This window comes from Aythya marila (assembly GCF_965140915.1).
Source record: "Aythya marila genome assembly, chromosome: 1".
Taxonomy (NCBI): Eukaryota; Metazoa; Chordata; class Aves; order Anseriformes; family Anatidae; genus Aythya; species Aythya marila.
In genome coordinates, this window is record NC_139042.1 from 5,975,058 (window position 1) to 6,046,902 (window position 71,845).

General features: G+C 43.3%; 2 protein-coding genes across 5 annotated transcripts; one reads left to right on the forward strand and one right to left on the reverse strand.

Moving 5' to 3' along the window:
• The first annotated feature begins 17,449 nt into the window (after window positions 1-17,449).
• HIKESHI (heat shock protein nuclear import factor hikeshi) lies at window positions 17,450-25,682 on the forward strand. Of its 4 annotated transcripts, XM_082753811.1 has the most exons (6): window positions 17,480-17,601; window positions 18,113-18,221; window positions 18,524-18,706; window positions 22,662-22,813; window positions 23,615-23,733; window positions 25,451-25,682. In XM_082753811.1, the coding sequence occupies exons 1-6, from the start codon at window positions 17,572-17,574 to the stop codon at window positions 25,503-25,505; spliced, it is 648 nt and encodes a 215-aa protein (XP_082609937.1). In that variant the 5' UTR covers window positions 17,480-17,571; the 3' UTR covers window positions 25,506-25,682. The 4 variants fall into 4 exon arrangements, with proteins under 4 accessions (XP_082609934.1, XP_082609937.1, XP_082609935.1 ...); XM_082753808.1 differs by lacking the exon at window positions 18,113-18,221 and having other exon boundaries at window positions 17,450-17,601; window positions 18,469-18,706; XM_082753809.1 differs by lacking the exon at window positions 17,480-17,601 and having other exon boundaries at window positions 18,469-18,706.
• A 9,099-nt stretch (window positions 25,683-34,781) lies between these two features.
• Window positions 34,782-51,332, reverse strand: EED (embryonic ectoderm development; the record flags this gene model as incomplete). Its single annotated transcript, XM_082763665.1, has 12 exons — window positions 34,782-35,097; window positions 35,999-36,072; window positions 36,458-36,616; window positions 37,402-37,507; window positions 38,610-38,743; window positions 39,663-39,754; window positions 41,224-41,305; window positions 41,424-41,549; window positions 42,273-42,338; window positions 43,210-43,302; window positions 47,723-47,875; window positions 51,210-51,332. 12 exons carry the CDS (start codon window positions 51,330-51,332, stop codon window positions 34,971-34,973), a joined length of 1,335 nt encoding a protein of 444 aa, XP_082619791.1. The 3' UTR covers window positions 34,782-34,970.
• Window positions 51,333-71,845: the final 20,513 nt, after the last annotated feature.

Consider the following 71,845-nt stretch of genomic DNA (forward strand, 5'->3'; position numbering starts at 1 on the left):
CAGGAGTTTTTTAGGTTGTATCTTAGGAAGAACTTGTTTACCGAGAGGGTTGTGAGACATTGGAATGGGCTGCCCAGGGAAGTGGTGGAGTCACCATCCCTGGAGGTCTTTAAAAGACGTTTAGATGTTGAGCTTAGCGATATGGTTTAGTGGAGGACTTGTTAGTGTTAGGTCAGAGGTTGGACTCGATGATCATGAGGTCTCTTCCAACCTAGACAATTCTGTGATTCTGTGAAACACACAAAGTCAACACAAAACATTTTGCTTAGAAGCTTCACATCCTTTCCAGACTCTTCCTGTGGACAATGCCTTCTACCACTGACCCACTGTCTAGCGATGTTATTTGCACACAACTTCATTATCACAATAACTGAAAAACCTACCATGCATTAAAGGACTTTACCTTGTATTGCTGAACTTCCACACACAGCTCTGTATTTACTTCCTTTATTTATTCTCACGCTTCATATGGTTAGATTTGGACCAGCTTCTCAGGATCTTCAAGGAACTTAATGTGAGCAGTAATTCTGCTATGCTCAGTAAAAATATTGTAGTTGGCTCTTCTGTAGGATCAGACCTCCATTTAGATAGATTTGTATGTCTCTGCAGGTCTCTGAAGCCTCGAATACTAAAAATTTAAGATGCCATTTTTCCTAGTTATTTTCGTTGGAAAATAGACAATTTAAAAATCCAGAACATTATGTCAATTTGCTAGTTCACCCAAAATTTGCATTTGTTGGCCACATCTATAGAAAAAGCAAACACTAGAAGCATCAGGCAACAGAAAACAATCTCATGTGATGGAAACCACATAACTCTATTGACTCCAGCTGACCTATGCCCCTTGGCATCATGAGGGACCTGACTCCAAATCTCTCAGCATGTTGTTGGTTAAGCCACTCTCTAAAGTTCTTACAAATGGTTGGTGAAACTTCAGAGTGAGAAATAAAAGAAAATTCATAAGCTGAAGTCAAATGTCAAGCATCTGTTTTTGTTTTTTGTTTTTTTTTGACTAATGGCAAATCACATTAAACAAAGACCTGGGGAGGACCAGAGGACCACTGGGAGTTTGAAGAGTCACAGTAACCCAACAGAGCACTGAATCGCCTACCCCTGTGCCTTCCAGAGAAGAGTTAGACCTGGTGTGAAACCCTGCAAGAGGAGGTAGCCAAAGAAAACTCTCTCCCTGGAAAGCTGAGCAAACTGAAAGGCATTGTTTCCTAGAGAGGGCAAGACTTATTATGGGAGGCTTGGGGCTGGACCAGAGAAAGGTTCTCTCTAGGCAGGAGGTGCTCCAGGCACGCAGCACAAGTTCCCCTATGGCCCGTGGAGAGGCCCGTGGTGGAGCAGGCTGTCCCCCTGCAGCCCATGGGTCCCACATGGAGCAGATCTCCACGCTGCAGCCCCCCCATGGGTGGAGGAGCCCCCGGTGGAGCAGGTGGATGTGGCCTGGAGGAGGCTGTGGCCCATGGAGAGATGGAGAGCCCTGCAGGAGCAGGCCCCGGGCTGGAGCTGCAGCCCGTGGAGAGGAGCCCACGCAGGAGCAGGGGGCCAGGGGGGAGCTGCCACCCACCCATGGGAGACCCATGCTGGAGCAGTTTGCTCCTGGGGGATGGACCCTGTGGTACAGAGCCATGTGGGAGCAGTTCCTGAAGAGCTGCAGCCTGTGGGCAGCCTCCAGAGGCTCAGTTTGGGAAGGACGGCATCCCATGGGAGGGACCCCATGGGGAGCAGGAGCAGAGAGTGACCGTGAAGGAGCGGCAGAGACAAAGCGTCAGGGACTGACTGCAGCCCCCATTCCCCATTCCACAGCACCTCTCAGGGGGAGGAGGTGGAAGACAGTGGATGGGTGGAAGGTGTTTCTAGTTTGCCTTTAGTTCTCACTGCTCTAGTCTGCTAGTGATAGGCAATAAATTATATTAGTCTCCCTATACTGAGTCTTTTTTGCCCGTGACAATAACTGCTGAATGATCTCCCTGTCCTCATCTCAACCTTTGAGCCCTGTTCCATCATATTTTCTTTCCTTCCTTTGAAGAGGGAAAGTGGAAGAGATTGTAGTGGAGTTTAGCTACCCAGATGGGTGAAACCAGCACAGTGTCTCATTTCTGCATTCATAAAATGAAGGTGATAGCTCAGATATATCATAGAATCATTCAAGTTGGAAAAGACCTGTAAGATCATCAGGTCCAAACTTTAACCTTTAAGCACTGCCAAGTCCTTCATTAAACCATATCACTAAGCTCTACATCTACACATTTGTTGAAGACCTCCAGGGATGGTGAGTCAAACACTTACCTGGGCAGAGTCCAATGCCTCACAAACCTCTCAGTGAAGAAATTTTTCCTAATATCCAACCTAAACTTCCCCTGATGCAATTTAAGGACTTTTTCTCTTGTCGTATCACTTAGTGTTTGGTAAAAGAGACTGATCCCTGCCTCACTATAGCCTTCTTTAAGCTATTTGTAGAGCATGATAAGGTCTCCCCTGAGCCTCCTTTTCTCCAGGCTGAACAACCTCAGCTCCCTCAGCCACTCCTCATAAGACTTGCTCTCCAGACCCTTCACCAGCTTCATTGCCCTTCTTTGGGCATGCTCCAGCACCTCAACATCCTTCTTGTAGCGAAGGGCACAGAACTGCATTGAGCATCACTGATAGTCTTATCAGTGGAAACTTGTCAAAGATGATGGAGCTACAAATGCAAAAAAAAACTAGTTATAACTATATGCTTATTCACACTATTCTCTAGATCCGGTGAATCAAAAGCTGGATAGAAGACAAACAATTTTCCCAAGTAAAGAAAAAGAAACATTTCTGCTCAGTGAACAAATCAGTAACTTTTCACACACACACACACAAAAAAAAAAAAATAAAAAAAAAAAATCATGGGACACCATTCTACCATCACCCTTATCAAAATAATGGGAAACTACTTATCCAAGTTTTCCACTGCAAAGAAAACACCCAATATATCAGATCCACAAGGACACTGGAGTGAAGGAGTGAAGTTAAAATGACTAGCTTAATTACCTGCCATAATTTATTGGACATAGACAACTGAGTCCATGGTTCTCCAAAATTAATTCATGATGACCTTGAAACAAAGATGCTGTGAAGTAGTCAGACTTTCTTTTTTTTTTTTTTTTTCCCCACAGGTAAGTTTTTAAAAGTTCTTAAGACTTGTTAAATATTTTCTTGTGATAGAAGAGGAGATAATCCTTCACAGAGCCTTCAGATCTCATCATCTGAAATCCAATTGTTTAGGAGAAAATGTGATCCATGTTCATACCCTTTTATTCCCCTCAAAATGTATTGGTTCCATTTATAAAAGGTATTAAATGATACCAGGGTTTCAGTCAAATTCACTTACCCATAGAAGTCTACTGTTTAGATGTTTATACTGCAGCTAGTCATCCCACATCCCCTTTGTGAGAGGCAGAAGCAAACAGGCACTTTATCTTTGTGGTGTATAGCAAATATCTAAAATAGCTCAGATTAAAGCAACTATTTTCATCCATTTACTTTCAAATGACTCAGTAGATGTCTACATTTGATAGTGCTGATGGATCCCACCCCATGCAGTTGCCCCAGGATTCACAAACATCTCTCATGGACCTGGCAATGAACTCAGCCCTCCCAGGACTCACGCGATGTTACCCCATTACTAACTTCAGAAGAGAAAATGCTACAGATTCCTGGGCTTTCCTATTGAAGCAAAGTCTCTTCTCATTTGAAATTGCTGGGGAATCCAACAGGCAGAAAATTCTGAAGAAGAAACAGCATGACAGAAAGAAACCTCTTCTGGGGACACACTACAGAGATATCTATCTACAGAGTGAGTGTTGAAGGAGATCCAGTCCTTCCAAATACTTTTTTTTTTCCCTCTCTCTGCAGTCTGTTGTCTTAGAGAGATTTTAACACTTTAGAGCTTTGCTTTATGAAAAAAAAATGTCCAGGAAAGCTACTCTGGAGGACAGGAACCAGACAGGTACATGACTAAGGAGGTGGGAAGAAGCAGTGCCACTACTGCATTTTGTTGCAGCATTTTCTGACCCTCTGTAAATACAGGCCATTCAAAATACCCAGGTGGATGATTGCTCTTCTACACGATCTTCCCTTGCAGACTTCCTATTCCAAAATAAGAGTCTCTGTTCCTGAAAACAGTCTGTTCTGCAAGCGATCTAAGTCTCTGAACCAAAGTAATTTCACTCTGAAACAGGAGTATCCCCACACTGACCTACTCCAGGATTAATTCTTTAGGAGAAATGTTCTGCTGAGGTTCCCCACTCGGTCATTTGCCATCAGATTTGTGCACTGAAAAAACTTCCCCACTTCAAATGAAAGCTGAATGGGATTTTCTGATGGCTGTATTACAGCTCTTTACACAGTGATTCCACTGGTATGGGAAACAAATGGTCTGTGATTGCACCGGTCATGTTTTTCATATTTTTGTGCCTGTCCTCATTATTTGTGGAGAAAAACAATTCATATACAGTCTTCTCAGAGACACAGCATTATTCTAATTTCTTAAAGTTTTTCCTTTGATGCCACTAGAGCTTTAACAACTTGCAGCACTTAAGAATTTGCCTGTTTGCATTTTGCGTGGGTCAAAATAGTGAGAGAATAAGTGTGAAATGAGTCAGTATTTTTCCTGTGATTAAGTGACGTACTTAGAAAACTCCCCTGGCCATAAACCAGCGAGATCTGAGCAGTTCTCCCTGCAATGGACTCTTTCAAAAGAATCATGTTTCCGAGGGGATCTTTCCTTAATTCAGTTCTGTCCATTCTTAATAGCTCAGCCCCATCACAGCATTAGCACAAACCTTCTCTGATTTGAATGTGTCACGTCCACGCAGGGATCAGCGTGATTATCCGGCCTGGGGTCCTGCATAATGATCATCTCCTGTAGAAGTTTCCTCTGTTAAGTCCAGTATTCATGGCTGAACTGTAACTGCCTGCAGAGAGAAATAAAATCGTGCTTTAAAGACATACTAATGACCTAATACAGCCCCTAGCAAGGTATTCCAGTAGCTAAGCATTAAAAACATGTGCCTTATTTCTCCAAAACGCTGCTTATGTAATGTTTGACCGCATTAGGTAGAGACCATGATCAAGGCACAAATGAGCTTTACACCACTACATGGTGTTCTGACTTGCCCTACAGAAGTTTCTTCATAAGAATATCAATTTTTCACTGAATCTCCTGTATCAGCATTCCTAGAATTGGCTTAGCTTTACATTTCTCTCCCAACCCCTTGCTATAAATAGCTGAGTCTCATATATCATTTAAGGAGAATAAAACATTACTCCTTGCATTCATTTATTTGATTTTACTGCCTTGCTTGTATGTTAATCAAACCCATAAAGTGCTGAGGTGCATAGGTGCCAAGTAAAAGTCAATATTTTACCGTGAACCTCATTTATCTACATTAGCCTGAAACAAGGTAGATCTGTAAATTTGGACATTATTGAATTTAATGACGAAGATCAATTACAACATCTCTGACATGACAGGGATTTGTCAGATGGGGAGGAAAATCATCACTTCTTATTCAGGAAGCTTATAAATGCTGGCTGGTTGGGCCTGTCCATCTCTTCCAGTGGACTGATGTACATGAATGCTTAAATAATAACAGTTGTATTTGAAATACAGACCCGGCATTTAAAAGGAGTTTAAAACATGGCTAAGCTACAGCGAGCCCTCTGAGGGATTGCTTGGCAGGATTGGCTGAAGTACAATAAATTAAGAAGAAAAAAAAAAAAAAAAAAAGTCACTTCAAGGGAGAGATCCACAATTTGGCTGCAAACTGAAAGCAATTCTGAACTTGGACTGTGACTTTTCTGGTACACAAATACGAACCACAACCATTTTAGAGGCACTCTGATAGTACAGATTGTAAATTATAAAGCTCCCCAGAACCACAAGTGCTGCTTTTCTGAAGGACACTTGGGAACACATGGACAATAACCTCCTCTGATGGAAAGTGCTGTACGTCACTGAAGTAAATGTCTAGAGACTTGTAACACCTCCTACCCATCCTTCAGCCTTGTGTCCTTTCTCCAGCACTGGGTAGGAAGCATTACTTTTCAGGTTGCTAATGCATCATCCCCTTGGTGAGCTGGATTGGAGGTTGTGTACCTCAAAGGAAGAAGGATTTGTATTTTTCAGTGTTTTCTTAGACTTCCATCCAACAGCGGATGGGTACCATCAGAGCCTTTGATCTTACCAGAAAATGAGCTCAGCACATCTCAGGATTGGCCCTGTATCTCAATGTGTTTTCACCCTGATGGTCAGCTAAATTCTAACACAGTCATTCTCCCACTCCCCCTCCTCGAAGGAAGAAGGGAGAAAACATGATGGAAAAGGGCTCAAGGGTTGAGATGAGGACAGGAAGATCACTCACCAATTATTGAGACTTCGTCTCAGTCTTCACTAGTGATCAGGCTTCCCATATCTCTTGAGTCCCCAAACCTCTAAGTAGGGTCTGGGAGATCAGAGTCCCTCCCACTGTAAGCGAAGAGCAACTTCAAGACCTCCTGATGCAACTTAACAACTACAGATCTATGGGCCCTGGTGCCATGTATCCCAGGGCCCTGAGGGAATTGGCTGATGGAGTTGCCAAGCCTCTCTCCATCATATTTGAAAAATCATGGCAGTCAGATGAAGTCCCTGGTGATTGGAAGAAGGGAAACATCACTCCCATTTCAAAAAGGGTAGAAAGGAGGACCCAGGAAACTACAGACCAGTGAGCCTCACCTCTGTGCCTGAGAAGATCATGGAAAAAATCCTCCTGGAGGCAATGTTAAGACACATGCAGGACAAGGAGGTGATCTGAGACAGCCAGCATGGCTTCACCAAGGACAAATCATGCCTGACCAATCTGGTGGCCTTCTGTGATGGAGCGATTGCAACAGTCAACAAGGGAAGACCTTGTCATCTACTTGGACTTCTGTCAGGCCTTAGACATGGTCCCACATGACATCCTAATCTCTAAATTGGAAAGAAATGGATTTAAAGGGTGGACCATCTGGTGGATAAGGAATTGGCTCCTTTTGATCCCTTTACTCATTTCAGTACCTAAAGGGGTCTTATAAAATGATGGAGAAGAACTCTTCACTCAGGTAGATGATAGGATGAGGGGGAATTGTCTTAAACTAAAAGAGGATAGATTTAGATTGACATTAGGAGGAAATTCTTCACAGTGAGGGTGGTGAGGCACTGGCACAGGTTGCCCAGAGAAGCTGTGGATGCCCCATCCCTGGAGGTGTTCAAGGCCAGGCCGGATGGGGCCTTGGCCAACATGATCTAGTGGGTGGCATCTCTGTCTATGGCATGGGAACTGGAGTCAGATGATCTTTAAGGTCCCTTCCAACCCAAGTCATTCTATGATTCTATGATTCTATACAGTATTTTATCTGTTTAAAACTAATCCAATTTATTTTGCCCAAAACAGCTTTGGGAACACTTAGCAAGTAAACTGAAGAAGCAGAAACCTTTAACAGGTGGAGTGATGAACATCTTAGTCTGCGAAGAAGACACAAACCTGTGGAGTCAGCACAGCTGGACCTTGAAAAGTATGTTTGGACAATACCTTTGGTTGTTACCCGTCCAATAAATCCAGAGAATGTGACTTGCTTAACTGTGACTGAATTCAAATTTCTTCCTCAAACAGCTGCATGCTACTTTATTTTTATTCATGTATACAGGAAGGAGGCCATGCAATTTTAGATGAAATAGAAATAAACTGAGGCTAATAACTTCAGTAAAGTCAGACGTAGCCACCTGAAGTGTTTAAGAAACACCCATGCTTGGAGAGCCCAGACGGTAAAGGTCTGAAATGAGGTTGTATAACTTAGAGGATTTTTTATAAACAAATAGAGATGCCTTAAAAAATAATAATCATTATACAGTGATTACAAAAAAGGATATTGTTGTGAAGCTGATTTTAAATTCTAATTGCAGATGGGGAGTTAAGAACTGGGATAACCCTCCAGAAAAGGGTGGCTTGCTTGTAACCCAAGGAGGGTGGCACAGGAATGACACAAATATCTCTGTGCCTGTGTGTATAGCAAAGAGGGGGGCTCAAAGCTTCTTGGGATTAGTTGCAGAAAAGTGGCTGCAGCTTTGGTAACATTCTGCAAGGGTCTAGCACTGCAGTTTATCTGCTGCATTACCAGTTTTGATCTTGAGGGTATAGTTCACTGGTTGCCAGTTAATTACATCTCATTAATACATTTATGAACTTCTTCATCCCAGTTGTGGCTCAAACTGTTTAAACTGAGCAGTTTTACCCTGAGACAACAAGAGCCAGTCTCAACTTTTATCAGGAACAGCTGGTACTCAGTAGGCCAAATCGTGGTATTTTATCACCATCTGCTGGAGACAAAATGTCATTCACTTAAAAATGGCAATTTAATCTCAGCCTTATAACTTTTGACTTCGTGGACAAAATGTTCCATACCTGTCCATAAAGATTCAAAGATCTTAAAGGTAGCACAGACTAGTGTGGCCTCCACGGTACACAGGTCCCAAAAAGTCTTGTAAGGAACAGCCAGAAATTACAAGAGCTCCTATATTTTCCTGCAATTAATCCCTTTATCGTTGCTAAATCTTCCACCGATGTGTAGTTGAGTGCTGTCACATATCACTGTCATGGCAAAGGCTTCAAGGGCGTTGACAGGTGAAATAAAATTTGCAGTACAGACACTGGTTTCCTAGCACTGGAAAAAAGAAAATAAAAATAAATAAAAACATCATGCAAGGGCAGGAAGCCAGACAGTTTTTCACCACTATCAGAGAAGTGATCCTTTCTCTCACTTGCTCAGAGGGTCTTAAAATTGTTTCTTAAACCTGACAAAATACAGAACCCTTTCCAATGAATGACTAGAAAATAAATGTTATTCTCCTTCTCCTTTCTGCCCCTTGCTGCAACCTAATGTCCTTACAGCTTCCCTCCAGTCTCATCATAACTTCTTTCTCTCTCTTGTACCTCCTATCACACCTAAACAGCAGCACTGAGAGCTCAAGAAATGCCTGGACTTATCCTGCTTAACTTTCACCATACGTGTGGCTTCTCAATTGGAAGGCAGTACTATCAAGGCGTCTTCTGTAGTTACTGGCAGCAAATATGGCCTTGTACAGGACAATTTCTGTCTTAAAGGCGCCACTAGATCCAGAAAGATGGGAAAGAAACTATTCTTTTAATTCAGACACTTCAGGTTGTTGATTTAGGTGGGAAGGCCTCATACTCCCTTGGTTTGATGCTCAACATAGAGGCAACCCCTGGGGAAATTCTGCAGCCCCCCATGAGATCTGTTCAGTGGGGATGCAGCCTGCAGGGGACAGAGCCAGGACACTCTCTAAATTTCTCCTGAGTAAGTACAAACTGGGATTTGTCAAACACTTCACAAACAGATAGAAGGGAGCTTATTTTCACATCATTATTTCTGGCCCAAGGCTACCAAATTGCAAGTCTGTCTTTTTCAACACGTGGGAATTAGGGAGTTTTTAGAGTGCCACCAGTCATACCTCTAACTGCATTTGCTGCCTCTGGATTTTGATTGCATTGCACTGCTATTTTAATGGGCCCAAAAGAGCACAGCTAGTTTGCAGTTAAATTGGGCACTTTGTCTCTCTTTTTCCAGTCTCCAACTAAATATCCAACCTCTGTAGATATATCTGGTAATTCTTTCCTGATCACTACCTCTGTCAAAAAAATGCTCACTGGCTCCAAAAGGGCTAAGATTAGTATCACTTCACCAAGGGCACCAAGAAAGTAGCAACACAACTACTGCGGGCCATTCCCCAGCAGAAGGACAATTAAAATCTCTTTCTGGAATGACCTTAGAGTCACTGACCCCAAACCACTCAACATGGTGTTTCTGCGTGCTCCATTTAGTTTTGTTCCTCCTCCATGTTATGAGGCAGCCGCTTCTTCTCCATTACATAACCACATCCCACCCATCACATATTTTCATGACCCCAAATGCCCTCAGCCCTATTACCTGCTGGCACCTGGGTGTCTCCACGCAATCTCATTCAATCTCTCAAGAAGCAGAGCTCTGAGATATCTCAGCTATGTAGAAGAATCAATTCTGGAAATGTCCCAAACCTGGCAAGTCAGGGGAAGAGGTCAAGAGCCCACTTTTCAGTATCATCTAATCGCACAGCGTGCTTGCTCCATATGATCTCATTTTGCCTCAACATCACAGGCTAAAGAGGAAATCAAATTGTTGCACAGAAGGTGCAACAAGTTTTAGGCAAGTACTGCAGAATTAAGTTTAAATTTAAAAAGAAAGTAAACTCCTGCCTCAGCAAGAGCACACAAGAGCCCTGCTGAGCTCAGGCCTGCAAGATGGGGCTGCCCTGTGCATTTTAGACATGGTGTAATCTCAGAGGTCTGCAGTAAATTGGCAATGTGAGATGAGCTCTTGCCTAATTAGCAGATTTCTTCTTGTGCCTCAGTGACTGCACACCAGAGCTTGGCCACCCTCCACTAATTTGCAGCATCTCAAGCTTTAAAACACTTTCTTACATTCCAGATCAGCAGGGCCAGCTGGAGGAGCACCTGCCAAATGGAAGAATTCACTTGCAAAGGTTCACATCCAAAATGAGGCCTGGGACTGAGGCAGTTCTGCACCAGTGCCTCAACACCTCTCACACCTGGGCTTCTTGCTGAATCCAAGAGGTGAATCAGGCAGAAATATTTATTCCATTTTGCCCATAGAAATAACAGGGGGCTAGCACCAGGACTTTTAATAGATCTTGTGTTTGTAATTCCCATGCATAAACACGTCGCAAGGCACCCGTTGGTCACTCCATCTGGCAGCAGGCACCAAGGCTTTTTGATATTTCACATTTTTTATGTTTCTTGCATTTGAATGGCAACACAACCCTTTGCTAACAACCCTGCTGCTGCACAGAAGCTGTCTACCAGCGCTAAGCCTGGCTGCAGGAAGGACCCCAACATTTCCTTGAGGGTTGGGTCTAATCACAGATTTCCGAGACCAGAACAGCACATTGGCACAACAAAAAGGAGGAAGTTTTGTAGATACTTGCAACATAAATACTAAACCAGGTGTGATTAAGAATGACTTACAACAGAAATGCTAAAACAATTATGAGATTGACTTACAGCAGGAATACTAGAACAGGTATGATTCAGATTGAGGCATGAATGAGAATATCTGCATTAACACCAGAAGAAACCATAGAACAAGATTTAAAAGAACGGCTTCTACACAAAATGCAGAACATTTTTCCCAGTCAAACTAAAGAATGATTTGTTTCCATCCAGCCCAGACAAGCCTGTGGTCTGATGCCTGGGAGAGGGCAAGCAACAAAGCTTAAGAGCTTCTCTGGATGAAGAACGTGTTGCAGTTTAATAATTACTGCATTAATTTGGGAGAGAAGTGCCCCCATAATTGAAGTGCCCTGTGTCCTGATGTGTCCCTTCTCACCCCTCCAAAGCTTACACTCTGTTCATTCAATATTTAATTTCCTGTCAAGAGAATGTGGATATCAATCCAAAACTTGAAATATATTTTATTTAAACACAATTATCATGATAATCCTAAAGAAAATATGCCTAGACAAAAAATTAATTGTCAGTCAACAGTGATAAATAGTAATAAGGCATATTAGTGATCATATTAGTACAGCTTTACAAATTCAAAGAATGAGCTAATTTCCTTGCTAGGAAAAATATAAGAGGTGACAAGCAAGATCTAGGAGTGTATCTAGTGTCTGATGATATTCTTCACTTCAGTCTTGTTCATATCACATTTATGTAGCTTGCAATACCTATACCATCTTGCTCTTGTCCTGTGGGCAAATCTTCTCCAGAGCACTGAAGAATGAAGACAGGTGTTGAGTGTTAGGTATTGGGAGAAAGGCAGAGAATTACCACATGCTAATTTCAACCCATACATTCTTGGTTCTGCTTAGGATGACGTGTCAGTGGTCTCTGTCACACAGTACAGGCCCCTCGTGTCCAAGCTAATGGTAAGGTAGAATTCATAGAATCACAGCATGGTTTGGGTTGGAAGGGACCTTAAAGCCCATCCAGTTCCAACGCTTGATGAGCGTTTCTCAAGCATTTCTCAACACTTATCGAAACAGAGATTCACGTTAAGGCTGTAACCTATACAGGATAAAAGATGTGTATGCCTTAATCAGTGAAACGCTTTAAGCTGCTTAGCTGATACCCAACTTCCATGGTGCATGCCATGGGGTGAGCCACCATTTATACAGCACATATGGCAACAAAATAAATAAATAAATGAAATCACTTAGTCACATTACTCAAATGACTTCCCCTTGTCTGACACCACCCCACGACTCCAACCACTCTATCCAGGCCCTCGCTTTCCCCCTCCAAATGCAAAGAAACCCCTCTCCACCCAGATATGCCGCAGTCGCCCCACACACTCGTGGGGAACAGACTACAACTCCCAGCGTGCACCGCGCCACGAGGGCGGTGAGGCCGACGAGGCCTGAACGGGCGCCCTGCAGCGGGCGGAGCGAGGGCTGACAGGAGATGTAGTTCTCGGCGCCCAGGCTTCACCCAGTGTGGGCGGGGAAGGGGCAGGTCTCAGCGGCACTTGTTCGCTTTAAGCTGCAGTATTTGTTTCCTTCTGCCACTCCTCAAGGATTCTTAGTCATTCAATATTAAAATTAATTTTATAGAGCTTGAGTAGGCTGAGGAAAAAGTGCTCAGCTTTTAATTTCCCTGAAGGAACATGTCAGATGCAACCCTGAGGAAAATAGGCAATGATGATGCATGAAGCACTTGTTGCCACAGCTATTCAGTTGTTGTTTTACATAAATATGCCCTTTCAGTCACTTAGATGCTCATATCCATGACCGGTTGGCTTAAACTAGCCCGTCCTATTAAATATTCAGCATTATACCTGGTAACAACACAGGCAAAAATAAGCTGCTGCACCTGCTGTCCCTGGAGCAGGCACACATAATTCTGGGAGACACCTTTCTCCTCTTCTCCAGGGCATCATCCACGCACTCACTTGCTGAGCTTTGTTTGTGGAAATGCTCAGTTCTTGCTGTAAAGGTGAGACTTGAGGAGAGATTAACCCCTTTTTGCTTCCAGGCACCAGATTTCTGCTGGTACATTGGCTTACAGGAGGAAGAACAGCTCTCTTGGATTCAGAACAGGGGCTTGCCTGTATTTATTGAGAGAGGCCTGAGAGGTGGGCCTGTGCAAACCTCATGAGGTTCAACAAGGCCAAGTGCAAGGTCCTGCACCTTGAGCAATCCCAAGCACAAATCCAGGCTGGGTAGAGAATGGATTGAGAGCAGCCCTGAGGAGAAGCACCTGGGGGTGCTGGTGGATGAGAAGCTCAACATGAGCCAGAAATGTGTGCTTGCAACCCAGAAAGCCAGCCATATCCTGGGCTGCACCAAAAGCAGTGTGGCCAGTAGGGTGAGGGAGGGGATTGTCCCCCTCTGCTGTGCTCTTGTGAGACCCCACCTGGAGCCCTGCATTCAGCTCTGGGCCCTCCAACACAAGGAGGATGTGGAAGTATTAGAACAAGTCCAGAGGAGGACCACGAGGATGATCAAGGGGCTGGAGCACCTCTCCTGAGAAGACAGGCTGAGGGAGTTGAGGTTGTTCAGCCTGAAGAAGAGAAGGCTCCAGGGGGACCTTACAGCGACCTTTCAGTACCTACAGGGGCCTACAGGAAAGCTGGGGAGGGACTCTGTCAAGGGGTGTAGTGATAGGACAAGGGGGAATGGCTTTAAGCTAAAAGAGGATAGGTTTAGATTAGATGTAAGGAAAAAATTCTTTACTCAGAGGGTGATTAGGCACTGGAAGACGTTGCCCAGAGAAGCTGTGGATGCCCCATCCCTGGAGGTGTTCAAGGCCAGGCTGGATGGGGCTTTGGGCAACCTGGTCTGGTGGGAGGTGTCCCTGCCCATGGCAGGGGGTTGGAATTAGATGATCTTTAAGGTCCCTTCCAACCCAAACCATTCTGTGATTCTATCATCCACGATCTTGTCCATGGTGTGATCCATGCTCAAGTGAAGGTTCTGCTTAACCACAAGTTTAAAAATACAAATATTAAAGAGCTCCCAAATTCTGGGGAGTACCTCTCTGCTTGAGTCTCAGCTGCCAACCTGGAGTTGCCAAAGTCATCTAAATCTTTCTGGAGTAAAATGTCCAGTGGTATTAGAGCTCATGAGTGCCCTTCTCCCAGGGCATCTAGTGAGGACAGTGCTGCAAGCAGTGGACATTCCTCAAAAGCTGAATAGCTGATGGGTTGCTTTCAGTGTTAACAAGACTTGAAGGTACAAAGCAAGTAGCGGGCATCTTTTACATAGAGAAAAAAAATGCATTAGAGCAGTAATATCTCTTTGAAAAGCTTGTCATTAACAATTATTTGCAGTGATGCTGCTAATTTGGGCTTTTAAGCTTTGATGAATGGCTTACTTAAATGAAGGAGAAGGCTGTATGGCACTTCCTTTTTGTGGAGATTAGTCTCTGTGGATAGTGCTTTTTTTTAGTGCACAATTGATTAGTTTGATGATTAGTGGACAAAGTTTTAAAGAATTATACTGAATGTTATGGACTGTTACTTCACATTAATTTCTTTTCTGGTATTCTGAAGTGACCAAGTCATTGCCAGCCATATTCTTGTGGGAGCTCTGGACTTCTCTGCTTCAATAAATCCTGTTCTGAAAAGAATGATAAAGTGCACAAACCAGAACTACAGGCTGTATTTTTTAGAAGTCCTCACCAGCATCTCCCCATTGTATATTGTGACCCAGCTACTGCAGGAGGGATGTTGAGAACCATACAGAATCACCTTGTGGTAGGGCCCTGTTCCGGGGGAATGGGAGGAATGGCTTCAAACCACATCAGACTGAGAAGAGACAGGAAACTATACCTCCTACTTCTGCTGGACATTCTTTCTTCCCTTGCTCACTCCCTCCCTTCCTCAGTAAGGACCTTTAGCCTGAGAAGTGCCCTCAGCAAGTTGAATCCCATGCAGATAAAGGAATTAAAATTGCGTAGGGGCAATCAGACTCATCCTTGCAGATAGCATTTTTTGTTCATAAGGCTCAAGTCAGGGCATCAAATCCTCCTAGGAGGATTGTGTAAATACCAGCAGAGTCATTCACCTCTCTGTGCTGCCTAAAGAGCCTGGAGATCAGCTTCAGGCTCTGAATCACTGGTGGGCCAGATGCCTCCTACCTAAGCACTGTAAAACCAGGCCAGCTACCTACAGCAGGTGACTGCACCTTGCACCCAGCATTAACTTGTCTCTGCTCATTCTGTTTAGGCATTAGTATTTTTCTGCTAGGTTCCTTATGGATTACATGAATATTTCTCATATGCTTCAACCAGGAGGAGACACTATTTTAACTTCTATTTTCTTGGAGACTTTTCCCACTGGTGTGAAAATGAGGCCAGAGGACAGTGCTTAGATATAATAACCACCATTTCACCAGTTCCAGCTGATGCCCTACTTTAATGATATGCTGCTTAGTTTCAGTGTTTAGCCAAGGCGTTTATTAATTGGAAAATGTGCCAGGGGTGCCTTATTGCTGTGGATTACCTGCGTCTGTTCTGAGGGTAAGGGTAATGAATGACTACATGATATTGAAGAAATTTCAACACCTATTCTTCCAAGTACAAAGTTTTCAAAATATTTTCTGATTAAGAATAAATGTGTTTGCTATTTCTGGGATTTGCTCATTAACTCTGATAATACTGCATATTTTAAAGTGCAAAATCAAACCAAACCTAATGAAGAAATGAGACCTATGAAGACTTGCCTTCATTTTTCAGAACTGGGTGAAAGACCTGGGATAGAGGTGGTATACTTTTACCTTCTAAATTGAAGTTCACGTGAAAGTTGAGGAAAGATTGCTTTCAGATTATTTAAAGATGCATTAGCCTCCTTCAGTTAATTTTGTTAGATCTAGCTTTAATTTTTTTTTTTTTTTGTAACTGCTCTGTTTTCTGTTCTGTTCTGTTCTGTTCTGTTCTGTTCTGTTTCTCTGTTCTAAGTGAACAGAGAAACTGGAAATGGTTTTGGACAAACTGTAAGTGGTCTGAGACTTCTCAGGACTGCAGGCAGCTCCAAAAGGGGAACTTGGGACAGAATCAGAGGAGGGGACAGAGCCCAAGGGGAGTGAGCAGATGCTTCCACCCACAAGGAGGTCCTTTTATTTTGGCACAGAACTCGAGCTCTGTTGTTATCCTAGATATATAAATGTCTGTGAAAGGCAGACATAGCTTCCCTGTCCCTTCCTGCTGACACATGGCATTGAAGTTTATCCTATTGCTGTCGTGACCTTTCCCTTTTTTTTTCATACAGTTGAAAGACATTGAGAGGCATCAGCAAGAAGCAGGGGATGATGGAATAGCAAAGAGTCTTTGAATCTGCCCAGGGAGAACAAGAATTATTCATAACCATTCTACTGAGCTGATGCTTGATGTTAACCTTTTTTTTAACTCTCTTGCAGGTGTCTGTGGAAGGTTTCATACAGGCTTAGAAATTGCACTGGTGGAAGCTGAAACTGATGTCAAGGAGGGCTGTGCTCTGACCAAGTGCAGAATAACAGCAGGTTATTATGAAATGGCACCAAAGATCAGTATATACAGTAAATATATGCAGTGTTAAAACTTCCTCGGTGCAAACTTCCAGCATCTGACCTGTATCTGTGAGGAAAAATTCAGTTTCTTGGCAATGCAGCACCATATGCTGCTCTGTGAGTAGCCTTGTGGTGCTTCTTGGAGTTTGTTGGCATGGTTAACCAGGTGTGTGTGTGTGTTTTGTTTTGTTTTGTTTTGTTTTGTTTTCTGAATAACTTTTCATTTTGTTCTCTTTATTTTTAACACTTTTTATTTGCTCCTAACTACTTTGGCCAGTTTTATCCAGATTAAACACCTTGGATATTGCCTTTTACTTCAACAGCAATGTTGACTTCAATCTCCAGATACAGAAACAACCTGCAAAGGTCCCTCAGCTCTTCACATTTTCACCCAGAAGCAAAAACAGGGTTCTTCACTAACCCAAGCCCCTCATTGCTGGCCTGCAGAAGTTATGTGAAGGAGCAGAGGCACAGGGTGAGTGCTGTGTGATTTGGGGTGGCACCCTCAGAAGTTCCAGAGAACATGGTAGTGTTTGTGGGCAAGAAGTTGTGATTTTGGGTGTCTTCAAGATGCATTTTTCTTTGAATTTGTGTGACTTTCTTGAGCGTAGGTAATCGTGTAACTGGTTTTTGAGCACTGGGGCAGGTAACATCAAGGCGATGTGTAAAAATAATCCCCTTTTCCAACCCCAAAAATCCCCTTGGTGCAGCAGTGCGAACTACACCTCCCATCATGCCCCGCGCCGCCCTGCCTCGCGCCTTAGCGCCCTGCGCGCGCGGGGCACCCTGGGACTTGTAGTCCTCGCTCCGCCCCCCACACACCACCTCCGCCACCACCGCGCTCCGGAAGCGATCGGGGGCTGCTGAGGGGGCGCGGAGATTTCCGGGGGCAGCCGCCGATGGAGGCTGGGGAGCTGCCGAGAGCCTGAGGGGGGCCGGGGGCCGCCGCCGCCATGTTCGGCTGCCTGGTGGCGGGCAGGCTGGTGAGGAGCTGCAGCCGGGCCCCGGGTTCCTCAGAGCCGAGTTGGGGGCGTGAAAGAAGTGTTTTAAGGCCAGGGAGAGCGCTGGTCCCAAAGCTTGGGGCTCCTGGGGTGGGGATGATGGGGGTGGGTGTTGTGCTCTGGCATTGAGCCAGCAGGGTGCTGAAGGTTTATTGTGTCTGAAAGGAAGTGTGGGGAGCTGGGGGGGTGGCGCTTCTCGCAGGTAATTAGGGATGGGGATAGAGGGAATGGCCTCAAGTTGTGCCAGGGGAGGTTCAGGTTGGAAATGAGGAGACATTTCTGCTCAGAATGAGCAGTCAAACACTGGGACGGGTTGCCCAGGGAGGTGGTGGAGTCACCATCCCTGGGGGTGTTCAAGGAAAGCTTGGATGTGGTGCTTGGGGACATGGTTTAGTGGGTGACATTGGTGGTAGGGGGCTGGTCGGACCAGATGATCTGGGAGGGCTTTTCCAACCTTAATAATCCTATGGTTCTGTGATTCCTGTGTGAACAGGTTTCCGTGCTGCTGGGGTTGTGCCAGCCTGGTGCTCAGCAGCCACTGCTCATAGCCTTGGCAGCCTCTCCTGCACCCTATTTTCCGCCTACGCGCATGGGGAGCGAAGGTATTCGGATCCTGTAGGCCTGGGTAGGATTGTGTTCAGTGTAGGTGGAACAAGACTTGTCCCTTTTTAGTATTTTTTTTTTTCAGTTCTACTGATGTGTTTGACTTTTATCTGGCTATTTAGGTTAGTATGTTTCTCATTTTTTTTGTTGTATTCCACCCTAGGCATATTTCTGTAAAGGGAAATTCATAGTTACACTCAAAGATGGGAAACACAGCAATGCTAACAACAGTTTTGTTCCTTATAGGTACAAGCAGCTCCTCAACAAGTGGCCGAAGACAAATTTGTATTTGATTTACCAGACTATGAAAACATCAACCATGTAGTAGTGTTCATGCTGGGAACTATTCCTTTTCCGGAAGGCATGGGTGGATCTGTCTATTTTTGTTACCCGGACCAGAGTGGGATGGCAGTGTGGCAACTGCTGGGCTTTGTCACTAACGAGAAGCCAAGTGCAATCTTCAAAATTTCTGGCCTGAAGTCTGGTAAGTAGAGAAAAACAGCAGTCAGTGAAATGGGAGTGTTACTGCGTGCATGAGGGGGTAAATGTTAGGCTGTTTTTTATCAAAATGTTGCTTGAAAAGGCAGATCTGTTTCCAGGTAGTGTCTAGCAGATGTGGTACTAGAAGCATCGGATGAGTTTTGTGGAAGTCTGGCTATACGTTTATGTTCCTAGTGAGATTTCTCACTTGTTTTATCTTGGATGCAATTGCCATGTCTTCCACTGCTTCTGCACAACCTGAATAAAAATGAGCCCGGACTTTCCTTAGCATGGTGTTTAGGCATTGGGCTAGATATTATTGGAATACTTTCTTTTTGCTACTACTGTTTAGCAGCTGTATTCTTTGTAGCACAGGGAAAGGAGCTGTAAAGAGCCAGGTGTGACATGGTGACTTCAGAAAGCTGGTTGCTTCAGGTGCTGTGTACCGCGTAATTGCCCAACAGAGGGTATCGGCAGTGGCAATTAGGCTCCCAGATGTTTTAGTGGTTCTGAAATATAGCTGAGACAGAGAAGTCTGACTCTTAAGAGTCAGAGAAGGCTGGTGCTACTTGAATTGTATTTATATTATTTTTTTCCTAAATAATAGTGGGATTATTGTCATGCATATTGTAGAAGTAATGAGGCACTCCCATAGCATAGCTTCCTCTCCCTAAAGGAAAGCTGGATGGCAGTCAATCAGCTTAAAGCTTTTTTGTGGCAAAGGCCTACCCATCTTTTGTCAGTTCCATTGTAGTTCACAGCCTTAACATATAGATGTTTCCAGATGCTCTTGCAGACCAGTGCCTTTTTGCCCTAATTTCCAAGAAAGAAGTATCTTGCTTTCTTTTGGGTGGTGGTGGGAACGGGAGACCTGTCTCCTTGTGACCTTGCTTGTTCTTTGAACTGTTTTTTCTCTGTCTCAGCATCTCAGTTGTATCAGTCAGCACAGGACCAGGCGTGAGGATGATCTCCATGGCATGGGGTGATGGTGGCTGTGCTTGCTGTGCCCACCTGTCCTGGTGTTGCCTGCGGCTCATCTCGGACCACAGAGGCAGCCTGAGCTGCACAGCCGTAATTTCCGTGATAATGAAGGGTTGTGCAATGGACTGGAAAGGGGAAACCAGAGCGAGTGATTAGAGAGAGAGGAGTCAGAGAGGCATTGCTGCCTGCTGAAATCTGCATTTGGCTGTCTCAGGCAGACTTTCTGAGCCTGGTGGCGATAGCCAGCGTGTGTCTGTGAAATGGGGGAGGAGGCCAAATGTCAACGGCATGCCCTTCAGCACGCAGGCAGCGTGCCTGCACGTCTCCTGATTTAGAGTGCCTTTTTTTTACTGGTAGGTAGTGGAGCTGTTCCACAGAGAGGCTGAATAAAGGTGAACTGGAGTTTTATCCTCTCCATAAGGCGTGTGAAGGGATTATGTTTGTAGCTTGGTTATTTGGGCTCCAACTTAATCCATTGTTGAGTGCGGGTGGAACAAATTTGTGTCTCTGATTGTGTCCCCAAATGGCCAGTACTGGGTCCAGCGTTGTTTGATCACCAATGTTGTTGTTTCCTCACCAGGCATCTGCGTCTGTTCAGCCTGGAGAGCTTCAGTTTGAGCTGCAGCAGTAGTACTTTTTCACTCTCTAATGTCTCTGGCATTCCTAGTGAAATTGCTGTGAGCTTTATCACTTGACACAAGGAATTGTGCACAGTTCTCAAGCTGTGACTAGAGAGAGCAAGCTTTTTTCTTGGGATCCTGCTGCCCTTGCACAGCATGCCTTCAGAGCCATTGTAGGTTCTGCTGGGTTTTGACTCAAAAGTTGTGTTCAGGTTGCTCTGGAAACCTGTTTGGGAATACCACTGCTGCTCGCTGGTTCTTTGTCACCTTGAACTTCTGGAAGTGTTGAGGTATAAAGAGCAAGAGCATCTCCAGCCTCTGCTGTGGATAAAATGCTTCCCCTTATACGGGAATTATATTAACAAGAGGGATAAATGTTCCAGGAAACCTTTCCTATTACAGACCTTATGTACTGTGCATCATGTAGTGATGTATGCAGTTCTGTTTTCTGCTCACAGACGTGACATTTCACACAGTGTCTACGTCTGAGGCATGCAGATGGGTGAGGTTTTTGACATCCTTGTGCTGAAAGGTATCAGGGGCTCAGCATCTTGACTCAAGCTCAGATAAAGGGAAATAAAGGATCAAAAAAATAATTTAACAGGTTGCAATTTCTCTGCTGTGATGTAGTTTGTTGGGGAATAGAGAATGTGAGTGTGAAAACTGGGTTAGTATTTCAGTTCCCATTAACACGGTGTTCTCTGCATCTGTAAGGTTTGGAAGGCTAACTGCAAGGGCCAGGCATTCGAAATGTGGAGTGTAAGTGTAAGGGTGGCAGAGGATGCTTTTCTCTCCAAAATGGACAAAATATATGGATATATTGTATTATTTAGATCAGGGGTGTCTTTCTAAAGTAGTGATACATTCTGAGTGAGCTGCTTGTTACTTGAGCATCTTATCTTTTTATTGTAACATCTTCAGCTGAGAAACTTACAAGATGTTAAATTTCTACCAGCTTTATTGCTGTGGGGATTCTTTAATAATGAACTTGAGCATGATGTTTGTTTATTTGATAGCTTTTCTATTATATTCTTGAAACTTCTATACGTTTTACAAGCAAGCAGCTGCCCACAGCAGGGGTTGAGCTCATACAGCAGTGGCATTTCCCAGAGGAGCAAATTAATAGCACTTAAGAAGACAATCTCTGTTCTTACCAGCCTTGTGTTAAAGTCACATTTGAAGAGAAGAGGGAGTGCTTTGCTTGTGAATATCGCGTTGGATCCCAGTCCTGGGGTCAGGGTGAGGAGTGACACACACCTGGCTCAGCTGAAAGAGGTGCTGGGCTCTGGCTGTGCTTTCTGCACAGGTTGGGCGCCAGCTTCTTCCTGGCAGTGCCTTGTGCTTCCACAGAGTAACGGGCAAGTCTGAGATCTGTGGACAGCTCTTGGTTAGCTTCCTACTGCTGGTAGGAGAGCAGAGAGGGCTGCTGAAACACCACTTAGGTGTTAAAAGGATACTTTTCCCACTGGGGTTACTCTAACTGAGTGAAAATAGATGAATAAAAAATCAATACTCCACCTAATAGCATTGTGAGCCCCTAGACCTTTTCCCTTTATTTTCATGTATGGATGCTGCTGAAGAGGGATGGGTGATCAGAGCCTCTTGTCTCTAGCTGCCTGTCATTGTTTGCAGAGCCCCTAGGTGGAGCTGGGGCTGAAAGTGCTGATTAACAACAAGGTGAGAAGGGTCAGGAGTGATAGTAGGAGCTTGGATGGTGCTTGTGTGAGTGGAATGCAATTTGGGGGTGTTCTTCTACCTGGTTCATGTTTTTTTTATGCATCTTTTGCAAAGTCAGAGGTGTTCCGTGGTTATTTCTTTGAACTTTGCTGCCGTTGGTGGTCTGATGAGGCATGGGGCTGCCCAGCTCTCCACAGGGATAGCTCCAAGTCAGTGATGCTGAAGGTTTTTCAGTGCACGGGCAGGTTCACAAGCACCTGGTTTGAAGGAGTGAATCAAACAACTCTTCAGCACTGCTTTGTGTTCCTATTTTTCTGTAATCATTGTGATGTGCATTAAAGGACTGGTTCCTATAAAGAAAGGTGCTATTGTCTTTTACTCACAGATCATAATTTCTGTTTAAGCAATTGCCTTCACAAGTAGCTTTAAAAATATTTATTTTTTTAGAGGCTTCCTTAAGATCTGCTGGTTTTTTACAAATGTACCTGTCACACCTTTTCCTCTGTTGTGCATATACGTGCTTGTGCAAGTGTTCGGGCTGTGCTTTCTGTATCCCTGTGACAGGGAGATGGATCCCACACCTCCCACCAGAGACCTCGTACAGAAGAAACGTGGTGATTTAAGTAACACTGTCTTCAAATGCATGTCAAGTGTAACCCGTGCTGTTTGTGGCCCTTTCAGGGAAGGGAAGCCAACACCCCTTTGGTGCCATGAACCTCCCACAGACGCCAACTGTGGCCCAGATTGGAATCTCGGTGGAACTGCTGGAAAACCTGGCGCAGCAGACTCCTGTTGCAAGTGCTGCTGTGTCATCAGTAGACTCGTTCACAGAGGTATGGTGGACATCCTGCTTTCAAAATCGTCTGTGGTAGCAAAGCCTTCAAAATTGATCTTCTGAAGAAATAATTATTTAAAAATATAAAGCTGCCGTGGGTGGTTATGGGACTGCAACCCACCTAATTGTTGTCAGATCATCTGGAATTTTTGAGGTGACTTTTTCTTGTGCTAGAAAACATCTAGTACTCCTCTGCTGCAGAGAATCAGGTTTTGTATGTTCAGTGGAACTGGGCCAGCAGATTATAGTATACATGTACTATTGTAAAAAAACATCATAGAATCATAGAAGCCTTCCTGGTGGAAGCTGAAGGAAGTTTCCCTGTTGCTGAGTCTGGCAGTGAGTTGTAACGTAATGAGGCTGATTGTTAAACCACTTGAATAGCCTGCAGCAACCAGTGGCTTGCCATGAGCTGGACTTTCCAGCTTTAATGTGGTTTGCAGTTCTGATGGTTTAATTTGAAGGAGGGGGCCAGTACTGCATCACCTATTTGTCACAAAAAGAAAATGTTCGTCCTGGAGCTCCTTATCCAGCTGGATGAAATTGGCCAGGGAGGACTCTAGTGAAGACTTTCAAAATGATTTCTGAACACTAGGTGGATCTGAGGGCAAAACTGAGAGTTAGGATGTTGTGATCTTTTTAAAACTGACTTCCTGGCCTTCATGTATGGACCTTCCTGCTGCATTTTAGATAGCAGTGCTAGTTCTGCTTCATGTGGAGTTGCATATCTGCTAAAATTTTGCACAAAAATACAAACTGAACAAAAAAACTTACTTAGGATGTCTCTTTTCTGTTTCAGTTCACTCAGAAGATGTTGGATAACTTCTATAATTTTGCTTCCTCCTTTGCCGTTACTCAGGCACAGATGACGCCAAATCCTTCTGAAGCTTTCATTCCTGCAAATGTAGTTCTGAAATGGTATGGAAATGATCTGTAGTGTCCAGTGTTTTTGTTTTTTGTTTTTTTTTTTTTCTAGGCACCAAAAGAGCTGATTCCTAGGTATTACTGCCATGCCATCCAGGGAGATGATGCAGAAAAGTCTGTTACTGATTCACTGTTGGTTACCTAAAGTACACAGGCATTCTGTCCACTGTTTATATTTATTTGTCAGTGTCTTCATATATCTTTCTAATTTTTTTTTTTCCCCTGTGAGCTTAGTTGTTTCTAGAAATATCACCCTTGATGTATGTGGGGTCACAGGATGTTGCTGATTCTGCAAGTGCTTCTTGAGTCATGGAGAGACAGAACGCTGATGCCTGTCAGTTTGTTCTTTAGGGCTTTTTTTATGCTTGTTATCTTGGACGTAGCTCCAGCATAGTTATATTGCTTAAGAATATGGAAGGGATGGAGAAATCATATTCCTAGTTGACCTGCTTCTGCCACCAGGATGAAAAAGTTTCTGAGTTGTTTCCCAGGGACTGGTTTAAGAGAGGGTTTTTAGCAGGAATAGCCCACGTGGTCTGGAGGTAAACTGCGAACTGCAGACAGCCCTGTAGGATGTTTGAAAAATTCTTTCTAATATTTTATCCGTTAGCCCTCTTTAGCCTCAACAGTATTAACCGAAGCCCTTTTTCTAAACAGTATTTTGGGCTTTCTGGACAGTTTGATCATTAGTGCAGGTCAGTACGAGTCTGTGAGCAGTTACTGTAAGCATTACGTTTCCTTTGGGAGTGTAATTTGATGCAGATCTCTCCTAAATAGAAGGTAACTTGGCACTCCGTGAACATACGTGGGTGTAAAGTGGGAGAAACCACAGGGAAGAGAGGCTAAAGAAAGAGGGTTATGGCTGGTCGTGCCCTGGGTAACGCTGAATTTAGTTTTGTTTGTTCCAAACAGTGAAGTGAGGCATAACTCTGATAAAGCAAACACATTTATCTGCTAACTTGATTACAATCAAGTGGGGAATTGGTTCTGTTCATATGTTTGTTGTCATAACGCATTTAATTATAGCTTCTAAAATGGAGAGCATCTTAGGTCTGCAGTGGACTGGCTGCAATGGAAATCAATTCATTTAGCTTAGAAATATATATTGATAAGCCTTTTTCTTTGTTTTTTAATTTGAGTGGGTTTAAAACATTCCAGAGTTTCTTCTCTCATTTGAATTGGGTTAAGAATTTTCAGATGTAGAAGTTTTTGTTGTCTTTATTTCATTGGTTGTAGCTTGGGATATCTTTCGGCTTGCATTTGTGAAGATTGAAAGGGGTTTCTAGCTTTTGCAGCTCAAATACTGCAGGTTGCTGGTTTTTTGTTGTGGTTTTTTTTTTTTGGGTTTGTTTGTTGTTTTTTTTTTTTGAGGAAGTCACAAAAATTGTGTGCTTTCCATGTTTTTCAGTGCTCTAAGTTAATTGTGGATTCGAACATCAGTTGTCATTTGCATGTTTTTCCTGGTAAGAAAAGTGAAATTTGGAAAGGATATGTGCATGACATAACCATGCGTTAGTTATTTTTCTTCATTAGATTTTGCTCTACAGTTACTGTGTATAATGAATGTGGAAGCTGGAATTATTTGGCAAGAGGAAAAATAACGGGGACTACTTTCTCTCAAAATTTCTGTTAGAATTGTAAGGCAAATCAGTTACATTATTTGTGTTATTTTTTGAAGGCATTTTAAAACGCTTTGATTTTTTTTTTCTAGGTATGAGAACTTCCAGAGACGCCTGACACAGAACCCCCTCTTCTGGAAAACATAAGCTTATAAATCATGTCATTTGAAGTACTCTCTAACCAGTGCTATCGGAAATATACAGCAGTTAACTTCACTGAAGAATTCTGAGGGGAGGAAAAAAAAACGATTAGTCTGAATAGACAAACTTGTAACTTTTATATTACTCTTGAAAATTATTTAAAATTAAAATCTGTGAAAACTACTTGCCTGTGCGTTTTTTAATGGAAGCACTGAGAGGAAAATGTAGAACATATTTCTTCCTCCACACAACTGTCAAGGTGTGAGAGAGGGGACACTGGTGTTTACTACAAAAGAAGACATAGGGCTTTTGAAATGACCAAGTACAATTGGTGGGTGACTGGAGATGGTCATAATTCCTTACAGTGGGTTCCGGGTACTGCCTTTGTGTGCATCATCACATTCTCTGCTGCTGGCTTGTCCCACTTCCTCGAGGAGAAGCCACTGTAGAGCTCTCTGAGGGAAACATTTGTACTGCTGAGCTGGAGCTCACAGTCTTGTTCCAGGCTTGCAGCTGAGTCTCACAGCCTACACAAGTTCCACAAATGCTTTATTGTATGGAAATATCATAGTGCAGAGGTGTGGAATTCAATTTTCCAATACCCTGTTACAGGTTTCTACCTTACTATGAGACCCTCGGGTAGTGGATGTTCGTGATGGACTCGCATACCAGTCCTTGGAGATACCAATGGTGAATGAAGTAAATGTGTCTGTGGGTGAGAGGAAGCCTCTGCTCATTGAGCAGTCTGTGTTCTTTCTCCAGGCTCTGAGGAAGGGAATTACTGATTCACAGAATGCTTTGGGTTGGAAGGGACCTTAAAGATCATCTAATTCCAACCCCCTGCCATGGGCAGGGACACCTCCCACCAGACCAGGTTGCCCAAAGCCCCATCCAGCCTGGCCTTGAACACCTCCAGGGATGGGGCATCCACAGCTTCTCTGGGCAGCCTGGGCCAGGGCCTCACCAAATAATGCTCCCCATGGCCCAAAGTGCTCCTTGGAGGGGGCTTTGGGGATAGAGCAGCTCCCAAAAATGGCCAGTTCAAGTCAAAGCCAGCCAGAGCTGGCAGGGGAGGTGGCAGCCCTCTTATGACAGGTGACAGCGGGGGTGGTTGTGACCTCAGGGTTTGTGCTGCCCAACCCTGCTGCTCTTGTGAGAGCTTTTGTCTTGGTCTGCTTTGTGGCCTGAAGGAGGAGGGAGGCAGTGGGGTAGCATCAAATGGCTGTTCTCTCTAGGGTGTAACAGCACAAGAGAAATATCTTTGAGTTTTCAGGTCCAGGTGTTAACCTGAACTAAGGGTATGGCAGCCATGGCTTTGTTTTCCTGGTCCTGGAAAGGGGAGAAGAAGGCATCTGACTGGAAGGCATCTGAAAGAGCCTTGTTTCCAACGCTCTCGTGTCTCACAACCAAAGGTAGGAGCATCTGGAGCTGTTCCCTAAGAGTTTTTATAGCAATGTTCAAGTACAACAACTGTGGTCAGCCTCGGGGCTGAGTGGTGTGCAGGTCTGGTGGCAGATCTCACCACCATGTGGACACTAGGGCAGCCCTGGTGTCTGCCTTCTGCCCTGAGCTCTGGGCCTGGTCTCTAGCAGGCTTCGAAGATGCTGGGCACAGGTTCTGGCTGACCTGGGCTCCTGTTTGGTTAAAGGAATCAGAGCTTTGTGGGTGGAAGCCTAGGGGCTCTCTGACAAGAGATCAAAAGTGGCCATAGCACATGAGAAACCTGTGTGTGTGTGTCCCCGAGTGCCAAGCACTTGCTGTTTTATTTTAACACCAGGCCTGCCTTTGGGGCCTCCAGGAGTTTTCTGGGCTTAAATCTTGGCTTTCATTTTCTCTGCAGAGATCGTGCAAATTTGGGATCAGGCATCTCTTGACGTTCAGCGGCAGCTGGCAGTGGGCAAGGTGATCTTTATGCCTGCTCTCTCCCCTCATACTCTGATAATTTTTGTAGCCTGATTTCCCCTCCCCTGCCAAAGTCACTGAATGCCATTAATGTTATCTAATTGCACTCCCTTTAACTTCTTTGATGTTGTTTTTCTGCTTTAAAATGCAGCTCACAATTTTGCCCCAAAATCAATTTTTTCTGTATATTTACAGGAAAAATAAAGTCCAGCAGATTCAACTGATCCGTACTGTCAGTCTCTGCTCCACACTGCTGGAGTGGAAAGACCACCTTGATCGCCCAATCCATTCAGGATTTACCAGAAATGTCAGAAACCCTTGCTCAAGGGTTGGAAACCCTCTAACTGAATGATGTTCACACTACTTTTGCTTCAAATCCTTATGTCTTTTTTTTTTTTTTTTTTTTTTTTTTTTTTTTTTTTTTCCCTCTTTTGCTTTTTAGCGTGTCAGGATAGTTGGACTGGGGACATTTGCTGTTCTTATGCAAGAGCTGCATGTGGGAAGGAATGACTGTTTGCTCGTTCGCAGGCCTGTATTTCAGCTGTCCAGCACTGCCAGAAAGATTCTTAATCTGACCTATGCCAACAGAATTATTCCTGGTAAGAAGATCAGGTAAAATCTTCTTTCCCTCTGAAATAGATGTGGGGTGTCCTCCAATGCAATGGCTGATAGCCCCAAAACCTGCCACACTTGCTCATAAATCTATGCTATTTTAGGGTAATCTGATTAATTTTCAGAACATCTGAGCAGCTTTTCTGTTTTTCTTCTTCACTGGAAGCATTTGATGGGCATGGCAACTGAGGGTGGGCAGGGTCAGTGGCCTTAGTATGGCACCTGAAGCCCACTGCATTGCCTGAGGGCCTGGGAGCTGATTGCAATTAGCATCCTAGCTCTACATGATCATGTTCCTCTTGTGTTGCACAGCAGATTCTGCACCAGTTTTCCTATTGGACTACACCATGATAGCCCTGGAGACATCAAAACCCCTGGATGCTGTGAGGAACTGTCTAAACGAGACCGTGATGTATCTGTCTCGCTGCATCGCGAGTGAACTGAATATTGATTTTGTTTTCCGGGACATGGGCATCCTTTCTGTCAAGCACATGGAAGTCCAAATGAGGTTTTATGAAAAATTTCTTCTCAGCCTGGACACAACGGGAAACATTAAGGAAGTTCTTGGCAACGTAAGTCTTACTGTTCTGGCAGTGCTACGTGTGGGATTTCAGGCTGAGACTCAAGGCCCTGTCAAACTGATGTCCCCTGGTGTGCCATGAGCTGTCTGGCCACTTGGCTTAGACATTGTGTACAACATAAAAGGTGCTCTTCAGATTTCTTCTTATATAATCAGTTGTCTTGATGAAATATAAGGCACAAAAGATGGCTGTGTTGGATCACACCAAGGTGGCTGAGGTTGGAAGGGACCTCTGGAGGTCATCTGGTCCAAGCTCCCTGCTCAAGCAGGAGCACCTAGAGCAGGTTGCCCAGAACCATGTCCAGGTGGCTCCGTGTCCCATCCCTGAAGGCTTAGGGGAAAGGGTACGAGAACATGGCAAGTTAATGGTGGTAGCTGTGGCTAGCAACATGTTCATCACCTTGGAATCATCTCACCTCTCTCTGTCCCTGTTGCAGAGGAAGAAAGGGATAACGAGTTGGGTCATTTCCCAGGAAGAACCTGGAGTTCTTGACATCCTCACCAAACCCGACATCCTGTTTCCCAGGTGAGGGTTTTCTGTCACCTTTGACTGATGATGTGAGCAGCCTCTCAACTCATGACAGGCAGCACTGCATTACTAGGATTTTTCTGCTGCTCATGAGGTTATTGAGAAGGAGTAACTCAGCACACTCTGTGCTTACTGCTGGTTGGGTTGAAAGACGTATGTCTTCACTTGAAGTAATGTAGAGAAGTGATTGCTTTTTACATTGCCATCAGTCATGCAAAATAATCAGTCATTAGACAGAATTTGTGGAGCATAGCAAAGAGTGTAGGCAAACTTTAAAATGTTTCATACATTCTACACTCTATAGGATTCTACATGATGGAAGTCAGCATTCAAACATGTTTGCAAAATTCCCGTGCCTTTTGTGAGATTTAAGCAAGCAAAGTATATCTTTGTCACCTTTAATTGTGAAAACATTTAGTAAGGTGGATGTCGGTCCTTTACAAATTCTTTATAGCCATTTTCACTTGTGTATGGGTCCATGAGAACGCACAAGAGCTAAAAGTCACTGTTTTTACACTGTGTTCGTGTCCATGCACTCATGAAATACATGCGATCTGTACCCAGATAACTGTTAAGCTGTTATGGGGGAGAAATGCATTTTTTTGCAATCAGTTGTACCACAGGAGGGCTTTTCCTTTCTGCCGGTTGAGCTAAACAGCACTGACAGAAAGGACAGAGGTGAGGGGAAGTGAAATGTTTCCCCCACCTCCCCAAAGAGGAGGGCAATCCTGTGGGCTGCTGCCTTTCTGTGCTCCCCCCAGGAGATGGAGAAGCTCGCTGTGGTGTGGCATTCACAGAGTCCTGACAGCTTCTGCCCCGGGGAAGGAGAAGAAAGCAGAGGCAGAGAATAATACACGCAGGACCCAGGTACTGCAGGCATTTCAAAATGTGTTGGAAAGTAGCCTGTCTTTGCAGGGAAGCTGAATTTTGATGCTATCAGTTACCACTGGTGCCTAGGAGGTGACCGTTGTCTCTCAGCTTGGCAACTCCCAACCAGGAGAAAGAAGTTCTCAACCCAAACTAGGGGATGGGAAGAGCACCTTGCTGGGCTGAGGACACGTTGATCATCCTGGATTAAATGGGATGTCTTTATCAGGAACATAAATTCTGCCCCAGAGATGGCTTCAGCCAGTTGTGCCCAGCCATCCTGTAGGGGGAGAGCTCCGGGTCACGTTCACCAGATCTAGATTAGCTTGGTGAGAAATGCTGCTGTGCAGCCTGCCATGTTTTTCCAAATTCATTTACATAACTAAGAATTAGGACTTGATCCCCAATGAAAATAAAAATGAAAATAAAAGTTTATTTTGGCTTCAGTGGCTGAGGAAAAGCCTGTAAGGACTTCTTTATCAAGTAAAGTCAACCTTAGGGCTGACTCTTCTAAGAACAGTGTTAATGCCAATGAGAATGCTCAATGATATTTCCTGTGTTCATCTCACCTGAAATGGGCTCTTTCTTTCCATAATAGCTGAAAACCCAACCAGAGACTCACAAGAAAGGGCATGAGCTGAACCTGGGGGCCACAAGAGGAAGACAGAAGACAGACAAGTCCCAGGAAGGCAGTGGAAGAGCTGCTTTTGAGAAGTAAAACCAATTCCATCCCAGGTAACCTAGCTGGCAAAGCTCAGAGCTGTTTCCCAAAAGTCTTGTGAGAGACCCAAACCCTCAGATACGTCTCTGCTCAACCAGAGAGGTAGTTTGAAGATTCATTTCTAGGCTGCCCATCTGGGAAGCAGCAATGAGGGCAGTTAACGAGGCCCAGGCTGAGCTGTCTGTCAGAGTGGGTCAGCTGGGCAACCCACTAAATCCTGCTGTAGGATTTGGCAGGCTTTGTTGTGCAGATGCCACACGTAGCTGACAATGTCACGGGCAGTTTTGGAAGATGGAGAGGCCAAATGGGAACTGGAGCGTCATTAAGTTGTGACAGCACTGAAAGCTGCATGGTGCTGGCTTCTCAGGTTCTCACCTTACAGGGAAGTGTCTGCCTGGTGTGGAAGTAAAATAATTAACACCTCACAGGCTTCTGCAGGCCTCACTAGTTAAGAAATGCATGCCAGCATGACCTAACAGACCTCTGGCCCAGCACAATTTAATTAACAAAAGCATGAGAGAATTTGTGTGGAGGATTTCTGTGTTTTTTTCGAGGGAAAAAACACAGAACTTCCTCCAGCTGATTGTCCAGAGCCTTCCTATATGTTGTACTCTGTGTTACTGCTCCCTCATATAATTTTCTATAGTCCTACTCATGTGGTTTAGTGAAGAATGAGTTGTGGAACCTAAAGGAACACCAACTGGAGCAGCCTCATTTTGGCAGTTTGTAGTATCAGAGGAGATCACGGTGGTGTTCTGTCTTCTCCTGCAGCTGGAGTAACAAGCTGCTTCTGTTCTGACCAGGTCAGTGCTGCTTTCTGGTCTCTCCATGACGGGGGGGGGGGCTTTTTATCATTTGGGCTTTGGAAAGCCAGGCTAGACCAAGTGGGCAGGATGGCCAAATCCATCCCTCATGAGCTTTATGACCGCTGTAGTTTCCAAGTATACTTCTCTTGCCCTGGCTCCAGTCTTCAAGGCTGTAAATGAACCTGTGGGCATTTTGGATAATGCATCAGTGTGTATTAAAGCACTCTCGCCCTCGTACATTCAGCCAGATCTCATCTCTGAGCTCAGAGAATGCAGTACACACATGAGACCATCACTGTAAATTACTTTTCTTTCCAAACTGCTGAAGAAGAGAAACTTGCAGAAGAAATATTCCACCCCCTTTCAAGCTGTATCACAGAGGTGGCCTTCAAAACACCTGTGGAAGTACAAACTCACTTGCAGCTAAGGGTTGCTTATTTGGACTGCCAAGCTGCTGAAGCATAAATGCTTTTTCTTGCTTACCTGTGATGAGTATGAGTAGGGAGAGGTACTCCTGCATTTCACTGGCTGTCCAAGATCTGAAGCTATGACCAGTTTAGGATGCTCAGGGAATCTTTATCATTCTCGTTCCTGCTGAAAGCCTGTGTATGCATCCTAAGTTTGGCATGAACACTGCAGGTGAGTAAAAAAGGACTCTTGTCCTCCTTTGAAGTCCGATGGGGGTGTGGGACACTCACAGCCCCGTCCCCTTTTGTGGGGGCTCTCTGTCCTTTGAAGTACAGTGTCAGAAACTATCCCAACAGATTTGCATTTTGTTTTCAAGAGAGATAATAAGGTAGGGTTTACAGTACAACAGAGACATATTTCTTCAGCCTAAATGAGGAACAAAATAAACCTATTACTGCATTTTCCCCTGTCAGGCTGAATTGTTGTGGTGTCTTCTTTGTGCCTTTCAGAGGAAGGAAGATCCTGTAGATGGAATTAGACTTTGTACTGTCTTCATGATAAACAGTCAAACGCTTGTTCAATATAAACTATATCTATACTGTATGTATCTGTAGATTAGATGCTCATCTCCCAACAACTTTTTTTTGACCTCAACACAGTGTTTTTACATGAGAGAACAGAGTATATAGAAATAGTTTGGGGACAAGCCACAGGAGAAATGGATACAATACATATACAAATCTATTTTGCCACTAGGAGTTCAGGCCCACTACACAGAAAACCTTTTAAAACAAAGAAAGTCTGCTATCATTAGACATTGAGGCTAAACATACCCCTTTCATCCCTTCATAAAAGAAAAAAAAAATCTCTTTAGAGATGCTCAGTGTGCAGCAGTTGAAGAAAACATTAGCTTCCAAACTTCACTGTACTTTTTAGAAAGAAAAGACCTCTCTGACCCTTGCAGCCTCCTGAAACAGGTTCCTAGCTACACAGAACCTGCCACAGAGGCAGGCAGCCCAGGCAGAGTCTGACTTAACAAAATGCAGATGAGAGAAGTAAAGACAGGAAGTAGAAGGAGCTGATGACAGAATTTGACAAAGAACAGACTAAAAGTTTTTATTAAGAGATTAAAGGCTTTAGAGCTTAAACTCTTCTGTAATTCTTAAAGACTCCAACTCTTAACTTCTTTTTCAATTACTATCATTCTACTAGCTCTGTACCTTTCAGAAGAGGTATTTTGTTGTCAGAAACAATGATTATCTGCATTCTGACTCTAGAAATAGAAAAGTCCAGAAAGAAAAGAACAAATCAAACACATCACTTCTCTGCATTCAGATGCATAAAGCCCAAGTGAACATAAAAGGGAAAAGTTTGTTCCCTTATGGTGTGTATTCAAGTTACTATTTTGATTTATATCCTCAAAGCAGATGGGACTGACTGGGTAAAGCAGAATTTCTTCCCCAGGTCTTGCTCCAGATCTGCATTTGCCCGTTTTCCAGTTCTTCCCCATGTTAACAGTATCCACACCTTGAATGTGATTTCATCTTCCATGTTCTTAGGGCAAACCAGTTGGAATATTTCTCTACAGTTTAATAGAACAATGGTCATGGTATTCACAAGTTAATACAGAAATTAAAGCTGACCCTAATTGTGTTAGGCCTCTAGGCAGCCACCACCCTTCCTTCCTCTCAGAAGCAGAGCAGCTCAGTTTTGAGAACTTGGCATTTACAACCTAAAAAACAACCTTGGCTGAAAATCCTTATTGCTTTTGGGTCCCATTTCACTCTCAGCCCTGAACATGGAAAAACAAAGCCAACTAGTCTAGTGGCATACTACTGCAAAGCACTTCCCAGGGTGAAATGGTATCAGTCTCCAGCCCACGTGTTCTGGACGTACTTTAGCTCATCCAAACAAAACTCTAGCACTCTCACTGCCTTTTCAGTGCTCTCCCAATCACTTCTCCACCCCAACAACTTTTCAGACTCTGCCTGCCAGCTCCCCATCCATGAGATAACAGAGGCCTGTTGCAGTTGCATGTTAGGTTATACTGTGCTTGCAATTTAAAGTAGAGGCTAAAGACTCCAGCCTCAACTACCTTCCTCTCCCTCTTCAGCTAACTTGTGTTCAACCCTGCAGGTATTTCATCCACCTCCCTTCAGTTGTTCATCTTCAGTCAATATCCCTCCTCTTCACGTGTACACACAGCTGCATCTAGGACCACTTACACAGAACACAGACTAACACTTCAACTATACCTGCAGCATAAGTGTTTCAGCTACAGATTATAACTGTTAATGTTATCTGCTGTCATACTAATTATTCCCCTTTCATTTTTGTTAGCTGTACGTATTTTAAACCCATAAGAAATAATATATTCATTTTAGAATCAGTTATTCCTAGAGCGAGTAGAGCATTGATGATGCTATTTGGAAAATCTGACAACATCAATATTTTTAATTGCCTAACCTTGATATAAAGTAATCCCAGTAACCAAACAGACAAAATCCAGAGTACAGCAATGTGAACCACAAAAAAAAAGTTGGTAGAGTTTTTCCCCAAATCAGTAACAGAAATGGTGAAAAGCACATCCCAGTTTGAGATTATTAAAACTTAAAGTGCAATGAATTTAAGGATTTCAAAATATTTCTAGTAGCGATTTAACATTTATTTATGCTATATTCCTAAGTGTAGTACTTCCTTTGTCTGGTGCCTGGATAATATTCAGTAGCTTCATTAAGTTTTTAGCATAAAAAGGGATGAATACAGCTACAAGCCAAATAGGTATTTCATAAGCCATACCTGAAAATTCATTGTGGGAAATAATTAAAATGGACAATTCAGAAAACTTTACAAAAATACTTCTTTTTATTAAAAGCAGCAAAGTTCAAGCAGAACAATACACAGAATGTAAACATCACTAAGTTCAGCTCCAGCCTGCTGAACCTTCGAGGAAGTCTACACTAAATGCGTCTACCACACTAGCGAGTTAACAGACTATATTATAATTTGAAAATATATTTTCTACTTTGAATTAAGAAAAAGTTACTTATCGTAGTCTGTCCCAGCGCCAGATACTGGCATCATCACACACAGCTATAAGGATACTACTATCCCTGCTAAAACTGGTTTGTCGAATGGCAGCAACACATTTAGGATGAGTAAGAGTCGTACACCTATAAATAAAAGAAAATTATTCAGCTGCAATGTTAAATCTGCACTTGCTACTACAAGTGCTGTTTCACCACCATCTGACTTAGGTGACCTAGGAAGAATTTGTAGGGCAACGGGATTGCACCCTCTGTGATGTATTTTGTATTCTGAACCTGGAGATAGGAAAGCAGCAATTTCCTCTCTACCCATTGCCATTTCTTATCAATTTTCATGGAAGCGTGGACTGAATCACATACTGAATCACATTATTTACAACTTTGTAATCAGCGTTCTTTTCCAATTGTTAGGAATAATATATCGTAATTGGGTGATTCAAGACTGCAGCATTTTTGAGAAATTTGTGTAGGCATTCATATATATGTATTTTTACATATATATGCATGCAAACATGCAGTTATGTGTGTATAAATTTCATGTTTGTGTGCATACACACAAAAACATGCAATAAAATCACCTGGTCACACAGGCAAGGAACTGAAAAGTCATACTGTTTTCTTCACATCACACTCATAGCTAACCTTTGTTTTCTCACCACTTTAGTCCTTTCATCTATTTCTTTGTCATGAGCTACACCCTCCTACCATCTCCTAATTGCTTCATAAATTTTCTACCTAATTAGTGTGTGAGCTCTTTGAGGAAAACACATTCTTTCACTGTATCTTCACACAGTGCCCTGCACAATTTGATTGGGACCTCTTGGCACTGCTATAATGTAAGTAACAAAATAGTTTAAATAAATGAATAACATTAACCTTCAGGGACTCGGAACCTTTATTTACCTAGTAGTTAGAATGGAAAGTGGTTACCACTGTTTAAGAATTTCTGTAATTATCAGTAAAGGAAAAAGGAAAGTGCCTCAACTCCCTTTCTCAGCAAAACTACAATTAAACATGAAGTACTCACTTGGCTTTATGAGGATCCTCTATTTCTAAATCCCAAACGTAAAGTTTGCCAACCTGATTGCCCAGAGCAAGCATCTGTGAAAGAAAGCAGAGAACATACAAGTTTTACAATGTTATCTCAAAGAACTGAAAGTCAGAATTTTATAAAGGATCTTAAGGATTTATAAAGGATTTTATAAATTTTACAAAGTGGTATCCAAGTATTTGAACATGAATGGCTTAATGAATTTATTGAAGGAATTAGAACTGCTACATAATTTGCCTTCTTTCTCCCATTTTATTACCCCTCTCTGCAGATGGGATGAGAAGATACCAGTTTCATATAAAGCCACCTGCAGCAGACAAACTATCTCCTCAAATAGCACATCACATGAGCCAGGATTTGTGCCATACACATAAATATGGAATCAGTGAAAAGCTACACACCTTCAGATGCAGCAAGGTCAAAGCTCACACATACCTTTTGCCAGAAATCCATCGAAAACCTCATGTACCATATATCACACTGGCTGTAATCAAATCTCCCAAGTATGGTCACATTTGACTCACTGGGCTTGATTTTATCTATATCATCTTCCATTTTGCCAGGTTTCCAGCACACAATGGCATTTTCACATGACTAGAAGGGAAACAGTGAACACAAAAAAGTTACCTATATTTACAATTTATATTGTAAAACATTCAGTCTAGTTATAATTAAATCTAACATTTCCTGTCATAGCTTCCCCAACAACACTAAAAAAAGTAAAACCAAAAAATCTCACCTCTGCCCTTAGATCACAGCTAAATAAATCACTAACAATATATCACTGCCCTTTGCTGGGAGCCCGCTGCCCTCACAGCTCTGCCAGAAAACCAGATTGCAGGAGCCCTCCCTCACCCACTTCAGAAGAAATCAACCACAGGTACTCAAACACACTTTCACGAGCAGCTTAAATTAACCTAGATTTGAGGTTTGTTCACCCAGTCCCTTCAACCAACAGGACTGTGCCTGCACCAATTTCTGGCAGAGAGGCAGTGCCACCACCGAGTTTAATACCTACAAGCAAACCTTACTAGTGCTACCATACAGATCAAAGGAACTCCATTACATGAACCCTCATTTCTCCCTTTAGCTGCAGGATCCCTCACTTTTGTAGCTGCATAGCCTCCCTCTGGACACTCCATACAGATCCTGGTTAGTTGGTACCACTGTACTTTTAGCAGATCTAATTCTACTTTTTAGGTAAAAGTTACTTATCCACACATCCCAACAGTTGACAAAATTCACAGTACACTCCATAAAATCATTTAACACAGCACAGCGAGTTCACCTACAACCCAAATCCCAGTAAAACTTCTACTGTTTAAAAACCTCAGAATAAGCAAACAGGAGTACGATAGCTGGAAAAGCTGCTACTTTACCTTGGAAAGGATTAGATCTCCCAACCATCGTACACAGTCAACATAGTTCCTATGTATGTCTCTCGTAGAAAAGTCAGGAAAGTGAATTTTCTGAGAAATAAAAGGCCTATGGAGAAAATAGCCAAGTGAGGTTCAGGGAAATACAAGTCCAACTTGTAATTGCCAGTTTTAACACATCTCAATGTAAAAAGGACAAGTCTTGTCTTTTTGTTGTTTTAAAAATTTTCTAACAAAGTAGATTTTGTATGCTTATTTTTTTAATAAAATTGGAACAGTCCATTTTCATCCTCATTCCTATTGAAACAAATTGTTCCCCAAAATGTTTAACTGTAAAAGACTGTACAGAGACAGTGCTAAGCAAAAGCTCCAGATGCTGCACACAGCTCCCATTGCTAAATACCTCAAGAACTGGTTAAATCCCAGTTTTCCTGATGCTTCTTCTGCAACATCTAAATCGTCAAATAGAACAACACACTAAAAAAAAAGCATTTTTTTAAAAGCATCATTTAATATTTGGTAACATTACCAAAAAAAGCGAGAGCATTTTCACAGCTAGTCTCATTGCTGAACATGTTCAGTGTGTTTTAGACTCTTCAATTCTCTCAATGGTTTAACTGGAAGTTAAGATTAAAAAATTGATGAACTTCATAAAGGAGGCTTTATCTATCATGTAACTAGTAGTTATGTTTACTTGACAATTTGCTCAGATTTGAGGTCAGATAAGAAAAAGTGATGAAAATTAAAGGTATTACTACATAAATAGTTTTGTCCCAGCCCCAAAGTCAGATAACAGATACAATAATTAACAATAAATACACAATATGAATTATTCACTATGCTTAATTACAGATTTGATTCCCTCCTAGAAATTTTGAGGCAAAAGGAAGAAAAGCCATTGACATGCCTTAAAACAAAATGAACTACAAGCTTTAATTAAGAATGATGATGATAATCCCACACATTTCCTAGTCAAGCAGATAATTAAAAAATAATTAAGATATTTAAAAATAAGTGTCAGAACTTTGAATCCAATAAAATTCTACTGAAGTAAGTGCCAGAAAGACATCTTCCATGGAGACTCAGTATCCCCCACAATCCCCAGGTCACTCACTATCTCCAAGAACTCCCAATTTCTACAGGAATTAATCTGGGCTGTTGATGAGTATGTTTATTTTGCAAAGACAGCCAAGAAGATGAAGACTACGTACCTGTTAGTTTTATTTGGATTGTACTCATAAGACTCTTTGATGGCATTTATCATTCTCTTGGAATTGATTCTCCAGAGTTTTAGAGAGTGATCCATCCCACAGGACATGATTTTTTCACCCAGAAGATCATAATCCTACATATATGAAATAATTTTGAGCACCCCCAGCCTAAGCTGCATTATATCAACTCAGATTTTATTCCATCATTTCCATCAAAACAGCATCTTCTGTGTAGAGAATGCAATAAAACTGCATAATTCAAATAGAAAAAAATACTAATAACTTAATCCTGCTCACTGCACAGAAGCATAGTAGCTTACTAGCTATAGTTACTCTCCCTCAATGAAAAAGAGACATATTCAACAGCACTGACAGACAATGAATGAACCTACTGCTCGTGCTCTCCCTCACTAAATTCCCTAGGTTTCATTTCATGGAGCAACCTTGGCAGAACTCCAGGGCTACTACTTGGGTGATGAGTATTTACAACTCCCAGAGAACACAGCATCAGGTTTCATGTAGGTACACACCTCACCTTTCGGGTCAAACAACAGCAAAGGAAACAGTTGTTAATAAGAGTATTAAAAGTCAAAGATTCTATTTGGTATTTGCTGGGTAGCAGCATCTGTCTGCAGCTGCTGGAAAGCAGTATAACTCACCTGAAATAACTTCTTTCCTTCACTACCATGAAGGTTTATTTGCTGCTTTGGCTTGATAAGACCTCAAGAAATTTAAAAGTGGGACCATAATGAAAATTTATTACTCCTTCTAGCCCCACTGAGCTCTACTTTGTTTACATCTAGGCTGCACTGAGTGAATTGGCTACTGAAATAGATACAGCAAGTGAACACCTGTCCTGCTTATTGAGAGGTGGCCAGATCAAACCACCAGATTTAAACTTATCTACCCCTTAAAAAGCATTGATGCACTTCAGGGTTTTTGTTTTCCAGCAGGTATAGTATGAAAACAGTGCACAGGAGGATAAAGAGTTGCATATTACAGGCTTACTACCCTTTGTAAATCTAAATCACTGCCCCACAGTCTTCCACTTACTGCACTTAACACCTCATCCCTGTGCCCTTCTACTCCTCCAAATATTGCAACCAGCGTGTCTGTCTGGATGTTCCACAGTCTCAATGCATGATCTATAAAGAACAAATAAAATTACATGCTGCTTTTTACATGTACACATGAATAATATATTTCAGCTTCACCACTTTCAATAAAAGGTGTTCAAGTAAACATTTAAAAGGCACTTAATTCTTCTTCAGTTGTTAGAAGCAATGGAACTGCATTAACTAAATTGCCATTAAAACTAAGCTACTGTTTGAGTAATTCTGTAATTGAGAATGCGTGCCCTTCCCCCTCCCCTAGGGATACCTTCAACCAGAATATACTTAGGTCTTTAGGTCTTCTGAAAGAGTCTGATCTTGGACAAGTATGCCTTTATTTAGTCTTATTTCAAAAGCAATTTTGTATTTCAAAAAAGAAAATGTTAATTTTCTTTTAAGTCATTCTTACATCGGCATTCATAAAGCTTTTATTTTCCCTTTTTTTTTTTTTTTTTAAATCTTTAAACAGTTATTCTTTATGAATCACAGACTGTAGGGATGGGAGTTACTGTTTCCATAAACAAAACACATTTCAAAGTCAGACTAATCCACTTGCTTAAAGGAAGTTTAAACAATTTCTAATGAAGAACCTCTACCATATTTCTCATTTGGTACCACAAGTACACTGCACTGAATTACAATAATGCCAACTGGAAGGCCACACAGGCCCAAACATCGTCCCCTTTTTCTACTCATCTCTCGGCCAAGCAGTTCTGAGACCCCAGGACTCTCTCACCTCACACCCAATTGTAGGTAGCACCCTGTCCAAGATTACACATTACATTTCACAGCACTACAGCTGATGTCAAAATGGCATCAAGAAGACAATATAAAGCACTCGAGAAATTCAGAAACACAAACTTGAGGTTCCCAACCCTAATTCTCAATAACACTGAAGTCAAAAGTCCCCTTATGTTACCAGCCCCAGTGTTCCTGAAGGCTTAACTCGAGGCAGATCAAGTATCCCCTAACAAAACAGTCAAGATTAGGAAGCTGTGACTGTTTAGACTGGTCAAGCCCATGAGAAACCATACCAAAAAACACTTCTCCCTTCCCTAATATCCTTTTTACACAAAGCCCAATTAAAGTCAGAGCTGCTCTCAAGAGGGAATCAAAGTTTTTTGCCCATGAGTACAGTGGTGAATGCCATCTGCAACTTTACAACATTCCCACTAGATGGCAACATGCTTCAACAGTTGAAAACAAACCAACTTCAAGAAAGGAAAGAGCAACTCCAATTCTCACATTTCTTCTCTAAAAAAGCAGCGCTATTCACAACCCTGCTGCACCACAGGTGGAGTTATTTTTAGTGCAGGCCATGGATTTAAATATGTGCATGATGTACAGCCATGAAGAGCTCTAGAATTCTGAGATAAACTTGTTCAGTGCCATCAACAAAATTCTCAGAGACTCGAGAAATTTTGGCCATTTTCAAGACCAAAAATCCAATCCAAAGTATCCTGATTTATACAGAAAAAGAGGTTGTTGGTTTTTTTCCTCACCTTTGCTTACAGATAAAAGGAGATTTGGATCTCTTGGATGGAATTTCAGTTCATTGATTGCATTTCCATGGCCCACGTAGTGCTGGGATAGAATTCAGAGACCAAGTTATCATTTCCTTTCATGTTTAGACATACTTAGAAGACATACGTTTCATGCCTTACTGAAACACAAGCTATTTCCCAAAGTTCTGCGCACTCACCTTTATGCACTGCATTGTTATAGGGTTAATTATCCTAATAATACCCCTGGACCCCGCCACAGCAAGAAGAGGATGGCTTGTATTGCTATCGTACGTCCATGCACAGGTATAGAAATTTTCATCTGCCTACAACACCTCTTGTTAAGGAACACAGAAGAACACAGACTTTTGGTTGGTTTTGAGCCAAAGAAACTTTCTTTTAAAAACAATTGACTTTTTAAAAGAAACTTGTTGCTATTTTATGAAAGTGCCAAGGAGTCTGTGCTGGTCCAATAACAAAAAGATAAATATTTGATTATACATCTGCAAATATCAGCAACATTGACTCTTCTCCAGATGTTTCCTCACTTCTGTTCCATAACACACAAGGAATACCTCTCTCTTGGCATCACTTTTCAATCTCTTTGTCCAAACCACTGAAAGACTGGGAATAAAAATGAGGATGAATCAAGACCAAACTGACCAACACACATTATTACTCCGAGCATGAAATATCATTCTTAGGCTTTAAATCCAGTTCCAGTCAAGAGAGAAGCCGAGACCATGGTAAAACAGTGAATGTGAGACACAGCGCAAACATTAAGAGTTAGGAAGATTAAACCAACAAAGAATTGTTTTTCAAATATTTTAATACAGCACGTTCCGTGAGCCTGCATTTCTAATATTATTTCAATAGGAGGGACTCTAGGATGTGGAAAAGAACTAAGACAACTTGGACTTAACATGAGGAATGTGCCACATGAGTGAAGTATGAAATCACAGACGAAACTTTTGTGTTATTTTTCCTACAAAGCCTCTTCATCTGATAAAGAGGAACCAAACTAGTGCCTTTTTAACTTGAAAGGATACGTCAGCATCCACGTAGGACTGCAACAGACGGATTTCTCCTTGGGAATGACATTCATATAAGGTAACCTGTTAAAAAAAAAAAAAAAGAGAAATTGATGCTTTCTTGTGGTATTTCAAGAGGAAATCACATGCACCCTTATATTAACTTCCTTACTGAGAGAGGTAGAGCATTTTTATGGCTTAGCTCTCATCTATTACCTGTTTGCTCCTCACAGGTGGGAATTGTTTGATACAAGATGCTCACAGCAGTTTCAGTTTAACACCACTCCCAGAAACTTCTTGACTTGTCTCCGTAAGGTTAAGCTCTCTTTGTAACTAGTTACACTGCAACAACCTCCAACCGGAGGCAGTCTTTTACAGGAGTATTTGATACACAGCTTAATCTTAGTTTAGCACTTTTGGTAACTATCAGGTGGAAGAAAGCAGGAAATGAAAGGCTTGTTTATGCACAACACTTCCATAGAACGCACTTCAGGAGTTATTTTGAAGACTGAAATGACAGATCCTTCTCCATAAAAAGCCCATAAAGATGCTCCCCACAGGCCATTAATTTAGCTACTGAGCTACCTGGCATCCTCACAGACACTTCTCATCCCATTTTAGAGTATGCAACTGTTTGGAAACAGTAACACATACAAAGAGTAATTTTAGTGACAAGATACATTTATGCACCTGTCTTCCTTCCTCTCTGTTTACCTTGCCAGAAGAATTTCCATTACCACACAGAGGCTCACTCCCAAATAGCTAGAGCATGACCTCACACAACAAGTCAGAGGCTGCACCTCTCCCAGATAACAGACGCTATGTACCTCAGAAGCAAAGCTTGCTATGCGAAGGATCTTGTGTCAGTGCTAAACACAGGTAAAGGGTTTGGTTGAAACCAGGAAAGCAAACAAAAGCACACGGAAGGGCTTATGCTTAAGAACAGATTACTCACTCTGTTGCTGCCCACAGTGGCAAAAACGAGAGGATCACCTTCTTTACTGTGCCAGTTAAACTGGACTCCAAACAAAGGCTGACCATGGTCCTCCTGTAGATGCAAAGTAAGATTAGAGACAAAATAAATAAAACCCACAGACACATTATTTTCATGAAACTCAGCTGTGGTGGTAAACAGTTTAATTGTTATGTTTTCCTCCAACTACTAGCTTTGTATCCAGGATAATTTCAGATAGCAAACAGTTAAAAAGAACAGTTTTGTAGTGTCACATTTTTACTGGGCTCTCTTATGGTAGGCTAAAGAAATACTTCTCCTCTGTCTGCCCCCAAAGAAATGTTTTAAACAGTGAAGGGGAAGAAGTGTTGTCTCACAGTTACGGCCAGAAGTTGCCAGAACTCCTGAGTTATATTTGCAGCTCTACTGTTTGTTTTACCGCTACCAACAAGGAAAGCTCTGCATATGAGGCCAGGTCTACATGCATTTTATATTACTTTCACACACGGATTTACAACTTCACAGAGGAGACCTACAAGGACTAAGAAGAATTACGCTGGTGTAACAGTGGAGAAGAGTTACATTTAGCTATTACAGCACAGTTAAGTCTCGCAGCTCTCTCACAGATTTGATGAACTAACTCCAGCATGTCACAAAGCTGCTGCAAAGTTCATGTCTACAAAGTGTTTTCAGATCTCCTTCAAGAACAGTCACCAGAAGAATTGAAAACTTATTTTTAAAGAGCTTACATCAATTTAAGAGAAGAAACAAAGCAGATATGTTTATAAATCGTGATGAATATGGTGGTGCTTGTTATTAATTGATAACAGTATTTTGGCCTGTCCTGACAGGATGTTTTCAGTAAGAATAATGTTCATTAGAGTGCCTCCCCACAGGGGACTGTCTGGGACAGTACAGGCAGGAAGGAAGTGTCTCATGATGGCTGTTAAGCAGCCTTCAAATGGTAGGGCTTCAGAGAAATATTAGCCCTGGCAGCTCTGACCTATGCAAGAACCAAAGAATGAATTTGAGGAGGGGGTGGGGAGTTCAACGCTCCTCAGAAAGAGCTTACTAAGAAGGAGGGCCGGAAGAATTTAAAGTAGGCAGTATTTACTGAGAAAGGCAGCATCTGTTATTACCTCGACAGGCAAAGCTAGAAAGAGACAGAAGAAAACCTCTGAGTGAAGGCCCTCCTGCATGTCTTAAAGAAAGGCTGTAATTTTCAAAGCTGAATACAGATTAAGAAGAATTGTTCACGGTTCAACTCAAAGTACTACCCATCATAACATGAAAGGCCAAACTAGTGGGTTTGTGGGATGGGGGAACAGGGGAAAAGCAGCAAGGTCATTAGTGACCCCAGGACAGAAGAAAAAAGCAGGTATTTGGCACTAATAAAGCATTACAGCTTAATTAGAGATGTAGAATGAGGAAAGCACTGGGGTATCTATCTGAAGAAGTTCTACTTTCCTCGTCTAACCTACCATCATCCTCACTGGTCAGAGAGAGCACATACTGTTTTGATAATATTTATCTGCTCTAATCTCTGTTCCAGCTGCTAACGATGAGCCAGGTTTTTAAGAAATTACCCTGTTACATGCTGCACATTCTGGTTATCACGAGATAACCAGAGTGGAGGGTTTGACCTACATGCTGGTTCAAGAGAGGAATTGAGAAATGCCATCTTGACCCCGATATAAATAAAGGGCACAAAACCCAAAGTACGCAGGTTCTTCGTGCACCAGACAGAAGGCGCAGAAACAAACAGGCCTCCAGCTGCTACAAAAGCAGATAATCAGTGGTTAGTTCTGCCTTTACTCACCCAACGCCAACACAGGTTCAGGCAGACAAAGTAAGCCTAGAGCTGCCTTTAGACAGAGGGCAGGGAAATAACCACCAGGCCAACGCAGCCAAAAATAACCACCTGCAACTACACAAGCACATTGTCCAGCGCTGTCACCACGGTGCTAGTGAGGCACCAACGGACCACACGCGCACTCCCAGTTCCCTCAAGTGGAAGCAAACCTTTCTGGCGGTGGTTTGAGTTAGCTTTCCCTATCAAGGTAACAAACCAGGACCCTGCGTGTGGCTGGTTCCTTATTCCCAGCTCAGGGGACAGTGAGTAGAGGCTGAGAGACATCAACCTGCTACGAGCTACTGAGGCACACCCCAAACAAGAGCAAAGGGTCGGGCAGATGATGGCATTGTTCTGAAGGGAGCACATCAAAGCAGAATTCTTTGCTTTATCTATAAAAAAACTACACATAGATGTATGTGAGGATATCCTTCTGCTCGCTGTATATGCTCATTTATAAACTACCATTTCCACTTAGAGAGCAATTATTTTTTTTTCAGGACGTACCACAGTAACTCAGTACTGTAAAAAGCAATAAAAATAAAACACTTTCTGATTTCCTGTCATTTTCCAAGTTATATATTTGTTTTCCTGATGCTTAAATTTCAGCCAAAATAACTTTCACACTAGTGTTTAAAAAAGCATATTTAGCCAGCAGTGTGTTTTTCAGGCTGAATCATAACCATTTAACATTCAAATCAGTGGGCAACGGCCATGTTTTCCTAAGGGGGGGGAAGGAGGAAAAAATAAGAGTAGGAAATTGAAAAAAGCAAACAAACCATAAATTGTACACCTCTAAAGAACATTACAATAAATTTCCATGTCTTTAAGTCATGTTGACTCCTCATTAATTTCAGCACATACATCTTACAGCATAGTTCAAAGGCAGAATGGGACATATATATGACATGATATCCCAAGAGCCATGTATTTCTGAACCCATATACAACATCCAATCGCTACATTTTATCTTCACAGTATTTCCAAGATTAGTACGGAAGAACAGGGAAAAGAAAAGAAGAGAGGCTTCCCCAAAAATAAAGTAAAAAAGACTGACCAAATTTGACTGCTACCTGGTCTTTAAACCAGTTCAAAGAGAAATGGGAAGACAAAAAAATACCCTGCTTAGAGTGAATGCAGCATTTCAGCTATGTTTGATTCCACTTGTACAGGAAGCTGGGGATTGCTTAACCACACGGGGTGGTCCTTTGGGTCACCCCAGAGCAGGGAGGAGGGGATGCTCTGTTTTGCCAAAAGAACTCGGTAAATACTAACTACTTTGGGATATCTGGTCCGTGGAAAAAAACAACAAAAAAAACAAACACACTCAGCAAAACTCAGGACTTGCTAAATGTCTGGGTGCTGGAAGGCCCACGCCAGTGGCTGAAGCAAGACTTTAAGCCACAGAAAGCACCGTCTGCGGGGGCGATGCCTGTGAATCACAGGAGCAGCTGCCTACCTAGCTCAAAGTGAAAGAACTACTCTTCCTCCGCTGCCCTGAAAGAGAAAACGTGGTTTTTGAAGCATAAAAGTTAAGACTGACTTGCTTCCCAGACACTTTGTCAGCTTAATGTTGTACTAGAACTTCTCCAGTGGCAAAGCTCATTTAGGAGGTTTCCAGGCTCCAAACGTCTCAGCCCCTCCTGCTCAGCTACCCAGTTATTTCCGTGAGGCAGTCTGAAACCTAAGTTCAGAAACAGCGTCCTCAGCAAAGCTCAACAGTTGTTGAGAATGTGGGAGAATGATAAACCTCCTACAGGAATTCTGCAGAAAACACAGATGCGTTTACGTGAACTTCTTGTTAGCCAAATATAAGGTTTAACAGAACTCCCATCTTCTGCCAGGTCCAACTTCCCTTTATTTCAAAGTTTTAGAAAAACTGGATCAGACAGTGTATAATACAGATATCCCCCACAAGGCTGGGGAAGGAAAGAACGCCTTGACAGCGCACAAGAATCCAAATGAAAACAATCGATTCAGTTCACCATAGTCTGTGACCAGTGCAGAAGAAAATACCCTAAAACACATGAATAAGGAGTAAAGATCATGAATCCCTGTCTCTTAATGCCTCTAGATTATGTAGGAATAGAAATGTGACCAGGTGTGACCACACAGCCACAACACTCCTGATAAATTAACCACAGCACACAGCAGACCTTTTATGTCAATTCCCTGATGACAGAAAGAAATTATATCAGAAGTGTGCAAAGAATGCTGAAATTTAAGACGAATGTCATGATTTATTTTTTAAGAATGTTTTAATTTCTTTTTAAAATACATCAGGTAGAAAACTCTGCATGAATTCTGTGCTCTGCATCAAGTTGTCACATTTTGCTTGATATCAACCTGTTTATCCAGCATCTTAACTCAATAACTACAGCTTTGATGAAATAATTATAAAATATCATATATAAGTCTTTGCAAAAACATAAAAAATCGGATTAATTGCAGCATTACCTACTGATTCCTATTTGCCAGTATTCTTTTTCTTCAGAACTTTGGGTATTCCAAATAAGGAAGGTACTTTCATCAGATAAGCATGGAACATAGATATTTTGAAATAGTCTCTGCTCTGTGTGTAATTATTTTGATGCTGTCACATAGTTTATGTCACTGCCAGCAAACAGTACCAGCATCCCCACGCTGAAGCTTACACACACCTACCTTTAGGCTATTTACACATTTGAAGGAGTATTTGCACTTCTTTGACTTCCATTTTCCTTTCCCCCAGCTTTTTCTTCCTGGGGCATTAGGAGTGTTTGTTGGGGTGTCCGGGCGCTCCGTGTTAGTACCACTTTCGATGCTAACAGCATCATCCTGAAAACATTCAAATTATACAGAATATAACGAGGACTTCTTATTTATTTATTCATTTAGATTCACGTACTTAAATCCATCACTAACGTAATGGCATTTCTCTCCAGATACGGAGCATGAGTCACCCGAGGGCTGATCCAAAAGGGACATTCATGCACTGTGATCTAGTGAAGCTTCCTTGGAATACAGGCAACTGCCCTTAGGAAAGGTCTCAAGATGCAGTGGTTGGTTTCCCTGGAAAGCATCTCTGACGTAGATGGAATAAGTGCTTCTGAAGTAAGGAATGAAGAGGGTGTTTGTGGAAAAACATTAGGTTATGCCACGTCAGGAATTTAGCCCTTCTGGGAGATTTCTGGACACCCTCAGCAGCTACAGGCAAAGCGCAGCCCTGCAGTAACACAGTTCTGCAGTAAGTCAGCACCGCCACTAGAAGAGGAAGTCTAACCCCTCCCTCCTGCTCTTTTCTACAGATTCCTGCTTCAACTTAAAGCTACATTAAAAAAAAAAAAAGGCATCACAACATAAAAAAATAGTTTCCTGTCTGATTCAACCATCCCTCCAACAATCAGCAGGCAGAGCCAAGGTAAGAAGGGGGAAAGCTGAAATAAGGGGTGGGCGAAACCACCCTTAAAGTTACTTGGGAGTTTTAGATCAATTTGGGACAATTAACAGAAAACACTGTTTGCCCTGGCAGCCAAAAGGGCCTATCATATCCTGGGGTGCACCAAGCATGGCACTGTTAGTGGCTGAGGGAAGGGATTGTCCTGCTCTGCTCTGGTGTGGCCTCACCTCCAGCAATGGGTGCAGGTTTGGGCACCACAGCATAAGAAAGACATAAAGCTATTAGAGAGTGTCCAAAGAAGAACTATGAAGATGGTGAAGGGTCTAGATGGGTAGGTGTATGAGGAGTGGCTGAGGTCCCTGGGTTCATTCAACCCAGAGCAGAGCAGGCTGAGGGGAGGCCTCATGGCGGCCTGCAGCTCCCTCAAAAGGGGAGCAGAGGGGCAGGCGCTGAGCTCTGCTCTCTGGGGACAGCAACAGGACCCAAGGGAACGGCATGGAGCTGGGACAGGGGAGGGTCAGGCTGGGGGTTAGGGGAAGGTTCTGCACCCAGAGGGAGGTTGGGCACTGGGACAGGCTCCCCAGGGCAGCGGTCATGGCACTGAGTTGCTGAAGCTCAAGAAGGGTTTGGACAGCGCTTTCAGACATAGGGTCTCATTTTTGGGTGGTGATGTGTGGAGCCAGGAGTTGGACTTGGCGATCCTTGTGTGTCCCTTCCAACTCGAGCTATCCTGTGATTTTACAATTCCACATACAGCCCAACTGCAGGACATCACTCACAAACACTTCCCCATTCCCTGCATCACCCATTTCCGCACACTCCACCTGCACCACAACCACAACAAGCAGTCCCTGCAGGTCCACACAAGAAACTTCATCTTGTTCAAAAAACAACCCCCCTCCCTTTTTTTTTTCCCTTGGCAAGTTAGCTTGGTCATCTACCGCCAGAAATTTGGGAGAAAACATCTCAAATGAAGCCATATGACAAGTACAGCTGAGCTTGGAGAGACAGAGGCAGCCTTCCACTGGAAGATGTTCATTGTAACACCAAGCTGCACCAAGAACTCCACTAGGAATGTGGAGGAAGGGCAGCTGTAAACATTAGCACATTGATTCCCACCAAATGTTTATGCTCTGTCCCAGTTTCACACCTGTACCATCAGGCAGAAGAGGCACAGACATACGGGTCTTTGGTTGCCCAACAACTTTGAAAACCTGGACATCAACAGGACAAAAAGGAGGGAAGACAACACACCGTGAAGGCGGTAAGGGAACTGCCCAAGCCTGGAGCCAACACTCTCCCAACAAGCATAGCTGGGTCTTCCAATTTCTTCTCTTCTGCCCTAAGAAACTTCTGAGCTGTCCAAACTCTAGTCTCCCAAGAGTACTCACTAGCAAAAGCCACAGCTCCTCACAGAACCTGTAACTACATCACCAACAAGCTTGCCTTTAGGATGCCTGTGGAACAAAAAGGCAGATTTCCTCCAAATCAGTTCTGTTACAACGTGAGCAGAATCCAGACCTTTCTGGACTAATGGGGTTCAATAACAAACCCTTGGAAACAGACTGCTTTCCCTTTTGAGACTGGCCACATCTTCAGTACCCACACAGCCCACATGCTAACCTACAACGAACGCTAACGCAAGCCCGAAATCTGTCATCATGTCTCACTCAGATTCACAAACGCATGTGTCTGTAGGGCAAACAGATGTTTGCAGGTCTGCACGACCAGCTGCCAGATGGTGATGAGCAGCTAAAGAGGCTCAGCAGCAGCAGGACACAGCACCTCGGAACTGTTCCCCCACGAACAGCACTTCCACAGGGCACTGGGGACGTGGCGTAGATCCCTCACTTTCTGGATAAGTGATCTAACCAAGAGAAGAGTTGTGCAGGGATAACACTGGAGTAACTTCCCCACTTCAGCAGCTGCATGAGTGCTAAATACCTGAGATTGCCTTTTGGGTACAGAGCTATCCTGTACCAAACCCTGCTACCTCAAGTCCTGAGCACTGGATTTTAGCACAGCTTAAAATCCTAGAATCATTAAGGTTCAAAAAGACCATCAAGCTCATCAGCTCCAACCATCTCCCTACCACCAATGTCACCCACTAAACCACATCCCCAAGCACCACGTCCAACCTTTCCTTGAACACCCCCAGGGACGGTGACACCACCACCTCCCTGGGCAACCCATCCCAATGCCTGACTGCTCTTTCTGAGAACAAATGTCACGAAGAAAAGCCTGGAGCTCACATCCTCACCCCTCACAGCTGCCTTCTGCTGCCAGCGCCTGAGCACTATCCCCTACTCCTCCTCCACCGCGGGGCCGCACGCGTACACTTACACCAACTTTTACTCTACAACGTGGTCATGAAGTCAAACGACACGGGGAGAAAGACCACTGGCTCTTTTTGCTGTTTCACATGTAAAAAGACACATCAAAAGCGACATTTTAACGCAGCCCCTGAGCACCACTCGGGGCCTGAGCCCACTTTGGTCGGGGCCGGAGCCCACCGTGGGCCCCCAGTTTCCCCTCACCCACGTGGAGGCAAAGCAGGAGCACTCCCTCAGCCCCACAGGGTTCCCCACAGCCGGGGATCTCCCTCAACAGCCCCCACAGGGGATCCCCGACCCCCTGAGGGCCCGGCCGGGGGGTCCGAGGCCGGGGCCCAGCCTCAGGAACGATCGCGGCGCTGCCCCCTCAGAGAGGGGCCGGGCCTGGCCGCGGCCCCTTCGCCTCAACCCCAGCGCTTGTTCCCAGCTCGGGGCTCACGTTCTCATCTCCGGACAGGTCCCCGGGGTTGCTGTTCTCGTCACTGCTCAGCTTCTGCTTCTTGGCCGGCATCTCGGGCCCGACTCCCGCCGCCGCCGCCGGGGCTTCTCCCCGCTCAGACATCTTCCCCGCCCCCGCCGCGCTGCCGTAAAGCGCGCCCGGGGAAGGTCGGCGGGACGCTGCCGTAATGCGGCGCCGCGCCCGGCTCCGTAGGGAAAGCTGGGGAGGGTGCCACACTGCCGTAAAAGGGCCTTTCCCGCGCGGCGCTGAAGGGATGGGGGAGTTGGTGGAGGTCGGGGTTAATAAAGGCGGTTTTAACTGTACAGAGGCGTGCTGGTGTTTTATATTGTTGCTAGTCAGATGGTGTAAGTGTGCTGTTAGGCCCCGTGGCAAGCTTGGCCGTCTGAGTGTGTGTGTGAGCGTGTTTGTGTGTGTGAGGTGTTCTCCTACAGTCCCTCTGTCACACAATCCTAGAATCATTAGGGTTGGAAAGCCCTCCAAGATCATCTGGTCCAACCAGACGCCTACCACCAATGTCACCCACTAAACCATGTCCCTAAACACCACGTCCAACCTTTCCTTGAACACCCCCAGGGACGGAGACCCCACCACCTCACTGGGCAACCCGTCCCAGTGCCTGACTGCTCTTTCTGAGCAGAAATGTCTCCTCATTTCCAACCTGAACCTCCCCTGATGCAACTTGAGGCCATTTCCTCTGGTCCTATCACAGTTACCTGTGAGAAGAGGCCGACCCCCAGCTCCCCACACCTTATTTTCAGGCAGTTGCAGAAAGCAATGTTGTCTGCCCTGAGCCTCCTCTTCTCCAGACCAAACACCCCCGGTTCCCTCAGCCGCTTCTCACAGGACTTGTGTCCCAGGTCAGCGATCCCTCTGTCCATCCTTGTGCTGCCCTTGAGTGCCTTTTAATGTGCATAAAGCATGTTTTTTTTTGCTTCTTTTGCTCTCCAAAGAACCCCACAAAGTGAGCAGATGAGGCAGCTGGCAAGCCCTAGCACCTGCCTTGTCACCTCAGGCAGAGCTGAAATACAGCAATAAAATCCTGTCCAAAACCCACCCGGCCCTCTGCTCTCCAGCAAACTTCTACCACTTCTATGGCTGTAGATAAAATGCTGCAGTTGCCAGATTTTAATTTATTCATCTCTAAAACCGCAGGTCCCAGAGTCATGATAATTATGAACAGTAAATAAATAAATAAATAAATAAATAAATAAATAAATAAATAAATAATCTCTACCAAAGGGGGAAAGTATTCTGCCCACAGGCACAAAGTCTTATCTGCTTTTCTTGTGTGGGCAGAAACAAGTCTTTCCTCCCTGGGGGAGACATTCCGGTCTCGCAAAGTGGTTTCTTGGAGGGCAGTGACAGAGGTGAGCCTGCTTTATCTAAACTTTAATCTGGTATAAACTTCAGAGATAAGAAGGAAGAGAGGAAGCTTAAACTGATGTGTGTGCTATGCTGTTTTTAGCAATAGCCTCTCTTTTCTGCTGCAGAACCGTAGGCTCTGCTGAAGCAGTGCATAATATATAGCAAAAGGTTGTAGATCACAACTAATAAAAGCTCTGGGAGCTCACAACTGCTCAGATTTCTGCTCCGAGATCAAGGTTGTGATAAAAGTGGTTTATACCTTTGTGGGGACATAAACAAAGAATGAGCAGACTTGAGATGCCAATCTAAAAATATCCTGCCATAATTTAAAAAAAAAAACAAATATGACAGGATATTTTTAGATTGGCATCTTAATTAAGACTAAATCACGACTGTGCTGCAGACCTGTGGAAAAAAGGCATGAAGTTTTCAGCAGTGGAGGGTTTCAGCTTCTCACCATGGGTGCCCTTGAGCTAATGGAGAGAAGACAACTCCTCTGCATTTTGCAGATGTCAACCGACATCCTCCAGATGGCCACACACCCAGCTCCGCCACCTTTCAGTGGCTCATCCAAAACATAAGGGGAGCGAAAGCCCCAGCCAACCTATGATTCTTGGTCTGCACACAGGAAACTTCTCCACCCACACCCAGAATCAGCCAGTAAAACCATTCCGTCTCCATCGCCAACTCGCTGGGCCGAAACTGGTCTCTGCCTTCTCCCATCTGGGTGCTAGAGGACTTCTTTTACTAGTTACAGTCCTGCTGGCCTCTCCACCTGGTTCTTAGCCCAAACCACTTGCCTTTTTTTTCTGTTTTTACTATTTCAGAAGGCAAGAAGAGCCAGTACACCAGGGGAGATGTTTCCAAAAGTCATAGTACACTTCATCAGGCATCTATTTAAAGAATTATCTTGTGGTTAAACACTGGCTTGAAAGCTCACAGAATATGCTTAAATGTGTGCTCTGATAGGATTCTCTTTGGAAATCCTCTGAGCTTTTCTGTACCTCAGTTTCTCAGCTGTTTGGTGGAAGTAGACTTTCTCATATCATGGCAAGTGATGGGGGGGATTATGAAAATATATGCACTATGTTTCTTGATTTGTTTAATTACTGTGGTACTATGACTCTTTTATATAACATACATAGATTAACTAAGAAGTAATAGGGCCCTTGAAATAGTGTATAGAGGAAAATGGGAGAACAATTATATTAAAAAGAAATCTGCAGTCAGTTTCAATTAATGATGATTTAGTGGTGTTTTATGAGCACACAGTGTGTACTGGGGAGGAATAGATTTGATATATATAAGAAGATTTTGCCAAATGTGACTTCTAAAAGGACTGCAATAGTAAATGTTAAAAAAAAAATCTTAGTCATGGGGTGTTCAACAGATTGGAAGGTGGTGGTTTTTTTCAACATACTAGAATATTTCTGGATCATACAGGGACACTGAAATACTTTCTATATGTGTGGGAGAAAGTAAATCATACTCACTTCTTTCATTCATCCTCTTCAAGCCGTATTTCTTCACAGAATCACAGGACCATGTGGATCAGCAGGGACCTCCAAAGGTCATGTAGTCCAGCCCTTGGTCAGAGTGGGGCCAATTAAGCAGGTTGCTGAAGGCTTCAACGAGTCCATTTACAAATTCCCATATCCCAGTTTGTGTCTCTTGCCTCTTCCTTTTCCTGTGCACGTCTATTTTCTTTGTGTCATTGTGTTAGCTGTAGGAAGCAATAAGCTGTCTCTTTACCTTTGTTTTAAGGCTGAACAGACCCAGTTCTTTCAGTTTCTCTACATACATCATGATCTCCAGTCCCCTAACCAGCTTGGTGGATCTCCACAGGGCTCAATCCAGTATATCAGTGTCTTTCTTGTACTCAAGCTCTTGCTAGGGAGCTCAACACTGGATATTTCTAAGATGTAGTCTCCAAATACCAAACACAGAAGAACAACTTCCTTCAACTTGCTGGCTCCACTTTTGCTAATAACAGGTTTTGGTTAACCTTCTCTGCTGCAAGGGCACGCTGCTGACTCACATTCCACTTGCTGTCCACCAGGACCTCCCAGTCTTCCTCTGCTGAGCTCCTTTGATGGCCCCTAACCTTTACTCTTGCATAAGGCTATTCCTCCCCTAGTGCAGAATATTATTGGGGTGCCTTTGATGAACTTCATTAGATTCCTGTGAATCCATTTCTCCAACCTGTCTAGGACCCTCTTCAGAGAAGCCCTGACCTCAAGCCCTGACCTCAAGTCATTCATCCCCAGTTTAGTACTGCCCACAAATTTACTGTTATTGTCCCCCATCACTTGGGGTGTTCAAAGAAAGATTGGACACGGTGCTTAGGGACGTTAGTAATAGGGTGATAGTTGGACCAGATGATCCTGAAGGTCTTTTCCAACCTTAATGATTTTAGGATTCTATGATCCCATTATCCAGGTCATCAATAAAAGACATTAAATGGTCTTTTATTTATCATCCCATCTTAGAAAGCAATCAATTTGCCCTGGTAAATCCATTTTGGCTGCTCACAATTACCTTCTTGTCCTTCCTGGGCTTGGGCATGGCATCCAGGAGGATTTGCTCCACCACCTTCCCAGGGACTAAAGTTAGGCAGACTGGCCTATTGCTCCATGAGTATTTCTTCTTGCCCTCCTTAAAGATAGGAGTGATCCTTAACCATCTCATCATCAACCTCCCCAGATCACTCTAACCTTTCAAAGATGATAGGGAGTGGCCTTGCAACGATGCTGGCCAGCTCCTCCAGCAGCTTTGTTGCATCCCATCTGATCTTGTGGACTTCTGTACATCCAGTTTGCTTTTGTGCTCCCTGTGCTGGGTACAGCTTTGCTCCCACAGACTGCAATTAGTCTTGGGGAACTGGGAAGCCTAAGGGCAGAACATATCTGTGAAAACCATGGTAGAAAAACATGGACTACTTCAGCCTTTTCCATGTCCTTTATCACTTATCAGTTGGGCCATATTTTCCTTTGGTGCCAGCGCACCTACAGAAGCCTTTCTTGTTAACCTTCACCTCCCTGCCTGATTGTAAGTCCATACTGAGACTGAGATTTTCCTACTTTCCTGATGTCCAGGGCTGTGTTTCTACTAATTTTCTTGCTCGTGCCTCTTGCGGATGTATTTTCCCCAGGCACTACCTGGCCTCCAAACCTCCACCATTGCTCAGTGGAGCAGCTGTGGGCCTGGCTTTTTGGAGCTCTGGAATTGACAGTGGGCCCTGGCCTTTGTGCTGCCACAAATATTGTGCTGCCCTCGGTCACGGTTACTTTACCTATGTGCAGAGATAACCTTGCTTCTGAATTGTCCATCTGCTGTGCAAAAGTGTTCCTTTTTTCTGATATTAACAGGTTTTCATGGGCTTATTGGTAAGAATTGCTGAATTAACTGGCAAAAGTAAATTTTTAATTTTGTTAGCTCGATGGGAAAACATAGCCATGGCAACTGAGGTGGATTCTGTTCTGCCTCACGTATTGTCAAGAGTCCTGTCAGTTAAGCTCCAATTACAGAGGTCGTTTTACTGCTATTTTTTTGTTAAGAATCTGAAAACACAGCTGGATTTTCAAACACCAGTGGAGTTTGTACATCTGACAGCTAAAGTCATATTTCATGCCTTATGAAAACAGCATATTTGGAGAGCAATGAAAACACATTCGCCCAGAAACCCATAGCGTCCCCTTTGCATAATGGAAACGCAACAGCCAGCAAAGGCTGCGGTGTTTTTCCCCTCTCACTTCTGAAAGATTAATGGGTCAAACCTTCAGCTGACTCATGCTCTGCAAGCAGGGAACAGCTCACACGCTTAAATCTTGCGGCAGAAGTTTCGGATGGTATGGATAGAAGCCATGTATTTTATTCTTCTGCTCGAGCTAACGACCTGCGTGAAAGTGGAAGGTGTATCTGAATCAGACGATGAGACAGCCGACTTGATCTAACAGCTCAGCGCCGCTAAAAGAAGGCTGTCTCACCCACCCCCATTTCTAAACCGTCTCTGTGCTCCTAGCTCTGGTTTTCCACCATTTTTCTTCCCTGGTATTTGCTTTTTCAAAAGGCTTTCAATGAGGCAGTTCAGCTTGCTAACCCAGGAGAAAACTGCTCAAGCACAAAGTAACTCGATCTTTCTGCTTAGCTAATGAAGATCAGACTTGTGCAAAGCCTCTGCTGACCACCTGAAGTGGTGCAAGGGAAGGCTGGAAGCTGCAGGCAGGGATGAAAGACAGCAGAGAAAGAAGATCCCCTCCTGATGGTGGTGGGGAGCTACAGCTCAGCAGTCTCCTGAAACCTCGCTGTGTGCTCGTGGTTTGCTCGAGGCTGAAAGGTTTGACCCAAGACTATCTGTGCTACTTTAACAACTCTGCTGCCCTGCTGGCAGTAAATCCAGCAAGCAGTAAGCAACAGTAAATCCTAAACAATCTGTGGTTTCACCACCAGCACTGGTGCTGCTCAGGCACTGAGCATCTCAGAGCACTGAGCATCCCATCTCTGCCCACCCAGCAAATTTCTTCTGCTTCCACCTGCCCTCCTTGTCTGCGCCACTGAGCAATCTGTGTAGTTGTGCAATGAATCACACAGGCCGAGCAGTCTGGCTCAAGAAAACAAAGAGTATTTCTCCATTTTGTCTAATTGCATTGGATCGGTCCCCTTGTTTTTTCACCGTGTAGCTAAACAAACAGTTCTGCTGGCACAGCGCGGGGAGTGGCACAAGGACGACTGGTGGGAAGAGAGGGAAACGGGAGGAAAAAAGCCAGGATTGCTTAAGCCAGTATCGTCACCAAATAAATCCTCACGGACCCACAGCTCATGTGACCAGAGCCTTTAGTCTAGTTTAAAATAACCTTTCTTCCAGAATAACTTGTTCTCTGTGTGAAGGAGCTCTCACTCAGACAGCAAGGCACTTCTGAACTGTATGAAGAGTATTTATAAAGGGATTTGAGACCCCAGTTTGTGGAAGGAATGGGGGGGGGGGGAGATCTACAGCCCGCACTGGCTCCATGTCAAGGTCCAGTAGCAATACAACATCCAGCAACAGGAATTCAGCTGCTGGTTTGGCATGGTACTTTTGTATCAGAATTAAAAATGTCCTAAATGCTACAAGCTAGCGTCCATCCTTTTGGCCATCCAAGAACTTGTTCCTATCAGCATGAATGGTAAGATACTAAAACTAACACCAAGGCACCAAAAAATCTGAAAGGTCAATATAGGAAACAGTTTAGATAAACTGCATTTCACTTTCGCTGTCTACATAGTGAACATATGTGGAGCTACCTCCCTAAAATTTTCTCCACATCTTCCCAAAAAAACATTACAAGGATGCTCCCCACCAAGATTTCCACTCAACTTGGGAAAGACGCAACAGGTCACAACCATCCAGGGAAGCCCCATGTTTCCATTCCCTCCTGGTGCCTTTTGGGTCAGGTACTCATCGCCTGGCTCTGTCCATAACACCAAGGAATTGTCCTAAATAAGCATCCCCATTACACAGCCGGTCCATGGGAAGGCAGTACAGACCCGGGGTTTGTGCCGCACTATCTGTTCTGTGTAAGCCACACTTGGCAAAGGAGCAGCTGATGTGAAAAATATCAGGATAATTGAAGAAAATTTTGCAAAATGTGACTTTTGCCTTTTCCCATTAATACGTAACTTTTGCCTTTTTCTCCCATGCCCCACCCTGTTTGTTGGTGCACTTTACCATGACAATCCACTTTCCCTTAAATATTTTTCTATTGAGATAGCCACGCCCAAAACTTAACCCAAATTATTTTCCACTGAAACACACTCAGTCATGATGACTGTGTTGGCATCATCCTCAGGAGCTACTTGCAGTGCTAAAATATCCACGCAATGCTCAGCTGCAACAAAACCGGGTGATTTAGAAATGCCTCAGAGGCACATTTATTATTCTTTCTACATCAGGCTTTCTTTAGCCGCATGGGGCAGGGATTGTTTGCTTGGAGAAAGTGGCCTGACACCTAAGGTTAATCTGTATGTAAAGAAATGAGTTATTCTCTCAGCTCGTATTTCAATTTAATTTTTCAGTAGTTGCACTGGAAAAACTCCAAAGTAACCACGAAGCCTTGTAACAGGTCACAAGCACAGATTTACCAGCAGTGTGAAGGACATGCAGGCCATAGCAGCAGCTGCTGGGGCAGCACCTGTATCCTATCACCTCGTGGCTTTGTTCTTGCTCCTTCTTCTCCCCAAAACCCCATCCCACAGGCCAGGGATCTACTTGGCAGCTTTCTGTTCCTGAACCCTTCCTCTGGTCACACCAGTAAGATCAAGAGTAATCTGCTCACTCCAGTTCATGTAAACTCTTAACTCTTCACAAAGTCTTGGGTATTAGTGGTTTTTCTTCCCACTTGGAGTATGGCTTCACCCTATTCCAACCCAATGCAGATGCAGACTGCTACCAGAAAACACATTCCCATTCCACTGTCACTCCCCATCCTGATTCTGCAAACCTAATTTCTGTTCATTTAAACTGCCTGCACCTGTAGGATGCACAAAGCCAGTCTAAGACAGTGTTGCTGCTAAAGCGAGGAGGCTCTTGGGGAATTCCTGCCCTCTCTGCCATTCCCCTGTTGCACATAGGATGTGGATGCACAAAGATTTGGTAGCAGTGCATACATTGAATCTAACAGTGAAAATAAATGGGAGAGAGAGAGGAAGAGAAGGGAAAGGAGAGCTCTTCCAAGTGGGCAGCTGGGAAAAAAAGGGTGGGGAGAGTCCTCAGATCAGTGTCCTCTCCTGGACTCCTTTCTACACTGCCCCCTGCCCAGCATAATGCTTTTCCCATAATAACTGAGTTGTTTTAATCAGGACCCACTCAAACCCTATTGCTTGTAGCTGCTCATATCTCAGGAGATGCATTCTGGTGGGTTGTGAAGCTTTGTGCCCATATAATGTAAACTAAAAGCTGTAACCAAAGGCTAGGAAAAGGGAGGAAAGGGAGGAAAGGGGGTGATTCTCATGCTAGTGGCACTTGCTTCCCATGAGAACCTGCAAAGAAAACTATCGAGGTTTGCAGGTGCAAGGTCATGAGAATCAGAGCATGAGAACAACGGCACGAGAAAAACAAGGAAAAGAGCCCCAGAGGCTCTGGGAAACATTGTCAAGATATCTCGGGTGAGCAGATAGAGAGCTGGGGGTGGAAAGCAGGGCTGCAGGTGGAAGGCCCTTAGCGATATAGCTGGCTAAGGGAGGCAAGGCGCTGGGGTAACATCCCCGTAACCACTGCTGGTGTGTCGTTTTTATCAGTCACACAGCAGCACAGCAAGGTGATGGAAGGCCTGGAAAAGGAGACACTTTTCTGGGACAAAACATCGTTCTAGGTAGATGAAAACCAATCTTGAAAACACTTTTTAGGACCCTTCATATCCAATACTGGTCTTGAGCCAATATCAGTGACCACTTAGATGTGTGATCAGCCAGATCCGATCAGATCAAGAGCTAACCAAGCCAAAAAGAACAAAGTAGCGTTAAGCACTACAGCCAGCATCAGAGAGAAAACGAGCAGAAATGCGCATGGGGTCATTCCTCTGAGCAGCAGCAAGGGCTTAATTTTTCTTAAACACTCCCAGCCATATGTTTCTGTCCTTTTCCTCATGTCAGCACAAGCTCACGCTGTGAACCAGCACAGAGCATGCACCTAGCCTTGGACTACACTTCTCTGTGCTCTTTTAGTGTTCCCCAAACCTGGTTTACCACTTCACTACACAAATAGTTGTGTTGGGCTGAGGCTGTGCAGGATATGGGCAGGTGTCAAATGGAAAATACTACATTAACTGATTCTTTCAAAAATAGTGGGTTAAACCATGGCCCAACATTGATTCGTACCATTTTTCTACATGAAGACCTTAAAAGGTATGGAGATGACAAATTCAGTGCATCTCTGTGCAGAGTACTACCAGACTAGTGCTGTCACAGTTGCTTTGTACCATTCCTTGCTCACTGGACTCCCCATGCTTGAAGTCCTTTTTAATCTATTCGTTAATAACTTAGCTGCTAGAATGGAAGATGGGTACATTCCACATGGAAATGACAGAGGTAGGAGGGGACCAAAAATACATTAGGGCATAGGATTAGGATTCCAAAAGCTTTTCACATATTTCTAAAAGGATCTGAAAATAGAGTTTTACTGAAGATAAATTCGAGATAATACACTTAAGCAGAAATGTTCAACTGTGCAAACACAGGACAGAGAATACACATATAAAGACAAGGTTTCAGGAAGGACATCAAAGGCATTAAAACAGATAAAAAGTTGAATAATGTCATCTGCTGCAGCATCTGTCTCATCTGTGTATCCAGTTTCAGGCAATACAGCTCAAGAACAATATGAGTCAATCGGAGAGCGCCCAGAGAAGCACCAGCAGAAATGGTGAGAGGGTTGAAACCATGACCTGCAATGGAAAAATGGAACAAACTGGAACTTCTCAGCCTCAACAACAGGAAACTGAGAAGAACATAGTAATAGACACGAAAGAAATGAAAGACCTTTGAAAAGAACAATTTTAGTTTTTCTATGGGACAAAAAGCAATGGACTTTACATTAAAGAAGATTTAGTGTACATATAGGAAAACTATAGAAATAGATAATGAATAGGAAAAGATTGCTGGGAAGGATTGTGTATGGAGACCTTTAAGGCTAGAGAAAAGTCAGTCAGGAACATTTGAGGCAGAACCGATCCTACATAGGACCAATGAGGCCAATGGCACTTTGAATTCCCTTCTACACAAGTGTGTTACAGGTGCAGGGCAGACAACATGGGGGAAGCACAGAATTAACCAGGATTGGTTAAGAGTAAAATACAGTAATCTAGTAGATTACATAGCATCAGAATTAGGGGAAAGTCTCATTGGTCTGTTTCCTTTACCTTCATAGCCAAGGTAAGACCTGGGCTCTGGGTAGCTACATATTTCTGATAAATCTTTGAGAAACTGAAGAATTACTGTGAGTATGCCGGCTTGCTGCTGGGTAGTGGTTTACAGAGTTGACTGGCAGAAAACAATAATATATATTGAAACTGTGGAGCCTTCACGTCCTGTCCATGAGCTATGGGTTACGCTTGGCTGTTTGCTGTGGCTCTTTCTTGAATGAAAACAGTGTTGTAATCTTGTAAAGTAATGATAGGTATAGCCTTTTTTTTTTTTTTTTTTTTTTAAATTCAGCCTCAAAATGAAGGCCTTCTTTTAAGTTGCGTAGCCGAGTGCACAAACAGTCTGAATTCATACACACTAACTCTTCCAAATGATGGTCTCATGCAAATACTCAGATTGCACACAGGAATCGGGCTCTGCGCATGCATTTTAGAGACTCAGAAAGCTTTTGACATGGCTTGCTGAGCAAATTGCAGATTGAAGACTGCATGAAAAGCTTCTTACTCAGCCTTCATTCACACGTAGCATCTGTTGCATCTAAGTAAATGTACTTCTTTCTACTTTCCTTCCACTTGGTACTAAAGTATACCTTTTTTTTTCCCCCTAATTTGTAGTTCTGCTTTTATATAGCACAGTCAGAATTAGACACAAAGATTGTTGAGTTGGAGGTAACTATAGCTCAGGGGCTTCAGACAGACAAACTGACCCCAAAGGAGGGCTCAGCAGGAGTGGAATGATGGCCTGGATATTGGGTCATCAGCAGCTGCAGTATTCCAAAACACTGCCATGAGACACCGACAAGGAAAGAGTACGAATGCATCCCCTAAACATTTCCATAGTGGAGCTCAATAGCTGTTTCATCTACTTCAGGGATTTTTAAGATGAGGAGAGGTTTTATATCATCTAGCTTGACCTCCTGTTTAACAAGCACAACAGCATTTTACTTTGCTAGTTAGTGCTGAGCCCAAAATCTCATGTTTATTGGAAGGATTTTCCACAAAGGCGTCCAGTCCTGAGCTGAAGACTTGAAGAAATGGAAAAACTGCTGCTTCCCCTGCTCGTCTGTTCCACTGGTTAATCACTGTCACAGCTCAACACTTGTGCCTTATTTCTCCTGTGCATTTTGCCTGGCTCCAGCTCTTAGCCATCTCTTCTTGTTATGTCTCTCCACTAGACTTAAGAGACTTGTTATTTCTTCCCTGCAAGAATAATTTTTATCAAGCAACATAGCAGTCTGTCTATTTATTTATTTATTTATTTATTTATTTATTTAATGTTAAAATATACACCTTCTTTAAGGGTACAAACTAGTGTGCATACTGTAAGCAGCTGTGACTGAGGAGTTCTTGCTATGTGTACCCTGTGCACCCAGCCCATCAAACCTCTTGCCCTGTCCTTCCTCTGGAGTTTACTGTCCTGTCTGCTGGTAGAGCTGTCTCCCAGCCCACTTCAATCCCAAATAGCTTGGTTAGCTTATTCTTTTTAACAGTAACTTGTCTCACCGCTTTTGAACAACATAGATCTGCTGGCAGCTTTTGGGCAACATTACCTGATTTAACCATTCTGTAATTCTGTGAACATCCCCATTAGGTGGGAAGAGGAGGTCAGAAGAAGCAGTTGGCAGAGCTGAGCCAAGGGTGTCCATCCACAACCCACGTAGCTCTGACCCACAGTGGCAGTCCAACTTCCTGCTCCCTGTTCTGTGACAATTGAAGCCAGTCGGGTTAATACAGCCCTGATCAATCCCTGGCCTCATGATGCCACCCTGTTCCTGATGCCAGCTCTCATGCTCATATGACCCTCAATCACCCAGTCCGTGTCACTAACTCACCAAAACCTTTCACTTCCTTTATTTTATTTTATTTTATTTTTTCCTGGAGTAGTTTCCTGCCACTTCGGTGTCCTGAACCAACTCATCAAGGGGCTGGACAAGTTCCGGTGTCAGCACAAAGGACAACGAAATCTGTGTCCATATTGTAGGTGTCAGCCCCTACAGCCATTCCTAATCTGCCTGTGACCATGAGTCACAACCCTCAATTTCTCTGAGCTCACAGCAAAATGCCACAGTTCAACACTATTCTCACCACTCATCCATAGAGCTAAAACCACTGCTAAAGTGACCTTTTTAGTTATAAAGTCAAGTTTCAGGACAACACAGACACATGGAAGAGGTAATATTAGGACTGTATTTTCATATTTCTCTTGGAGGAGTGCTACATCTTGGACAGCAAACTAGAAAGGAAAACTGGAGATCAGCATATTCCAGAGATCCCTGAAGAAACCTACTGGAATGCAGCCATTTTGTTAAAGAAGTGGAGGCCAGAGTTTTCGGGAGAAGGTCCCAGTTAGCAACCTTGACTTCAGCTGCTGCATATCAGGACAATGTAAAAGCTTCAGCAGAACAGCCTTCTTCTACTCTTGGCTCAACAATGAGATGTTTAAGTACTGGAAAAGCAGAGAGAGACTGCTTTGCTTTGGCTTAAGATTTGAAAAGATGGTGATCGCTTGATCTAGCTTTTGCTTTGTTTTATCCAGGGAATGGCACTTCACGGTAAAAGCAGATATAATTTCTTAATGATGCTCATGCTCATGTGCAGTCCCACAGCAGCTAAACAGGCACTGGCTGTCAGGCTGCTGGGCACGACTGTCTTTCTTCCCCTTTCGCATGTTCAGTTCACATGCACTGTAGCACTGATTCATAGCAATTTTTAAAGTAATAAATTCCTTACCAAAAGCTTGTGACACATCCTGCAGAAGTCTTAAAAGCTTCTGAGTAAAGAAGACAACTTGAATATCTCTGCCTTTGATATGATCCCAAGAATTATTATGCCTCATGTTGGCCTGGCTTTATCCCTTATGTTGGAATAGAGCCAGCTGCCACCAACAATCAGACCAGTTATCTACCTTTCTCAATCTAGACTGAGAAATAAGAGATGGGTGGGCAGTACTAAAACCATCCATCACATTCTGCCTTAAGTGCAAGCCTTTTTTCTTTTTTTCATTGGGCGTGTACAATTTCAGAGACATCTGAGGACAAAACTTTTACTACAGCATCTTCCCATGTAATACCCACTCACTAGCACGAGATGCTTTGAGTGTCACTTAGTGTGAGGGAGTATCTGAAGGAGTTCTTTTACAAAGGATTTGCAGACATCGTGTCACGACTGAGCAGATCTTGCTACCTCATGCTGTTGGCACTCAATGCCAAACAAGGTGATTCAACATAGATGTCTAAATTTTTCTGGAAATGATGTCACCGTCTTTAATCAGGATGCCCACCAAAGTCTTGGTGCTTGCATAGGAATGATCTTACTGGATCTGAATTGTAATCTGTTTAGTTAAATATCCTGTCCTTGGTAATGACCAGATCCTAAACTAGGTGCATTAATACTTGGGGTAAGTGGTTTCTCCCTAACAATATCATTATAGTTTGGCTACATGAATGCCACAGAATTTTAGGGTTTCTCTCTCTCCCATACATGTTTGATCTCAATTCACATTTTTCATGAAAATACTTGGTCCTTTCTTCAGCCCAGCTAATCTCTTATACAGCACCCCATAAATCAGTGGAGGTTGTATAGGGTTTGAAATATTTTCCTCCATCCCTTTCATGCTGACCACTATTCTATTTCAGTGAATATTTTCTTGTGAAAAGCACATGCATGGAAGATTCCCAATGTGCCTCTTTTGAGCATTTATTTTACGCACTTCATCATAGTCTCCCTTCCTTGTTCTGTTTCTAAAATTAACGATTTCAGCATTTTTCCTCTAATACTCACAGTTTTCCATTCTTACACGATTTTTACTGCCCATCTTTCAAACTTTTTCTTTCAGCTATATTCTTTTTCAGACACAGTAGCCAAGCTGAGCACATTAGTCCAGCATAAAACCTTCAGAAAATCTTTGCAGGCTCTCCAGGAGTCTCCTTCCTTAAGTAATATTGACTAGTCTGCAGGTTTTCCTCATTTCTCATCTCTTTCCCAGTTTATGAATGCTCACAAATGAATCCATGGACACCACTCCAAAGAAGGAATATAATTTGAGCAGCCCCCAGGTGGCACTTGGAGGGATAATAATAGAAGTTGGTTTTCTTATTATGCAAGCAAGAGTTTAGTTTGGGTAGAAAATGTTTTATTGGTGTCTGTTTTATGATGCTTTTCCTTTAGAACAGTCATGACAAGTAGAAAGAGTATTTGTTCTCTCATTTAGTCTCTCGCTCCAGAATAGGCCTTGGGACTGCTTCTGGCATTTGTGACAGAGGAGGTGACAGTCTATGAGCCTGTCACCACCATCACTCCCAAGCCCGTGCAACATATATGTTAGTACAGCAAAAGCTGCACCAAGACACCAGGCTGGGAGGCCCATGACGTTTTCTGATGTTCAGCTGAGTGGCGAGACCTTGACAAGACTTGCGGCCTACTTGGTGTTAATGCTTGGCCATGATGGATGTGGGTGTAGGAGCTACTGATTTCTCCACTCTCTGGCCTGCGGTGGCATCTTGTGTCTCTCAGACAGCTTAGTTCCCTTGTGATTCCTTGTAAAGAACTTATTCTGAGGCTCCTTCAAGTCCAACTCTCTTGTCACCTGGCACAGGTTGCCCAGAGAAGCTGTGGATGCCCCATCCCTGGAGGTGTTCAAGGTCAGGCTGGAAGGGGCTTTGGGCAACCTGGTGTGGTGGGAGGTGTCCCTGCCCATGGCAGGGGGTTGGAACTGGGTGGGCTTTAAGGTCCCTTCCAACCCAAATCATCCTGTGACTCTATTCTATGATTCTTCACTTCCTATTTTATTGATGGATTCAGAGTGCTATAATATAAAGGTGAGACATAAGTTTCCATTTTAAAATGTGTGATGATCTGTCCTATTTTATCATCTTTTTAGTTTATCTTTCTGTTTTTAATTGCAGCCCAGTCACTACCCTAGGCAAAAAAAAAGCATGGCTTTGCTACTAGCTGTGTACATCAGCTGCCCACGTCCTTCCTGAGCAGCAGGCGCTTTCAGTCTGTGACCTGCCATCTCCCTCTGTGTTCAGCTGTGACACTGGAAGGAGTTATCACTCCCAAATGTTCTTCATTGCCACTCTTCCACAGATGCCTGACCTCTCGTATCTGTCAGCTGAGTTGTTCATGTAAACACTTCTAAACCCATCCCAATCAAAGTGACCTAGATTGTGAAAATGATTTAAAGTCTCTAAGCTAAGTTGTCTGTTTGTCACTCAAATTGTTTAGGAGGCATTCCCATTGCTTCACAAGAAGTAAGCTATGGAACTGGCATTTTAAAAGGGTGTAAAAACTTATGGGGTAGGGGCATCAGGCAGAAGTGGTTATATGTCTTCCACCTCGCTCTGGAATAGGAATCTGTCTACAGACTGTCTAGTGGTTGACTAGAGTTAACTGTAGGTTTACAGGACCCAAGGTCAGTGGCCCTTGGGTCATTATGAGCAGCAATTCAGCTGGAGGTTTATTTTTTGGGGCAGTGAAAAACTTCAGAAATTTCAGAGAAATGGTTCAGGGGCTTTGAGCCCTTTGATAAGCTGCTCCTTTTGTTGTTAACAGGAATGATCTAGGGGAGACACTGTTTTTGGATTGCCTTACTGGTCAGGCACAAGGACGGTTCTCAGCTGGGAGGATGTAGCCTGGCAGAACATCCACAACTGGGCAAGAGAAATGCTAATTTTGCACATTACTGGGTTGAACACTTATAGCCACATCAAATCACTGTGGCCAGTAGTTAAAGATGATTTCATGAAAAATTTGACTTGTACATGCGTTCCAGGGTTATCAGTACTTACCATGGGCAAGGACAAAAGTCTTGGGAAAGAATGTAAAACATCACACTTCAATTTTAAACCTCATAATAGGTCTATCAATATGACTTTCATATCAGGCACATTTTCCTACACTTGCTTTCTGCAAGGAATCCTCTTCTGAATCACCAGGAAAAGGCAATTGTCATAAACAACAGTGTATAAGATCAGGAACATCTCTACTAAATGGATTTGCAAGTATGGGCCAGCACTTACTGGGGGATACTCTGCACTGTGCTTGTCTGCACAATATAGACAAACATTCAGGAGGAGGCTGTAATTGGCCCAAGTCCATCCAGGAGGCCTGGAGCAACCATGGAGCTGGCAGTGCCTCTGGTCTACACCTAAGAATGCACTGGAAGGTCAGATAAAACACATATTGATGATGTTACTTTCTAGGGACCGGTATCAGAGTTCCCAGAGAGAAAATTAGCATGAGTTCCCTTGTCTCAGCAGTAAATCACTGAATGATCTTTTGCAAGCTTGCTCTATAGTTTTATTGGCATTTCATTGAATCTTAAGCTCTTTCAAAGCTCTGCATTGAGTATCTCCAATTTTTGAGTCATGTTACAATTTATGTTACACTGCCATTACGTTCTTCCTCAATCTTTGCTAATAACCTCATTTCTTTCTCCCATTCTTGGCACTTTCCTAGTATCATTTGTGATGCTAAGAAATAACCTCATTTCTCTGCACTGTCTTCTCCTTTATTGTTCCCCTTAAACCCTGACTACACTATGAACAGCATTCACAGGCAGTACTACATTACATTTTCTATATAGCCTATGCAAAACATCATGTATATAGGTTGGAAAGCTAAGCAGATGCCAGATGGAAGGTTGTCCTAAATCTCTCCTCCTGTGAAATCATTCTGTGCCCTGTTTCTGTGGGACAAAACAGCATGTGGTTATGTAGATAAGGGTGAAGTCCTAACATAGATACTCTATGGGAACAATTAATACTATTTTTTCCTCAGTTGTTGGGAATTGGAGAAAGAAACAAATATTGCAGATGTAGAACCATGAATGTTGATCCATGGACTTGATTGCTCAGGCTACTTTATACAGTTGTATTATATATAAATATGATATATTTATATTGCTTTATTAGTACAAAAAAATACAAAAAGGTAAGTGTCCCATAGCAATGACCAGCATATGTAATCTGTGCTGGAACACAGAGTTTCACTCACATATACAAAAAAAAAGTCGTGTGTTTAACAATGTGGGATTTTCAGGCCATTTAGGTGGGATTCATTTCCCCCATTGTCCAGTGTCAATAGCAGAGATGACTGCCTCAGATGATCATCTTGCTGTCTAAGTGCAGTCAGTGGAGGAGGCAGCACCATTCATCTCCTCTACTTTAGACATTTACTTTAGGGTGGGGTGATTCTGCCCTATGTGTCTCTCTAAGAGCGTAGTACAGGGATGTAATGCAATGAAAGACTAAAATGCTATTAATCTTACAGTTTTTTAAAAAGGGTAGGTTAACTCATGGCTTAGTATTACAGCCTTTAGTTCCTCTTAGACCACATTCAGACCTGAGTTGAGTAGGGTCTTGTTGAGTGGCTCCTACTGAGTAAGGTCTGAAATTTTCAAGCATAAATTTAAAAAGATTTGGGTTTTGGACAAGTGCTGTGTTATATAAAAGTGACCAATTTCAAAGTGCTGCTCAGACACTGCATCATCATACCAAAACATTAGTGAAGAGAAGGGAAGCGACAGTGCCTGGAACAGTAATAAAAGAGGCCTTATGCAGATGTTACCAGAACGGCAGGATCAACAGATCTGAAGCAGGAGCAATCGCTGCAATGAAAAGATTACCGATCTGATAAAAGTTGGTTGTGTGGATGGTAAAACACCAAGCTGAAGATGAGGTCTTCCTCCATGGAAAAAAATATTGGGTACAGCACAATTTGCTGCTGCATAGCAGTAGAGAAAGTTAGAAAAACTGTCGCTTACATCCTCTGTCCTCGAGAAAAGGATGGCTATTTCTATTCCAAAATGTATTCCCCTCCCTTTTTTCTTTTAGCGCTGAGAACTGACATTCTTACATCTGGAGTCCTTTCTTAATCAGAATAAAACATTCCCGACCATCTGCAACAGCTTTCGGGCGTCATGCCAGACCAACAGCATTCCCCAGCGGAGAGCAGAGAGCAGTTATCCAGAGGAACTGGGCGCGCAAGAGCTGTTGAGGCAGCGCTGTTGGGGTGGCCTCCAAAAGGCTTGGCAGGGGCCAGCGGGAACACTGACTGATTTCACTTCGCTGGAGATGCAGACTGTAAGGATTTCTGTTCCTGAGGAAACCTCTGCAGCCATCTATATTCACTTTTGAGCAGCCCTGTTCAGTCACGGCCTCCTTCTGTCTGCACTGACAGATGCTTTAACCCTAGAGCAGGTCCAGATAGGCGTTTAATGGTGACAGGCACCTGAGCTGGTTCCTTGATCGACTGTTTTGCCTCCTAACCATGTTCATTTTTCAAACATTTGGGGAAGAGCAAGCTCTTAGATGGTGCCTCTCAAACAAAGCTATTTCACAGTCACAGAATTGAAGGGGTTGGAAAAGACCTTGAGAGATCATCGGGTCCAATATCCCTGCCAAAGCAGGTTCCTTAGAGCAGGCTGCCCAGGTAGGCATCCAGATGGGCCTTGAATATCTCCAGAGAAGGAGATCCCACAACCTCCCTGGACAGCCTGTCCCAGTGCTCTGTCACCCTCACCGTGAAGAAGTTCTTTTGCATGTTGGTGCAGAACTTCCTGTGTTCTAACTTGCAGCCATTGCCCCTTGTCCTATCCCCACAAACCACGGAAAAGAGGTTCGCCAAATCCCTCTGTCTGCCACACTTCAGGTGTTTGTAAACATTGATGAGATCCCCTCTCAGTCTTCTCTACTCAAGGCTGAACAGACCCAGGTCTCTCAGCCTTTCCTCATAGGGAAGATGCTCCAGGCCCTTTATCATCTTTGTGGCCTTAAAATTTGCATTATTATTAATTACTGCCTTGCAGAGGTTTGAGTCTTACACCTATAATGCCCTCACCTAGATTTCACCGGAGATAAAAACAGAAGACACCAGACAAAACAGAAGACCTGAAGAAACTGCATCACTGTAGAGATCACCCTAACTTCAAACGAAGACAAGTGGAGGTTTGTTTTGGGGTAGGATAAGAGGTCTCTAAGAATTTCTTCAAACTAGAATATTTATTTAGGCTGTAATCATAGCTGTAACTGCTCTGCATGGCTTCCAGGCTAGGATTCTCACTAATCCATAATCAGAGGAGTTTTTCCTTCTGATTTGAATCAATTCCTTAGGAGAAGTTTAAATACCTATTCAAATAGCTTTATCTACTTTAGTAGAAGAGCATCTTTTGGTAAAAATAATCCTTAGATTATTGATGTAGCATTCACTGACTGTGTTCTTTCTAGATCTAATGTATCTCAGGGTTTGGCTGTATATGTCTTCTTTTTTGGTGTATTTCATCTGTTGGAGTTTTTTGGGGGTTGTTTTGTGTTTTTTGTTTGTTTGTTTGTATGTTTGCTTATTAATGCAGCATAAGCTATATTAGACTATGCATTTTATATACATTCTATTTTGGACATATTCGGGACATAAGAAGGGCTTATATTTTGGAAAGCTGCTTAATTTTTCAAGCTATACCAGCTGGTCTAATAAAAGACCTTACCAGTAAACCTCGTCTCACCAATACCTGCTTGCAGTATAACCCATTCAGTCAGAGCAACAGATGGTAGAAACCTGTTACAGCCTGGAAGTTTTCTGCCTCCCCTGAGCACAATTTAAAAGGTGGTGACCTTTTTTTCCCTAAAACGTGGCCATTTACTGACACAAAGAAAATGAAAGAATTTTAAAAAGAAAAGCACATGCTTGCAACCGTATGTTGGCTTCAGAACCTAGCTGAAGTTTTTCAACTTGAAGCATGAAGGAATCAAAACCAGAAGAATGAAGAATGTGTAACAAAAGGAGCACAGTGTTAGTGCTCATGAAAAGGATGGGGGAAAGCTCCGCTGGAAAGATTTTTGTGAAAAGTTACTTACCCCTGTGTTTTCAAAATCTGTGTATCTAATCGTTATTTACTCATTGTACTATGGTGGCTCAGGAGCAGTTGAGGTTGGTGCTATGTATACATGGATAAATAGTTTTCCAACCTAAATCCAAGGCAGAAGACAACAGACCTATATGAAGAGAGAGGAAACAATGCAACTGCATTAGTCAGCAAGGCAGCGTGTATTGCCAAGTATTTCTAGGCATCAGGGCCAAGGCGAGCTTAGAGGAGGAATCTGAAGGAGAACAATGAACTTGGCTGATAGATATTTAATGGGAAGAGTTCTTCTGAAAATGTGGCAGAAGGGGTGAGAGACAGAAGCAAGAACTGCTCTCTCAAGGCGGATGATAGGAAGAGATGGGAAAGAAAAGCTGTGGACATCAGTGAAGGTGAAGGAATACAGCTGAGGTTTGAGGAACACCGAAGGGGAAGACAGTAAAATAGTGTAGGTGTGGCCATACACATATGGATTGTACATAACTGTGTAATCA

Excerpts from the sequence above, each read along its gene's own strand:
- HIKESHI (XM_082753811.1), top strand. The coding sequence starts at position 17,572 with ATGTTCGGCTGCCTGGTGGCGGGCAGGCTG. Across the intron at positions 18,222-18,523 it reads TACGCGCATGGGGAGCGAAG|ACTATGAAAACATCAACCAT; the intron begins GTATTCGGATCC and ends TTGATTTACCAG. Across the intron at positions 18,707-22,661 it reads AATTTCTGGCCTGAAGTCTG|GGAAGGGAAGCCAACACCCC; the intron begins GTAAGTAGAGAA and ends TGGCCCTTTCAG.